The 72089-nt window shown below is 41.3% G+C and overlaps 1 protein-coding gene across 1 annotated transcript; it reads left to right on the top strand.

Moving 5' to 3' along the window:
* Nucleotides 1–14205: 14205 nt before the first annotated feature.
* LOC124154916 lies at nt 14206–59202 on the top strand. The gene is made up of 23 exons (XM_046528689.1): nt 14206–14312; nt 28877–28974; nt 33433–33548; nt 35289–35395; nt 36258–36371; nt 39150–39308; nt 40333–40433; nt 41640–41871; nt 42965–43205; nt 44448–44688; nt 45543–45707; nt 45829–45982; nt 47377–47557; nt 48066–48326; nt 50021–50268; nt 51902–52087; nt 52517–52726; nt 54038–54230; nt 55600–55771; nt 55882–56035; nt 56146–56258; nt 56868–57075; nt 57668–59202. Exons 1-23 carry the CDS (start codon nt 14206–14208, stop codon nt 58257–58259), a joined length of 4353 nt encoding a protein of 1450 aa, XP_046384645.1. The 3' UTR covers nt 58260–59202.
* Nucleotides 59203–72089: the final 12887 nt, after the last annotated feature.

A 72089-nucleotide genomic window follows, 5' to 3' on the forward strand; every position in this document is an offset into this window, starting at 1 on the left:
ATATCTTTCGAAGACTCCTGCAAATATTTGAATCATACATTTTAATTACATCAGGAGTTACAAAAAAACGAGGTCAGCCTATCAGGTGAGGTGAAAATTTGCTAATTTTAAGTGATTCGCAGAACGACAATGAGTCCGATGGTGTGACATCGGGAGACGATTATTTTTAAATTTGTTCTTTGTGATGCATGAAAGCCATTTTATTGCAATTCGAACATTATTTTCCTCAATGTTCTTAATATCAGTCATTTCATTTCATCTTATGTGACTTATCAAATATATGGAAGCTAAAAATGAGTGTGTGTGAGCACTTTTTTCCGATTTTGGTATCTCACCAACTATGCTGATGGTCACGGGTTCGAATCTCACCAATTTCATGTCGTAAATTCTATAATGGGTTTTAACAACAATTTATACATCTTTTACCTTAAAATTATACTAATTTAAACTCTCCATGAACACCAAGTTATCACCAATCGCAATGACATCTATATTGAGATTTTCTAAAAATTGTTTAAATAATAACAGCTCAAATAATGATAAAATGAAGAGACATCGTAAAATAATGCCAAAATCAGATTCAGACGATCAAAATCAGTGAGAGATATCCACTTTTGTTGCTGTTTTAGCTAAAATTACGACGTTATTAATTTTGGCCAGCTTTTTTCGATTTGGGACCACTGTGCGCCGCCGCGATAGGAGCCCGACGACGCCTCCTGGGAGTGGATGGGGAAGGAAGGAAAGGGGCGAGGAATCCCGCGCCGTCACAAAGGCGGGCGGGTCCTACCATCAGCGAAACCTGGAAAACCATTGCTGTGCCAGCGATTTTAGAGGATTATTCTATGAGGAAGAATAATCCAACGATCAAATCGCTAGATACCACTATGGTGACCAGTGTAAACGAGACTCCAGGGCGGGCTCGCGGGGGGCAGGGACTCCTGGGGCAGGGACTGTAAGCGCGAGCTTTTCTCCTCTGCACCCAGAAGGGGAAGGACGGGAAGGAACAAGGAAGGAGGCGCCGCCGCGATAGGAGTCCGACGTAGACTCCTGGGAGTGGATAGGTAAGGAAGGGAAGGGACGAGGAATCCCGCACCGTCACAGAGGCGGGCGGGTCCTACTATTAGCGAAACCAGGCAAAGCCATTAATATTCTAACGACCTTGGAGGATTATTATAAGAGAAAGAATAATTCAACGATAAGATCGTTAGATACTATGGTGACCAGTGAAAATAGGAGCACGCAAGCTAGGGCTTTTCCGCCTTGTACTGTTTAAGGAACGTGTTATGAATCCCTGTGGTCTTAATTTGGCCAAAGAATAACTTGCCATGAGAAATAGAAAACCGAATTTCTCGCAGCACACCGATAGTGACGGAACAAAATCTGTTGATTGAAACTATATCCTCATACGTTTATCACTTTTTTACATAAATTACTTTTTTCACGACGATAATGAATAAGTTTTCGTGTACTTAATACAAAGTTTGAATATGATTTTAGCCACGGAATTTTCCAAGAGTAACACTTAAGAGGTCAAGAACAAAGGAAATAATATACAGAGTAATAGATACTAAGAGGATTATTTCGCTATCATGTCGAAACGTATTCGAAGCAATTACATATGCCTCTATAAAGGAAATACAGCAACCTAACCTGCGTATCTACCGCACTTATAAGATTGCCTACCGTCGTGTATAACGCTCGCATTTTTTCGGGCAATGAATTAAGAAATTATATAAAGTTCGAAACAAAATCATAGGCACAAGATAATGATGCTTGTATAATAGGATAACGACAGCACTAACATTATCATAATGACACAGTATTCTACTTTTTTCCAATCAACTAAGAACTTGCCTTTACAATCGGAGGCCACCACCTTCAGCAAATTGCTTTCGCCCCATCCACACGAGATAAACAGCGACGACTGTGGCAGGTGGGCTAACTACTCTGTGCGCCGCAACCGGCAGGGAAACAATTGAAGAAGCGAAAGAATGGAACCGCCGACTCTCGTTAACTGCATCGTCCATATATGGTTGCCATGAAAATGGAAATACACGAGTGACCTGCGCGTCATTTTGCATGACACGCAAGTGATATCTTTTATTAAGCCGGCCGCGGCGCGTCGCCACCAGTCCATGTGAGGCTACTAGCGGACGGATTCTTTGTGAACTATCGGAGTTTCGAAATATTTTTACCTCCAACAATTGGTTAAAATCAATGACCATCACATTATTACAGCTAATTGCAATACAATTATGCCTCAATAGCCTCGGATTGTTCCTCACTGCCATCTGACGTCCAGCTACAAGACAGCGAAACTAAAAACAATAAAATCGCAAGTTGGCGGGACTGGAAAATACTTTAATCTCTAAGGAATATAAAATATTTCGAGAAGCTTTTTTTCGAATGTATAGCGTGGCCAGTGTTCCGCCATAAAACTTTGACAATAGGGTAGTTTTCTTCATCAAAGAAAACGAAAGGCATTGATTGTGATTCGTTACACAACATTAGTGTATTCATAATATACAAATTATTTGGTTTTAGAAATCCCAGTTTAGACGAATGGCAATGGTCAATTTTAACCGCATTTGAAAACGGCCAGATTGGCGCCCAAGCGATGCCACTCCACGTGACGTCACAGGGACCCAGTTTCTATACGAATAGTTAGGAGTTTTACATCGTCTGAGATTACCAATGCATGCATGAGGCACAGAGCTCAGGGAAACATCTCTTAATAATCACTTATTAAAACTATCTAAGGTCGGAAAGTTTCCTTCGTTTGATAGGGCAATAATAATCCTTATTTAAGCCAAGCGCTACCAGCTAGCAGGGTACTATGCTACCTGCTAGCAGCCTGCATCGTATCAGCGCTCGAAGCCTCGCCCCTCACTTGCGGCAGCGGGAACCAGAATGGCGTCACACGGTATTTTCCCATCATTCATACGTAGCCGTCGCGTTTTCGCGCGCTTGGAAATTTTCACTTTTCATTTCATCGCTAAAACTAGATATATTTATTTAAAAATCTAAAAGCGTGAAATACATACTCCAGGAGTAATAATATTTCGATTTAGACAATAAAAAAATAATAGGAAACCACCCTATTGTTGGACTAATTGACAACTGTTGGAGTACCTGACTGATATTTTGAGTTTTGTTCTGAAAATGCGATTCTTGGCTAAGTAAATGGACAACGGATGCCATAATCATCTTTAATTAGACAGTAAATACTAATATTAATGCATAAACTTAGTGTTCTATTAGCCACATTACTGGTAGGGATATCATCGAAAACATACTTTTTTACAACCATTGTGACCGGTCCGTGAAGGTTAGATTTCCATTGACTGTAATCATATCACTTAAATACAAGTAAAAGTGCGGGGAAATGCCTATTTTACACTTGTAAAATTTTAATTTCAGCCGATATAGGTAGTTGTACAACGCAACTGTGGCGATTGATGATCATTTTCCCCCTGGAAAAGAAATTTTGTGGCATTACTTCGCAAAGCCTACCAAAAAAGTAAGAATTTTACTGCACGGGTTCGATATTAACGAATTCTGAACCAAATAAATATTTCACCAAATATGACCAAATAGATTGCTTAAGTTTTGGTCAGAGTAGGTGTTGCCCCAATATTTGCCGCACTTCGCTCCACGCTCGGAACCAGTGTCGCCCCCGCCTTGCCAGTACACCCCAACCTCCTCGGTAATTCATTCTCCCGCCAAACACTCGATCGTCGTCAGCACTCCCTCACCTCACATCAGAGGGAGAGAGAAATGGCGCCAAATGCACATTCCAGGCCACTAGGGCCCACGAGCACATCCCTGGCCCACCCTCAAGCGAGGGCCCATCACAGTCTCGAGCGAAGCAAGTCTCCCCCAACTCATTTTTTGCTCCTCTGCCCCCCTCACCCCTCCCAGGCCGAGGATGTCAGAGTGCGCAGTCGGCCATGTTGGAGTGCCGGGCCTTTTCAATTGCCGCCCCAGAGGGCCGCGTCGGGAATCACTCACCATTCACCCGCTCCTTTTTTTCCACTCGATTCCTGACGCCTATTTCGATGACGTAACAATCACGCTCAGCCAATAATTAATTTCCAATCGGATTCAAAATATTAAGCATTTATTAAAACCCTTTATTGTTCGAGCTAAAAAAAAAAGTATTCTCATACCCTTCCGTTCGGCAAAATCATACATTTAATTTATCGTTTCTGTCGGACCTGGATATAAAATGGGGTTTTCTTGTATGATGTTCCCCATGTCGCTCTGAAAGACATCTATTCTCACTTGCTCAAGCAATCTATTGTAAATCTAGGGCGCAGCCTCCGAGTCTCCAGCGGTTCCCAGCTTCATTCGTTTAAACATCTGCGTAACACCTTCTATATTCCCGTTGGAGTTTTTGACAAATCTCGCATCTATCCTAATGTAATTTATTAAGTTCGCGGATTATGTCTTTCAACGCTGGATCCCCTATGCTCCCTGCGTATTCATGGTGTGGGCGGATGCATTCGAAATAGCACCTCTCTTTTTCTTTATCAAGCGAAAATCTTCCCGAAACACACTTGACGGATCCCAGATTCTTCGGCGCTATTCCGTAAATATTTCTTGCATGTGTTTCCCACGATAGGATCGAAGTTATCGTAATTTCCAGATACTTTACTTCATCCATCGCCTTTATGCTAACACCATGCACAGCATGGGGATAGTTGGACGACCTACGCAAAAAATTCTTTTGGTGTTAATCGACTCGAATCCAAGGGCGTACCCAGGATCGGTACTAGGGGGGGGGCAAGCCATGGTTGTTCAAGTTGTAGGTAAGATTTAAGCATGGAAAAGGTGAATGAAATCAACATTTTAAGGAAACCGTAACAGCTCTTTATTAGTTTTTAAAATTATTTGCTTGAAAAAATATTATTTTCCTTAAAACATTTGCGATTTTTGTTTCTAGAGGGGGGCGGACAGCTGCGCCCTCCTGGCCCTCGCTGGGTACGTCCATGCTCGTATCCTCAACGAAAACACAGAGGAAACTCCTCAGGTCGTCTCACTGAACACGCTCACACAGGCAGTTGCACATAGCATATATCGTGTATATTTGGCAGCTGCACTTTGCACCCGTAACCGCATTTTGAACAAATTTCCCAAAGGTCATCGCAAAGCATACAAGTGAGATGGATGCTTGAGGCTGCTCATTTCTATTAAACTTATTGCTTCGATGATATGGAGCACAACTGATTTATCAGTGTTCCAGAAATACTCGTTTTATGACTTGCTAGACTGATTGGAATGGCAGCAGTCGCGAGGCACCGCCGACCGTTGGAATGGAAGGGGAGAATGTCTTGTCCCTTGCACCTCCCCCACCCATTCACTCAAACTCCCCTTCAGCCCAAACCCAAGTAGCAGATATCAGATCGAAGTTGGTTTCCGAAAAATTGGTGGGAAATTTCACTGCTTTTTAGGGCATTCCAGCACACAAAAGTCAACTTATAGTGACTACATGATTTATTTATTAATTTAATCCAAAAACAGCACGAGGCCAATTACAGAGGACTACAATAACAAGAGAAACAATTTTATAAAATCAATCAACGTAACCAATTATTAACAAAAAATATCCAACATTATTTACAAATAAATAACAAAGAATAGTAAATTTCATCGGGTGGTGTGAAGAATAGGGGGAAAATTACGATAGTGATGGTGCAAGATGGATGAGGGATGAAAAAAGGATCAACATTTGGAACACATTTTGCATAGGAGTTTTGGCATGGAAGAAAGAAGTCTGAATAGAAATGAACGTTTAGAAAAAGAAAGGCGGGGGGTGAAACAATGAAATAGGTCACTCGACCTCTTTATTATTACTATTATCATCACTGGTCAAAAATCCTAAGATAGTTTTGACGCAGCTCTCCACTCATTTCTCTCATCAGCTTATCTTTTCACACCTACATATTTCTTCTCTTTCCCATCCTTATTTGCCTGTTCCATATATTTAATTAGGAGTTTTCTGTTCCCGTTCTTGCCTTCCACCTGTCCCTCGACGATAATTCTCATCAGACCATCATGTCTCAAGATATGGACTACGATTTCCGTCTTCTTGTCGAGGTTTTCGTGAGTCTTCTTTTCTCTCCTACTCTTCTTAGGACTTCCTCGTTACTAACTCGGTCGATCAGTAACTACATATTAGATCTATATGTAAGATCATACATATTTTTCCCAGGGGGAGGGCAACAAAAACACTTAATTATATAGAAAAAAATAAAAGATGGAGCTTACGTGGGAGAGTTAGCTCTAATGTTGGATGGGACGCAGCCAATCTTTTTCCAGGGGGCACAGGAATCTCCGCCACCTTTCCTCTGCGTCTCCTCTATCTGCGTCCTAAATTCTGTTATAACCCGTTTAAATTTGGTCCAATCTTTCGTACACGATCCGTTAAGGTACCCCCATAATTGTCCATGCATTTAAAAAGTAACTCGTAAGGGTTAATGTATTGAGTGACCAAACCCTAAAGTTCTGGTTACACGGTACATTAACAAGTACGAGTTACTTTGTAAATACATGAACGATTTTTGTGGACCGGAACGGAACATGCACAAATGCACGAACCAAATTAGAACAGGTTCTACTTTCTGTTCATGCGTTTGCACAAGTTGGGTAGTTGCACGGTGCATTTTCCTGTTCATCCTCGCGTTCATACATTTAGAAATTAACTCTTACGTGTTAAAGAATCGTTTCCCCAGACCTTAAAGAGTCGGTAGACCAATGATGGTGATTGCGACCATTAGAGCGGTATTATTTTATTCTCACCGTCGTCGCGTCATCGTTCGCCGATGGATTTTGTTTCAGCGAGCGAGGTTGCAACAGTGACAAATGAACGATCTCGACTCTGATGAGATTTATAATACGGATTTGAGTTGCTAGGCGAAGGGTGAAAAGAGAGATTCATGTACACACGCAAGGTCAGCGACGGATATCAAAGTTTTCGTCGCGGTGGAGCGCGACCGCCCACAAATCAACCGCTGGCGCTACTTGTTAGTCTTCTGTTTCGCTCACTCTCGGAGCCATTTCAATGATTTACAATCTTTTTTCCGTTTCTCAGTCGAAAGGGCAATAACTCGCTTCATGAAGTCATCACAGCGCGCTACATAGGACAGCCCCTGGCATTTAACGCTCGGTCAAAACAATCATTGAACCATTCTTCTGGACCTACAATATTAATCTCTATAATACTATAATACTATTTGTATTATCGAGATTTTTATAGAAAAACGACGGCTATTTCAACGACTAAGCTTCACCATATGGCTCAAAGCGCTAATGGCAAAAAAGTGCCGGAAAATTCGGTTAAAAATACAACATTACCAATAAAATAAAATTTAACAAAAAAAAATAATACCCATGTTTTCATATTCTCATTTTTAAATACTTGGCGATCATAAGTTCTTGAACCATTACTACGGTGGTTAAGTTAGTTGAAATCGCTGGAATTTCCCTCGTGAATGACACGCGAGTGTTGAAACCGTTCGAGGATAGCCAAAATAATTTTTTTTATGGAATTTACATTTTTCTCCTTTTCGATCTCCTCATTTATACGCTAATTGAAATATCGAGTGTAGGTCGTAAGTTTGACTGATTATAAAATCATCCATTGCCAAAGTTTAGGAATTTAAAACATATAATAATTTGTATTTTTATAGCCACATTTGTAAATACTTGATGGCCATAAGTTTGTGAACCATTACAATGGCGCTCAGTCCTTGAAACCGCGAAAGTATCCCTCGATAATGACACTCAAGCGTTTAAATTGAGTGAGTATTCGGGGTTGCATAGAAATAATCATGAGAGGGTAAAACACCTACATATCATCACCTAATCATTGCATTTATTCATTAAATTCCGAAACTGTGGCAAAGACTGATTTTTTTAATCACCAAAACGGACGAAATACACTCGATATATTTTATGGATATTTGCACTAGCAAAGGAGGCGTTCATGAACAGGAAGGGGCTTCTGAGAGGATCGTTATGTAAGAGTTTAAAGAAAAGGTTAGGGAAGAGTTTGATCTGGAGTGTAGCTCTCTACGGTACGGAAACGTGGACACTGAGGAAAGAAGACGAGAGAAGCTTGGAGGCATTCGAGATGTGGGTATGGAGAAGAATGGAGAGGGTGAAATGGACGGAGAGGAAAAGGAACGACGATGTGCTGGATATGGCTGGCGAGGAGAGGCAGCTTTTAGATGAGGTACGAAGGAGAGAAAAGGTATGGATGGAGTTAGTGCTTAGCGGTGAGGGGATGTTGAAAATGGTGTTATAGGGTAGAATGTTAGGGAAACGAGGGAGGGGAAAAGAAAAGAATAGGAATTTTAGATAAATTGAAAGGTATTAGGCCTAACCGTGAATTAAAGAAGGCAGTGCTAGAAGGAAAGGGAGGCTTCCAGATCACTTCTTGAACACTCCATGGAAACCTACCTTAATCGGTAGAATACTATAATAATAATATCTATTATTTAGCGATGAATATGAGGTTCAACAAAGATAGCTCGCAAACCATGGAAGATATGTGGCGAATGAGGACTACGTAATTATGATGCCGTGATAATATTTTCAGCCTGGGCCGGCGGTGCTTGGGGCGCCATGATGGTTCGCCCTTGACGTGACCCCCAAGCACAATCAGCGTCACCCTTGGTGACCCCTCGCGGCGACAACATGATCCGATGCAACCCTCCCCTCTTCTCTCAGACGGATGCATGCTCCTCGTATAAGATGCATGGATGCTCTCCACGAGAACCAAACCTATGAACAACTAAACTCATGTTTGTCATGTGTGTACTACTTTGGGGAAAATATTTCCCCCCTCCCCCCAAATTTGTCTCTCCACTATAGTCCAGCGAAAAAATCTGTTCCCTTTCTTTTGTTATCTAACTCATTGGCCTAGTTAGATGAGTTAGTATCGTGGATTGCTTTCTGTGGGTATCTCGTTCTATTCCACGCCGGGACTACATTTTTTGCCGGCCGGGGTGAGGATTCCTCGTTTGCCAAACTAGGTCGCGGCTTCTAATCCTGCCTGGGTAATTTATGCTACGCAGCAGGGGCGCAGCTAGGAATTAAGGCTGGGGGGGGGGGTTTTGGCACAACTAATATTGGGGTGTCTGGGGGTGTGGAATACCAGCCAGGGTAAGCGGGAGGTGCGGGGACACTCCTTTAGAAAATTTTCAAGATAAAGGGTTCAAAATTGTGAGTTTTACGGCTTTCGGAGGGATATAATATTTATGCTATTCTCTAAGTAATATTAATCCAATTAAGTAAATTGGATTAAAATTTTTAAAAATTCTGAACTCTGGGGGGGTTGTATTCCCCAAACCCCACCCCCTCGCTGCGCCACTGCTACGCAGGGCATGGATGCGTGTGATTGTTCAACTTTGTCGGAATACTTTACTCCCCCATGGAGCAAACACTCAAGGGGTACACAGCTTTTATACGAATTTGGCTGAGATCCGCTAGAGACTCAGAGGCTATGTGCTAGGCTTGGATACCTTTCAAAGCGACACGGAGAACATCATCTTAGAACCCCACTCTATTTCTAGGTCCAAGAGAAACGATTAATTATTTTTTAATAAATTTTGCCAACGGACAGGTATAGGAATTTGTCTCCCAGAAGCGTAATGTTCGGCGAAACATTCAAGAATTGTACAGCCACAGTTACGATGGAATGGCACTTTAAAAGGTCATCATCGTCATAAGTCAGCAATTCAAAGATTGGTTTGACGCAGCTCTCCATTCCTCTCTCCTATCCGCTACCCTTTTCATAGAGATGTATTTCTTCTTTATTACATCCTTTATAACCTGTCATATGTAAATCACTCGGGCCGTCCCTTGCCCTTATTCCCTTCCACCTGTCCTTCTACGATTGTTTTCGACGGGTTATCATGCCTCAGAATGTGGCCAACCAAGTTGTCACGTTTTTTCCTTAAGGTTTTCAGAAGACATCTCTTTTCTCCCACTATTCTAAGTAACTCCTCCTTACTCGGACGATACATTTTATCTCCGTCATTCTACGGCAGCATCAAATATAAAGATAAGTAATTTTCAGTAATAATATAATAATGGACATTCCACTAATGTAGCCACTTCTCCTTAAAGGAGTCTTTCTTAATCGAAAAGCCATCAATTATTCATACAAATATAAATACAATAGAAAGTGCATTATCGGCAATCTATAGGGCTCTCTGCCTGCGCTCGTGGGCTTAGAGCGACCCCTGGCTCTCCCCTCACGTCGGGGGAGTCAGGCGTTGTTTTGATGTTTTCGGCGTCGGAATGCGGGAGGTGAGGGGGGTGGGAAGAGGGTGCGGCCGTGACCACCGGAGATACCTCGGAGGAAGGAACCCTAGGGTCTGTGGAGGAGGGGGAGGGTGGGCAACCGACGTCGGAGCGGTACCTCGCACTCGTTTGTTCTTCTGCCATTGAGGGGCGGCGGCGAGGGTCAAAGGGCCGGCAGCAGCAGCAGCAGGTAGAGGCGGCCCTTGCTGCATGCGAGGAGCAAAAACGCCACCGTCGAAAATATTTCAAAACAGCCCCTTCCCCTCTCTTCCTTCCTTCTGCTCCACCAATCGCCCTGGGATGACTGCAGGCTGTCTTCCGCTGCACCGAGTCAGCGCTTCGGACGTTCTTGGCAACGCGACGGAATGATGTTTCGCATTAAATCGATGAAGTCATCGGGGAGCCGGTTCAGATAACTGTGCCCTAAGGCATATGTACATGTGTATATAAATAAATACAAATGGGTGTCCCGCAAGGAAGCGTAATCGGCCCTCTTTTGTTCATTATATATGTAAATGACCCACGCTCCACAATTAGCGGTACATTCCTGACGACGCTGTCATCTATCGCGAAATCAGTGATCACTCTGACCACATTTACCCGTCAAATTCGGATCGCCCCACCGTCAGCGCCGCAAGTGGCGCCTTTAGTTAACTCATTTAAATGCGCCGCGGGTGACCACACATCCATTGTCCAACTGAAGAACCCTACATTGCAATATTCGTAATTTTCATGTATACTCACAGATATAAAATGGCCAGATATTAAGCCTGGCAACCAGTTGACAATTTGTTTTCAACTTCCACGTAAGCAGTACATAAGGGCCTTTCACAACGGGGCTTCCAACACTAACAATGCACAACACAAACATCCTGGATATGGACCACCAACACAGGCAGGACTCGAACCTGCGACCTTAAGTTTCATAGGCGAGGACTTTACCCAACCGAGGCCGGCAATTTTGTTTGTTTACATTTCGATCGCTGCGCCTTCTTCCGGACATTAATGGTTGCGAAAACATCCGCAGGGTGGAAGTGGTGGCGCTGGTGGCAGCGACCGGAAATGAAAAGAAGAGCAATTGTGGTGGGAATTCCTTAAATGAGTGGTCTACCCAATTCGGGTTCATTAGTCGTCTGCGGAACGAGAAGAGATATCACCTAGGTGACGATGTTATGAATCGCTCCATCGCGGGATCCAAATGGCACTCCGTTTCCAACAACTTTTGCAGCAATATGGATGTCGCGTACTCAATGAGAGCCCATCCTTGCCTCAGAGGTATACATATTCATGTTCTATTGCGAATGCAGCCAAGATAATTTAACTCACGTATCATGATAAATGCTGGTTATGAATGAGCTTGCCCCATGCCAAACAAACGGAAGGTGGAGACACATGCGCATGCATTCTCCCTTCCAATGGCGGGCTTGGGCAACATCCGGCTCGATTCCATCCACCACACGGGCGTAACCAGCGGGGGTTGAGGGGCACAACTGCCCCCCCTAGAAGCGAAAATAAATTTAGTTCAAAACAAAAGTTATGAACAAATTTTCCTTTTGAAGAAAAATTTTATTAGTATAAGACATGGAACTAAAATAAAAATCATTATTTTTTTCAAGCAAATAATTATAAACACTAATCATTTTGCTGCCATAATTCACTCAAAATGTTGGTTTCATTAACCTTTTCGGTGCATAAAAGTTACAACTTGAACGACCAAAGTTAGTTTTGCCCCCCCCCCCCCCCCCCCTAGTTTTGATTCAGGGTACGCCCATGATCCGCCAAGTATTCCTGAAAGATTCCCTCTGAGCCCAAGCTTATCCCTTGGAGAATCATAACCAAGGGGAATGAATATAGACCGCCCCCTATCCATCCACTAGAAGTTTGATTAATATTGACACTTGATTTGCATTACAATCGGATTTCTAAAATTGTTTGCAGCGCAGCGATGGGTGCATAGCAATTTATATTATTTAAATAAATTATCACATGCAGCCATGACTCCGATTGAAAGTGAAAATTTTTAATAATAAGACTAAACCAGTGGAGAGAGGAAATAAACCATTCGATTAGCGGACAAAATGGACTCGGAGAATTTTTTTCGTGATAAGTGAAAATGAACGAAGGAGGGAGGGAGTGAGTTTAGAAGAGAGGAGAGGCGATATAAAGGTGAGCGCTTGGTCAAGGAGAAATCCTGGGAAGAAGAGGCAGATGGAGTAGGGAATGCGAGTGAGTAGATTCTTAAGTTCAGCAGGAGTTACGGGCAGTCAGTAGTCGATATTAGGGTATTATGAAGTATTTTGAAATCCATTTTAAGTCAGAGGTTCTGCAGGTTAGATAAGGAGAGGGAGTACAGCACAGAATCAGAGGACATTTTGCGTAAAAGGGTACTTAATGCGTGACTATATTTGCAAAGAAATGAGGGATACAAACAATGGATTTTTGAAAAGTCGGGGCTGACATGGACCAAATTAGGAAGCAATATGAAACTATTTTTAAAAGTTCACTCTTCACATTTACAATATAAATAGGAATACCATTGAATACTTATGAATTCGATAGATCACATCATCACGAGTATAAAATTCGGTAAATATTTGCGTACATGCCTAATAAATTTAATTACATAACCATGGCTGGGCAAAATATAGGCCGAAGAGTACTTGTAATGCAAAAATACCTTTGACTAGGGTATTTGAAAAATAAACTAGAAAATAAGTATTTTAAATATATTTTTAAATAAAAAATGCATTAAAATGGAAACTGAGAGTTCATAAAAAATATAAACTGCATGGGCGTATTATGGATTGTAGCAAACATGAAGAAAACTACTCTAACGAAAACGAATTTATTTCTGAAGCATGATGACACAGAGGTGTTATCAGAGCTACTTCAACAGTAATTTTTTTATTTTAGAGTGGGAAAATGCCATAAATCTGCATTTGAAATACAAAATACAAGATACACTCAGGTCATGCATTTAAAATACCAAATACATATTAAAAATTTATTTCTAATGCGTATTTTAAAATACTTTTATTTGAAATAATGTCCAGCCCTGTATAAACTAATTTCGGCTGTCTGGAGAAATCTCCATTGTGGTATTCGTGCTCATAGGACTGTTTTGTGATGCGTTTGAAGGGCGTCGCACGTGTCGCACTGAGATTGTATCGGTATTTAGAGAAGACACATGAAAGACTGATTGTAAGTGGTCTATCCTCATGCGGGTCATGGCTACTTCCTCTATCGTATCCGCCCTGGCTGACGAGCTTCATGACAATGCGTTGGGCTTCAGCAAGCCCCATGTATTCAAAGAGCATATTTATTTATTATGGTAAAAAAATCACATGGAAAATATTAGGAAAATATACTTCATAACCGATAGATTTAAGATGTCTTCTTTTCCCGCATTCATTAAGGTACTATTATACTTGCCAAGTTTAGTTTGACCCGGATTCGGTAAAAATAGGCTTTCCATGTGCCTTTATTAACTTATTGTATTTGTGAATGCTAACTGCTGGAAACTGTTGGCATCTTATTACTCATGCATAAGTAAATCGCTAGCTACGCTAACTTTTGGTTTTTCTATGACTAACTAGTAATTTTATTCACATGGTAGCATGTTCCTATCCATAGCGTCTCTTGTTCTCAGTAGCTCAAGCAATCTAAGCCTAGAAACGTAGCCGCCGAGTTTGTGCAGCAAGTACTATCAGGCTATCTCCTCCGTGCCTCTTAACGCAAGAGGTCACAGAAGACGCAATTCCCTCTGTGACACCCTGGAAAACGCCGTCATCCAACACTCCCACGCAGCCAGGACCCTTACCCTCCCATCCCCATCCAATGGAAGCGAATGCTCGCAAGCGAATAATAACAATACCCTGATCCCTTGTGTGCAGAATGGATCGCGAGGAGCACGACCCCCGCCTCCGTTCCCACGACAACGCAGGGTGCTCGCAATTCCATTCTCTCCTCTCGCCCCAGTTACAGATTCCTCCGATGAGAGAGTGAGCGTGAGAAAGGTTGGGATAGGGAGGGCTTTATCCATGCGAAATTGTGCAGCTGACAATTTCTTCCTCTCAGGCGATACTTCGGTTTGAGGATAGAAAAAATAGACGGTAAATTGAATTACGAAGTGAATTTTCTGTGCAAATATCGTATTAATTAATATTATGAGGCATTACGTGTCTATACAGCGAAGTTTACTCAATTTAACATACGATCGCTGTGATTTCGTAATAAGTGAGGTTAAATAAAAATAAAGTGGGGTGTAGCAGCCAGGTAAAAGGAGGCGAATACATCAGTCCCTTGAGGGTGCAATATCTCGTCACACATTAGAATAGAATAATACTGCGTAAACAGTTTTGTTTACAAGAAATTCTCCCACGTATTGAACTACGAACTCGATTGATTGGAATACTGAATTTATTAAAGTATATCCATTATAATATTATCTCAAATGGTCATTGCACCTCTCACTTGGTATTCTGCACTGAGGGCAGCACTCGGTTACGATGGTAACCCGGGAGCGTGTGAACGGGACGTAGGTTGATACGATCGTCGGTACGAACGTAATTTAAACGGGAAACTTCGGTTAATTTATAGCCATTTTTTCTACGGACCGGCCATAAGTGTTTAAACAAGGAAAGCGAAACAAAAAAAGCGGATGATGCGTCTACCCTTGAATATGAATGGCAGTTCAGAGCGAGTAGGATTTTTTTTCTCGCGTGGTTGCGTGGGTGGACTAGAGCAGCATAGAGAGAGAGAAGGAGATGGAGTGTGTGTGTGAAGGAAGGATAAAGAGAGAGTGCGGAGAATAAAGAGAGGATTGGAAAGAGGGAGAGAATGGGTCGACCGACTTTCTCGAAAGAGAAAAGAGGATGAGATTTATGGGTTTGGAGCGGCCGTGGGAATGCAGCCGGGCCACATTCGCAAAAGGGAAGGCCCAATTGCGAATCCTCTCCCACCTCCTCCTTCCTTCATCCTTCTCGGCCGTCGTGACCTGGGACGATGAAAGAATTTTTGCACGTAGGCCCCCAAATTGTGGCGTTGGAGCGACTGCCGCTGACGCCATCTCATATTCCATCCGTCCACACATAAGTATATTGAATGATATGTGGCGCGACAAGGCGGAAGTTATTAATATTAGCTATATAAGACAATGCAATATTTCCCATGAATTTATTTTCGCTCGATGCGTTTAGTTGTTACTGGAATATTCCTTAGAAATCCACTATTCAGAATTGAACATTTTTGAGAACCAAATTCTCATAAGTGTGAAGCTGACCTCATCTACATCTACATAAAACCCCGCAAGCCGCCTAAAAGGCGTGTGGCAGGAGGTGTTGGGACACCAGCCGTTTACAGCTAAAAAAAATGAAGTGCTCTAACGAGGTTGGGACTAGCGTTTATTAAAGTCCTTTATGATAATTATTATTTTTTTTCTCTTCTATTCTTGACCTTGTTTAATACATTTTATAATATTTCTTGGAGTTTAGACATGAATAACATAACATCAATAAATATGTACAAAGTTAAGAGCCCTGAGGATGATTTAAAATAAATCGAAACGTTGGCTATAACTTGTTTTACATTGATCTAAACTCCAAGAAATATTATAAAAAAAGTCCTTTATGGTTCGGGGGAAAAACGAATTCCCATATCAATCCGTTCGGCAAAACATCTCTCTTAATTTATCGCTTCCATCGGACCTGGAAATATAGTTTGGCTCTAATATTATGTTCCCTGTGTCGCTCTTAAAGATATCCATTCTCAATTGTTCAAGCAGTATAAGCGAAAGCGCGCAGCCTCCGAGTCTCCAGCGGCTCCCAGCCTAATTCGCTTAACATCTGGGTAACACTGTCTGTACGCCCGTAGCAGTTTTTGACGAAACGTGCAGCCTTCCTTTGTATTTTATTCAGTTCGCGGATTAAGTCTTTCTGCACAGGATCCCATACGCTCGCTGCATATTCAAGGTGCGGTCGGACGAGAGCGAAATAGTACCTTATGTTGTTTATCACGAGAAAAACTGTGTTTGAACTTCCGCTAAATTTTCCTTTTGCTCATCTGTCGTCAGTCATCAATACGACGAATGGTTTACCGCAGCTCAACGCCCAAATCTCTTATCAGCTAATGTAATCGAACTACTATAATTATTATGGCTCACGTCCTTCATCGCTTGATCCACGTATCTAATCCTATCTCTCCCTCTGCTGCTCTTCCGCGAACTTGTACTACGACGATTACAACCGTCAGACCATCAAATCTCATGATGTGGCCACGTTTCCTTTTCTTCCACTCAGGGTTTCGGAAGAATAGGGTGGTTTCCCATTATTTTTTATTGCCTGAATCGAACGATTATTACTCCTGGAGTACCCATTTCACGCTCTTAGATTTTCGAATGACGATATCTATTTTTCGCGATTAAACGAAAAGTGAAAATTTTCAAGCGCGCGAAAACGCGACGGCCAAGTAGGAATGACGGGAAAACTCCGTGTGACGTCGTTCTGGTTCCCGCTGCCGCAAGTGAGGTGACCTTGAGGCGAGACTTGAGCGCTGATACGACGCAGGCTGCTAGCAGGTAGCGCTTGGCTTAAATATGGATTATTACTACCTTACCAAACGAAGGAAACTTTCCGACCTTAGACTATTTTAATAAGTGATTATTAAGAGATGTTTCCCTGAGCTCTGTGCATCATGCATGCATTGGTAATCTCAGACGATGTAAAACTCCTATCCTCTCGTGTATAAACTAGGTCCCTGTGACGTCACGTGGAGTGGAATCGCATGGGCGCCAATCTGGCCTTTTTCAAATGAGGTTAAAATTTACCATTGCCATTCGTCTAAACTGGGATTTCTAAAACTAAATAATTTGTATATTATGAAAACCCTAATGGTGGGTAACGAATGGCAATCAATGCATTTCGTTTTCTTTGATGAAGGAAACTACCCTATTTTCCCTCTTACCCTTCTCAGAATTCACACGCTCTTACTTTGTGCTAAACTATCTTTATAACAGCTTCGGGAAGGAACAAATATACAAAATTTTCGCACATATGGATAGTGAACTTGCATGTCCACCAACAAGAGACCTAATTTGGGGTAAACTCCCAATCAGCTTAAGGTTGGAAGGCGATATTTGGTGGAACTTGTTGACAGGAAACATAATGAAGATACACTTTTGTATGTTCCACAAGAGTCTTGTGGAACATACAAAAGTGTATCTTCATTACGTTTCCTGTAAACTCCCAATATTTTTAGTGGGGTATTTTGTACCCTTAGCGGCATTTCTGCACATGTTACTGAAATTCAACTTCAAAAAATTGTCAAGCTTGTGTTTCCTCATGAAAATGGACGTTTTGATGGTTGACGAAACATAAGCCGCTATCCTAGTCCGAGCGCAGTCATCAAAATCTGAGCTCATCATAGAATACCCCAAGTACTTAATGATGACCAAGGGAACTGGGAAATGAAGTGAAAGTGTTTCGTGGACTTTTAACTCCTGTTTTTATATTCAAATCATGAATCATGGAAGAAGACTTGCAGAGGTCGTCCAACTATCCCCACGTAAAAATTAAATCATCGGCTTTAAACAAATTTCAAATGAGAGCCATGAGTAGGGACAGAACTTAATCTGAGAAAAAGCATTGCGGTAAATTTCTCGCGTGGGTCGTCCAACAATCTCCATGCACATGTTGCGGATGGTGGTGTCAACGTAAAGGAGTCAGATGAAGTGAAGTATCTGAGTGTTACGATAACTTCGAACTCACCGTGGGTAACAAATATAAGAAATATTTGCGGCACAGCCCTGAATGAACTAGGTTACTTCAAGCGTGTTCTAGGGAGAAATTCGCACGAAAAAGTAAAAGAGAGGTGCTATTTCGCACTCGTCCGACCAAATCTCGAATATGCAGCGAGAGAATGGGATCCGACGCAGAAAGACATAATCTGTTGTCATCATTAGTCAACAATCCTAGGATAGGTTTGACGCAGCTCTCCATTCCTCTGACCTTTTCATACTGGCACATTCCTTCTAATTTACATCCTTCATAACCTGACGGCCCCACGGACGGAGTTACGTACGACAGGTGATAAAGGTTGAAAAAGAGAAAAAATACATCACTTTGAAAAGAGTAGCGGATAGGAGAGCGGAATGGAGAGCTGCTCCAAAACAATCTAATTGCCTTACGATAATTATGTTGATGAATAATCCATTAGTTTTTATTTGTAAAGCTGAACACCTTCAAACGTTTTGACGAATAGTTCAATTATCTGTTTCAATAAAAATGAATTCCGCGATAACTAAGCGAATAATTAAAAAGATATCCATGAGTAAATCTATTGCTTGAATGTAAATGGAAGATGGGTCACTTATCGTATGACACCTGAGCTGTGCAGCTCACAATGCAAATGCCTTATTTCCTAGGATAAAAAATGCGGAGTAACGACGCGGAACACCGGTTGCTTGAAGAAAGATCTGGTGGTCTCCCGCCGAATACTCTGAATAAGATTTTCTCGGGTTAACAACTGGGTGAGGTTCTCTCCAACTTTTCGAGGTTCGACGCGTTCCTCATCACCATCAAATGGTTCTGGTGCCATACCGCTGGCCTGTTTTAATCGTAGTTGTGGCTTCGTCCCATTGGTTGGCTCCGAATTTCGACCTCAAATAGTTTCCAGCACTTGCACCCAAGTATTGCTAAGCGCGCCCCCGGTGTCTTCTTATTCACGGAGAAAACCAAATTCACCAGTTGCTTGGTTTGCGACCTCCACCGGTCAATAATTAAAGTGAGTGGGGCCAGTTTTAAAGATTTTAACAACTTCAGCACATTTTTTGCCACCCAGCCAGTCGCATGCTTCCGTGTTGCCTTCACCGACTAACTGAATTCAAGTTTCGGAGGAGGTCACGTTGACTAAGCTGACTTCCGCCTATCGCGACATCGGGCGAGGACCCCAGAACTTGCCGTCGACAAGCATTCGCTAATTCAGTCAGAAGAGAGAGGCCTACAAGCGGTCGCGAAAACGAACTCTCTGTGATGGCCTAAGTGTGAGTGTGCGAGATAGGTACATATAGAGAGAGCGATAGCATATCCCGAACATTCCCTATTGTGTTCCACGAATTTTCCGAAATCATCCGACTGATATTCAAGATAGTCATAGAACACCTAATTATTGTTGCAGAAACGATCACATGAATAAGATTAGGGGATCAGACTGCACAGACGGCAGATTTACGATGTCGTTTTATCCGCGTGTAACAAGGGACCATACTAAATTGCTATAGGTTAGCTCTAGGATAGCTTGACTCGGACTATATAGAATAGGCTCTCCGTGTGTAGTTAATCACTTATTATATTCGTAAATTTTAACTCTCTGCATGTATTTTTGGCATGTTATAACTCATACATGAATCACATACTACGCTAAATTTTCCCTCTTCTATTCCTAACGAGCACGTTTTTCAATAAACTCGATTGTTTCAGGGTTAACTTTGTGAAAATCCATTGTAAACAATAAAAACGTATGGTAATTTTTATTGTTTATTGTTGGGCACGTTTTTAATTGAGGCGAGAATGAGTGCTGCATGACTAGTGTGGAGTCAACCCATGCCACATATCCTGGCAGCGGTGGCTCGCATGATACCTCATAGATGTAGACTACCTAAGGGACTGAACTGAGGCGGGCAGCCGAATGACCGTCGATCTTTCAGAGCGATGCGGAGAGCATCATTTAAGAACCCTAACGTATTTCCTAGTCCAACTGGAACGATGGATTGAGGGAGATATTTTCCGAACGGATAGGTATGGGAATTCGCTTTACCTCCGAGCAATAAAGGACTTCAATATATATATGCTAGGCGGGTCTTCGTTGGAGAATTTCCTTTTTTATATGTAAATTGTTTGTGTCCGCTGTATGTGGATGGAATTTATTGAATGCATACTTATTAGCATTTTCTGCGGAATTCATACACACATGAGTGAAAAAAAGAAAACAAAACTAGACACGAATGGGTGGTATTGCAACAGTTGTGCCGCGGGTTAAGCAGTGGGTCTAGGTTCGTCGGAATTATTGGGCGCCAGTACGGGATGCTGAGCAAAAGAGAAAAATTATTGCTCCCGTACTCGGAATTATACCAACTACCCTGTAGGGGAAAGTAATTCCCTCAGTAAGTTGGGAGGATCGCGCTAGCGACCAAACCACTCCCTTTTCATCACCGGGAATATGGGGAAGGGAGTTGGGAGCGGTGCTCGGCCGCTATAGCAGCTACGTCATCATCTGATGCCGTATCTAGCAGTAGTGAGGTTTCTGGATATGACCCTCGGTGACGGAGTAGTGTTCAGGGCCGAGAGGACTCTCAGCAATCTTCCTTTTACGGGGAAATTAAATACAATTGAAAAAAATGTAAAGTTGCATCCAAAATGAATCTAATGAATTGAATCTATTTGTAATCATAATTTTTCATTACTATTCCACGGGATAGAAAGCAATGAGAATAAAAGAATTTTTCTGTGTTCATCGCTGCGCTGGGGATATTTTGGAGACCCGATAAAGAAGCGAGCAAATTGGCAGCATAAATCATGCTTCACAGCACTGGCACCTCCGATGTCCTTTTGTCCCCCTTGTGTCTGAACTGAGAGCGACCTGCCCACTCGAAGGATCGCATCTACCAAGAATGGGACGAGAGTGGGTCCGACCGCGAAGACCTCGATTCATCGCTAACGTAATGATAGACATCATTTGCCAATACGTGAGTGGTTGATGGCCTGATATTAACTGTATAAACAGGAAATTTAAGGATACGCTTTACTCGTGCTCTCGACTGGTCGCATGTCGCCTTTTTTCGAAGAATACTATTTGCAGGAAACTTTATTTTCCAAATTCTGTCACAATCGAAAAACAGGGTTTCCCACTCAACCGTGAAAACCTTAAAACAGTGAATAAGCCGTGAATTTCGTCTACCGTGAAAAAAACTGGAAATAGCCGTGAATTTCGTCATAAAACCGTAGAAATCTCTCAAACATGATTGTAGAACTACGATAGACGGATTAATAGAAAAAAATGGATATTTCAATCACGTTTCAAGGCCGAGTCACGTGCAGATGCTGTCCACGCATTTACCTGCACACGTGGATTCGAAAGTGCAACTATCTATTAATTGGTCCGTGTGTGCCATGACAGCACATTGACCTTAAGCCTGCGATTGGAAGACGTTAATCCTGGCAAAAAATCAGGCACTTCTTCACTTCCCTGCCACTCTGCTCTCTTCATTTTCCCACTCTCACCCTTTTAGCCGGACATGAATTTTGCTAACGATAGGTGACGTCATGAGAGATAGCACTGTCATTGCTCCGTTTGCATTCAAGGCATCTCTCGCGTTCGTTACATTTTTAGTTAACGTGCAGCCGATGAATCGTACGTGATCAATATTTCTGTCTAAAATGCCCTGCATTTTCTAATCGACAAACAATAAATCTACAAACCGTGAATTTGATGACATTTTGACCGTGAAAACCTGGAAAAAACAGTGAATTTTATACAGTATACAGTAGTTAGAGTGGGAACCCTGAAAAAAGAATGACATTGGCGAACGAGCCAATGGCTACACGGTATCATTAATGGTATTCTTGTCAAGTTTATTTTGTGGTTTCCATCACTTGATGTGTACTTGGTTAACTCGTGTGTATTTACGACCGAATCCACATTCGCCGCAGAAAAGATGCGCGAGTTTTTCGCAATATTCCTAAACCTCTGCCTTCGATGCTGTAATATTTTTAAAAATATTTCCCCATAAAAATGGTGGCTGAACCATGTGTTTTTGATGACTAACTTGTTCTTCCTGAAAAATTCCTCTGCTTTCTCCCCCAGCTCGTTTCTCTTTCCTAATCCAAATTTCGTCGTCATCCCTCCCCTCCCCGACGTCAGCATACCGATCCCCACGAATACTTCATTTTTCCACCCACTCTATCTCAAACTAATAAATCGAGTTCTTCCAACACCCCATATATTTCCTCCACTTCACGGCCGATATTCCGCAAGAACACCAAAAACTGTCACGAGTTCGGTCGGACCTGAAATATCACAACTATCCAAGGCCCTTACTTCTTCGATGTCTTAAACTCATTCAAACGTATGGTGGTCCCGTAAATTTGTTGTATACTTAGATGCGGAGACTACGGAAGGCGGCAAATACTTTGGGAAAGAAGTTCGTGATAGCCTCAGAATCAAGTCATTGCAAGAGCTTCTCCTCAAAGCTCGGAGGACCTCGGAGTAAATAAGGACACAGAAAAAAATTAAATATAACGAAGAGGAGTATCAGGAAGTATTTATTTCGCTATCTTTTCCATTTCCCTGAGCATTACTGGATTTGAGAGTTTCATTTTGGTCTCAACCCGCCTTCAAATGCCATGCTAGAGTAGCAATGCTTTCGCAGTTAGAGGGGGTAGTAAGTAGAGGAAACTAGAGGACTACGACACCTACAGAATCATCTGTCCCGACCGAGTATCTAGCCTAAGCACGTATTATAACAACTGTTGGAGCTTGGAGATTGAAGATGGCTTAGGTAGGGGAGATCTCCGGTTTATATACCAAAAAACGACGTATACACATGTGAATACAGGTTATATAATTAATGGTTGTAATTTCATTAATTTCAGACCTAACGCAAGCACTTGATTCACCAAAAGTGACTAATAAATAAAACAAAAACATAATTTTTAGATGTTTTAATGCGAGTATTGTGAATGAATTCAATGATTCGGTACAAATATCTGTAGGATACAAGTTGTTCAAAAAGATCCTCCAATAATTCCCAAAAAATCTCAAATATGAATATGTAATCAAATGTAAATACTTACAACCGGCGTAAATTGTTGGTAAGTAATAACGAATGCAAGAAACACTTACTACACTAACTTTTCGTTTTTCTATTACTAGCAAGTACTTTTGTTTTCATTGTAGCATGTTTTTGTCCTTAGCATTCTGGTCTGACCGCGGGTCGTAATTCGCGGGCCGAGTGTTTAGCCTGTCTCTGACGAATAAGCGCGCTCCTCATTAACGCAAGGGTGAGTGTTGCGTAACTGGTGAGGAATCACTCCGTTCCACACACCCTCGTGATGGCTTACGCGGTACGTCGTAGATTTAGTTGTATGGCTGGCGTGGCTTTGGAATAGGAGGGCAATACAAAATAAAATGAAGTGACTCTGTGGAGAAACAACCCGGCGACGGCGGTTATATATATACAAGGGCCGTAAATCGCTTCACACACACAACAGGAGGAAAACACCGCCGTCGAGTAACGGCTATTGCTAGGGGCTAAGAGAAAGAGAATGGCAGCGCTCTCTGAGACCACCATTTCCGACTTGACAATTGCGAGAATGTTCCCGAAAACCACTTTCGGAATGCTTTCATCCGGAGATGGCTTCTTGGACTGTGAGGGAGACTTCAACGCCCGAATGGGAAATTGCTCTTCTGGAGAGTGTTGTTTTGTTTCCGTGGTCGTAAGGCCAAGTGCACTTTTTGGGGGGGGAAGGGAGGGCTATTGTCCCCTCGTGTAATCCCACCCCCTCCTTCCCAGCAACCCTTTCGCAGTCAACATGTTTCCCGGCCGCATTCCAGCGAGCGTTAAAGAGACTCACAAAACTGTATAACCTGCCTCTCTCTCTCTCTCTCGACTCCCAACGAGGAAAAACAAGGAGCCGCGAGCATTCCTTTAGCCACTGCGTCTCTCCTGGAGAAGCAGGTTCAATGCCGTCGTGTTTGGTCACTCACGACAGCCATGTCTCTTCGGCTTGGATCCACCAGGAATCTCCCTAATGCGGCAGATACGGATATTTACACCGCTATAACTGATCTCCAGTCTCAAACTTTAACGTAACCGAAGCCTGCGTCCACAGTATGCTCTGAGAGCCCCCTCTAGGATGTTTGGCAGGGGGTCAATCAATCGCCAGCACGCAAAAGAATGCCAACATATACACCACACGGCCACAAAAAAATATGCATAATACGCATACAAGAATAGTCATGCAAAAGGAAAACTTGCCAACAGTTGGTATTTTCTAAAGTAAATCCATTCAAGGTTACAATAATGGGAAAATATAAAAAAGGAATGAATGACATTTCAAATCTCTCTATTTTCTAGATGAGATACGCAGGAGACAGAACGTATGGATGGAGCGAGTAGTGAGCGGGGAGGGGATGTTGAAAACAGAGTTGGAGGGTAGAATTTTGGGTAAACTAAGGAGGGAAAGAAAGAGAATAGGATTTTTAGACGGAATAAAAGGAGTAGGACTTATTGTGAATCGAAGAGGGGAATTTATTTATTCAAAAAAAGCCGATTTGGCCTTTGCATTGAATATAAAACTTAAAATCTGCAGCTTTAACAAATATAAAATTTTTAAAAAACTATAACAAGAAAAAAATTTGGGACTCAGGAGAAGACGGCTTTACGGATCTATCGGAGAGAGAAAGACGGAATTTCGGTGGGTTTAGTAAGTAGTTAGGAAATGTGTGGGTGGGAATGTGAAGTGAAAAGTATTTCGAAGGATCAGTGTTCACAATTTAAGGGAATGCAAATGAAAGAAGGATCATAAATATCCCTACGGGTGGATAGTGGGACCAATGAAAGGGCAGACATTATTTCAGAACGAGAAGAATTATGCGGGGATTGGAGAAAGCAGCCAGTGAATTTAGGCAATAGGATCACTAGAAGGATCAGGGACACTATATAAGATTCTGGTTGGGATGAGAGACAGACCAAAGCAATCTGCAAATTGCTCCATGTAAACCTTTCTTAAAGGGTAGAATAATTTAATGATTCGCGAAAAGTGTTATATTTATTTATATTCATCACCCCGGAAACAGCACTTAAAGGCTCTTACACCAGGGGGGCACAATAACTAAACATTGTATCATCATCACAAACATCCATGACCTATACAAGGAGAAGCCACCACGAAGAGACTCGAACCCGCAACCTTCGGTTTGGCAAGCAAGGATTGCACCCCGCCACCACCGAGGCCATCAAATGAATTTGTTTCGAGTGACGCTGTGACGAGGCTTCCACAAAGAGGAAGTCATGTCCGTTGCGCCTTGGCGACGCCCACCCCCTCCCACAAACGCATATTTCGAATTTATGGAATGTTTCGAAGGCTTCTTAAAGGGAGGGTGGGATGGGGTCCCCTCCATTGAGTCCCCTCCATTCACGACAGACACAAGACCCCCCTCCCTCCCTCCCTTTCACCCCACCCCCTCCCGCCCCTCAAATTCCTAGAAAGAAGGTTTTCGGACGGATAACTTCCCCCCCCTCTCTCTCTCTCTCTCTCTATCTCTCTCTCTCTCTCTCTCTCTCGGACAGTTGACAGCCACGGGGCGGAAGAGAAGAAGAGGCTCTTTTCATTTTTACTGCGGTGTCGGATGCACTCTGAGGGTGGATGGGCCATTCAATCGCATCGGGAGGCCATATTCTCTCACCTGGGGCGGGGGCGGAGGACGACATCGAAAGAGAAAAGGACCGAGCGAGTCCCGAGAAAAACGAGGAACTCTCGGGAAGGGAAGAAGATTCGGGGAAAAAATCCCAGAAAATGCGAAGGCACCCTCGTTTTTCAGAACGCACCCTCGTCACGCACCCCTCTCCAGCCCTCCTCTGATTGGCAGACGAATTCCCGCGAAGAAATGTGGCGATGGGAGCGCCTCCAACGCGGGATGCGAATATTTTACAGGAGCGTAGAGCAAAACATACTCGGAGAAATCACAAAAATAATTCAGAGATAAGTTTTTTTTGCAGAAGATGCGTATAATAACCTTCGTTTACTGTCTATTTAAGGGGAATATCTCATTACGTAGTGCATACTGAACATGATCGAAGGTACCTACACAATTTCTACACTTACAAAATTCCGTCTATGCCTACAGGGGTTGAAATTTACGGTGGAGGCGATCACGCGAGGGGGATGAAGGAAAAAGAATTCAGTAGAGAGACATTTAAAATGGCACTATTTCCTCGTTCTATCAGGGATAACAAAAGTTTCTCAATTCACAGTTCGGCGGTTACTTAAGCATGTTGACTCATGGCATGTTTTCCTTTTTCATTTTTTTTTGTTATAAATCCATTCTCACTTTTTTCCTTCACCCTATCCTCGCTGAGCACTGTTTGAAATGGGGTGGTTTCCTATCATTTTATTATTGCCTAAATCGAAAGATTATCACTCCTGGAGTATGTATTTCACGCTTTTTGATTTTTAAATGACGATATCTATTTTTCGCAATTAAACGAAAAGTGAAAAATTTCTAGCGCGCCAAACGCGACGGCTAAGTAGGAATGATGGGAAAAAGTCGGTGTGACGTATTTCTGGTTCCCCCTGCCGCCTTGTGAGGTGACCTTGGGGCAAGGCTTGAGCGCTTATACGACGCAAGCTGCTAGCAGGTAGCTGAGTACCCTGCTAGCTGGTAACGCTTGGCTTAAATAAGGATTATTATTCCCCTATCAGACGAAGAAAACATTCCGACCGTAGCCAGTTAAGAAATGTTTCCCTGAGCTCTGTGCCTCATGCATGCATTGGTAATCTCAGACGATGTAAAACTCCTATCTACTCGTATAGAAACTAGGTCCCTGTGACGTCACGTTGAGCGGAATCGCATTGGCGCCAATCTGGCCTTTTTCAAATTCGGTTAAAATTGACCATTAACATTCGTCTAAAGTGGGATTTCTAAAACCGAATACTTTGTATATTATGAATACACTAATGGTGGGTAACGAATCGCAATCAATGCCTTTCGCTTTCTTTGATGAAGGAAACTACCCTATTCCTTTAGTCGCGGTAAACGCTTTCATGGGAATAAAATGGGACGATCTAATCGGCCACACCATGAGATATAATGGTCTGATTAAAATTATCGTTGAATGACAGGTGGAAGGAAAGTATGTCTGAGGTATGCCACAGACGATATGTATAGAGCAGGTGATAGAGGATGTAAAGCAGGATAATTAGGTAGGTGTTGAACGATTCAAATCTCGGGTGAAGACATCGGACACCCCAAAGCAATAATCCTCGAGTCCGAGGTGGTCCATAGTGGGAAAGAAACTGGTCCTTCCCTCTTCGCACGTAATTCACACGCTTGTGGCTTAGACAATGGAGGGAAAAATCAAACTAAAATATGCTACATAAATCATAGCCTATATATTTTGAATGTTGAAAAAGTTAAATCCTTATTTCTTTGTTATCCTGTTATTATTGTTGCATCATACTGCTATATATATTTCTTTAGTGATGTAATTATTTTTGTATTGTATCATCAGCTATTTCTGAAAATCCTACGATCACGAGCCTACGATACGATTCTACGAACTATTTCCGTTTTTATTCTTCATGCACCTAATGAGCTTAATATGGTGAGCCAATTATTGTGAATTGTCTTTTACTCCAAGAGTGGTGCCCAGAACATAATATACATATATTCTATTCCATTTTAATGAGCCCATTCATGACATGGTTTTCGGATAGCTGTCACGGGTCGCACAAGCGCAGCGTGAGTCATTGGGCGTGTGACGAGGGGTCTAAAATATGTCACACATGTGTCCTCATGAAAGGAGTAACCGCAAAGATTAACCCATTTCCGCCCAGAAAACTTTCTCCTTGCGATTGTGAATATATTTAGGTACGTTTCCCCTACGGCCGTCTTTCATAATCCAGGGAAATATTTTGGTGACTCATCAACGTGTTACTTCTGCGTGATCCGTGGTCATGCCAGTACGCTGGGCGGTAGCCAGGCAAGATTCTAATGTTATATAATTTCCACTACTGACCTTGATAGAAAGGGTGAATGTTCATGGAAAGCATAATTTTTCGATGAACGAAAGTTAAAATAACCTATGCAACGCAATTTCTTGTATACTTTTATGATACTTGCATGTAATTTACAGATGGCGTCTATGTTAAGTTTCCGTTTCCTATCCGTCTGCTTGCGTCGGTGGGCTTATTTCGGCCGCCTTCAAAAATAAACTAATACCTGGATTAAGTTATTGCAAGCTTCATTAAGTAATTGAGACCATCCAACAACAAAAATGAGTGCGGGTTTTCTTCAATTCCCTCTAACGCTAAGAATGGTAGGATGTATTTTTAAGATCTTCCCTGCAAATGCGAAATTTTTTAGGAAGAAGTGTTCATCACTAATTGACTAATGACATAATGGTTTAAAAGGGAGAGTGTGAAGTTGGGTCAATGTTCATTTTTAGTTGCATTATATTCGAATTAATGTATTTAATGGATTGTTTGAAATTGGTTTATTGAGACTATGTTAAATTCTTAGTTGTATGAGATTAGAATTAGTGTATTATTTTTACCATGGATATCTATTCTGTTTCTAAACTTTGTATTAGATAGATAGAAACTTGGTATATACACATTCGTTATTCATGTACATCTAATGCTGCCACCAGGCAATAGCCCACTTGCAGCAATGTATAATAATAATGTATGACTGCGGTGGGCGAAAGTTGGTTGAGAGATGGATTTAATTGTATTTAGGACGTGTGTGGCGATTCATCATGATTGACCGTTAATTGATCCTTGTGTTGCAGGTGCCCTTGGAGAGCAGAGATGTTGGTGTTTGTGATCCCGTTAGTGGTGCTGTTGGTGGCGTCGCCCGCCGCACCACGGTGCCTCGAAGACTACCCGGGTGAGTGACACCATTGAAAACACCATATTGATAAGTAGTGGTAGAATTTATGTACAATTCTATCTGATGCTAAGGCCGCGGCCAAAAGCGCCATTAATCAAGTTCACTCGATATCGAGTAAGTTTGATGGCGAAGGACAACGATCTATCTTCTGAGAAAATTACATATTTGCACAAATTTACATTGCATATTCGCATATTTTTTTACGTAACGTCAAAAATATACTTCAGGCATAATGAACTCCACACTAAAATATTTAATCCTACATATTTCGCACACACCCAGCAATAACAGTTGCAAATCCGAATTTCAGATCTTGCACCTACACGCAGTCGCCATTTTCCTCATAAAGTGACTTTCAAGTAAACCTATCGGACATTCACGGCTAGCCACTGCTTTCTTTTGCTTTGTGTCTTACTTCCCGTATTAATGCCTAGAGCATAATAATTCTCCGTAATGACAATGATCTCCCAAGACAACTTAAGCACCACCTCAAACATACGAGACAACTAGCGGTCATCGCCGTTTTAATGACTTCGGTATTATGAGTATTACTGGAAAATCGGTCCTCATTTTCAAAACTCGAATCGACAATTTAACTTTATTATTGGCGCTTTACAATACACCCTTTGTGGCATTCAAAAGTTCCTTTATCCAAAACACTGCGTGCAACAAGTAACTTCGTCCACAGTCACGAGTACGGGGCAAAGTTATGTACTTACACCAAAGATGAAATTCCACATGAAAAAAATCATTTAGCTAAGCCGAGATTTGAACCTGAGTCTCCTGATTTATGGTCAGGTATGCTTCCAGTTATACCATCAAACCATCCTCTTCCAAAGCGAATTTCAGACTGAGAATAACGAACTTCTGAAGTCCACATTGTGGCACAGATGACGCAGTTCGTGCTTGCTAAATAAGCCACTGCCGTAGAAAATAACTCCTACTTAGTGGCTATTCCGCAACGGATGTATTTCAAAATATAATCCAAAGCATATTTCATCTATGGTGTGTATTTCTTTTCCATTCCTGATAGCTGTCGATGATGGAAGAACCAAGATTAATCTGTCATTGCTTTCCAATTGAATTCGAAATAGAAAGAAATTCCAGACCACTCCTGTTTACTTGCCATTCCGATATTCTACTCAGGCGCAGAAATAATGAGTTTGGATGTCAAAATCTAAATGACGAAAAGTGTCTAAAACATATGTACAATCAGGAGCCAAATTATTAGATATCGTTGAATACAAAGAATACGGGGGCCCAAGTATCAAACAATTATTATTGTTCGATTCTTTGGCTCCTTTATTCTAAGGTTCTGCGTCATTCTTAACTAAACTCTAGTCTTAATAAATGCATTTCAATAGTCAAAATAGAAATATTAAACTTCGCAAGTTTCACTTTTTATGTTTTAGATCAGGGTGCGGTAACATGGCTGCATTTTCATGGATTTACCTCAAGATAAAACTGGGTCATTCCAGCCAAATTTGACCTGTAAATTGGAAAATATTGACTCTTGAAGTACTGAATTTCGACCAAATTCGGCAAAACACCATAATTTGTTTAGAAAATATAAAAGCAAGTAATGGCTCATTTAAAAGGTTTTGAATCAAAAAAAGGTGACTAGTGGATTATTTATGTTGGCGCCAAGATGTATATATTGCGCTGCTTTTTTATTGCCAAGGTAGTAATGATTGTTGCAGATGCTCATATGTCCTTTTCGAGTCAACTTGTACATTTAATTTGTATTTATAATACAGTCCACTAATTTTCTTTATAAAGCGGATTTTTCTTAGTTTTTCCCTACTCCTTTTGCGCAAAAACATTTGGTCCTTCGGTCCTTTTTTGCTGTTTTTCTTGAAACAGCAAAAATTGCTTCTAAATTACGGAAGGCAATTACAGTCCAAGGATTGTCACGGCCACTAATGGTCCAATGGTCGCTCTCGCTATTAAGCATTTTGTAGCCAATCCTGGATTCTAGAACTCAAAAGGGTCTTCATTGATACTGCATTCTACTCATACTTCAGACTTTGGTGGTTGCACCAATATAAAAACTAGCCGATATGTGTATTTACAGCTTTATATTCACTATATTGTATTTCCATCATAACTAAAATGAGAATAATTTTTCGATGATTTCTACCTCTCACAAACAGACTCATCAAATCGGATTCCATGAAAAGCCTCGTGGTTATGCTCGCAATGACTCCATGGAATTGCCGCTGCTAATAACCAAAACACACATCGCTTTCAGCATTCCGTTTATAGCGCTTGATTTTCACAGCGGCGTCAAATACTGTGTTCGCATCTTATGAATCCGAGCTGCTGCTTCTTTTTTTTACTTGATACGCCGGCGCCGATATGGTTCAGCTGATAACCTTCAACATCGTCCTCTTTGCAGCCAATGATCCCTCTTGCTTCAGAAATATATTATATATTTTGAAAAAAAGAAAGAAAATGCATTGGCCGCGAAGTGGCTTGGGGTTATCTCGTGCGCACAGGAATAATTCTTTCGAAGGCTTTTCAGGGAGGGGGAGTTATGGATTTCGACAGACATCTATTGAGTCGTCAATAATCAACACTCAAACGTCCCTTTTACGGGCAAAATAAATGCAGGACGCTTTAAAAAAAAAATACCAAATAATAAGACGAGGGAAACAGGCATTACGGACAAAATCAGCTCCTTCTTCTCCACGACTGTAACTGAATTAATTAGAAATTAAGGAAGCAAAAGTCTAACCTATTAAAAGTAAAATTTAGATTGAATATTTTGAAGATTTAATCTAAATCCAAGAGCATAAATATCGCATGTGTTATGATCCCTTGTTGCGTGCCGAAAAAACGACATCTGAAATCAATCAGTCCTGCTGTTTTTGTATTTCGATAATAATGATAATATATAATGAATAATATATGATGTTGTATTTCTAGAGTATAATAATTTTTGCCAGATGATCAAGATATTTTGAGAGAACCTTATTATTATGGTAAAAACGATCATATGAATAAGATTAGAGAAATAAACTGCAGGATCGATGGATTTCTGATATCGTTTTTTTTCGAATACAGTTAGGGATCATAACTAATACGATATTTAAGCTCTATGATAGCATAAAATAGGCTCTTCATGTATAGTTAATAACTTATTGTATTTGAAAATACTAATTATCTGCATGAAGAAGGGCACGGTCATCTGATCAAATAAACATTCCTCAATATTTGTTTTCTCATTGCTTTTATCTCAAAATTTCTCAGCAAACACGGAGTAAATTACTCTTTAGGAAAGTAAGTACTAATTAATAGTTCCAGTACTCTACCCAAAAACAGAAAAACTTCTCGGATTTCAATACTTGCAAATATTGAAAGAATAACGAATGCCATGTGTGTACACGATCCAAATATCATGAATAACGCTCAACATTTTTCTACATGATGCAAATACAGTCACACTATTTATTTTAGAGAGGCAGTATGTTGTAGCCCCCACTTGAAGCGGTCATTTGACACCGTTCGACCGACGAAATGGATATTCATTTTAAAAAATTAAATATTATTTTTACTACTAGAGTGGCAAAGCTTTTACACGTATTTGTTTGGGGACCAGTAAGAGACTCGGTGGCTACATCCTAAGCTTAGATTGATTGAATAATTTAGGACATATTTCTTCGGAAGCAACACAGGGAACAGCGTCAGAGAAACACGAAGGTTGTCCTGATCCGACACAAGCGATAAAATAAGAGGGAAATTTTCCCGAACAAGTAGGTATAGGAATTTGTTTTGCCCCCGGTTGATAAAGTACTAAAATAAATGGTAGGTGGAACTAAGTATAAAAATATATATCACACATATCTACATTTCTTTTTTCTGTTATCGGGTTTCTAACACCCTCTGCCGCACGCCTATTATGGCGACTTGGGGGGTAGTATGTAGATGTAGATTCTTTAGGGTTCTGCCATAAATTTTTCAATGATTATGTATTCCTTACGCCGCATCCTTTTTTGCTATTATGTTCTCCAATCCGAGGTAATTGCCTCTACTCCAGCTCTAAGTATAAACCTATATACTACCCCTCAAGCCGCCTAAATAGGTGTATGGCGGGGGGTGCTAGGACACTATCCGTTAGCAAATAAAAAGTAGATAAAAGTAAACGAAATTACGACTAGTGTATATGAAAGTCCTCATTGCTCGGGGAAAAACGAATTCCCATACCCATCCGTTCGGCAAAATACCTCCATTTTCATTTCTGTCGGACCTACAAATGAAATGAGCTTCATACATGAAGCTTTTCGTGTGTTCTGAAAAATATTCATCCTCAATTGCTCCAGCAATTTAAGCCCAGCGCTCATCCTCCGAGTGTCAAGTGGCTCTCAGCCTAATTTGTTTCATATATATGCATTGAGCATATCGTGTGCGCTGCGCAAAGGTCATGAATTAATCTGTCTGAATTTCTTTCCCCAGTGGTGTCACCGGCGAGGTTCTTCAACTACGAGGGCGAACTGAGGAACATCACGCTGGAAGTGTCGAATTTGGGCGCCCAGCGACTCACCACCGAGATCTTCAAGATATTCCTCGAAGTGAGTTCTGAATTCCCTCCCAAAACAGCCATCCGCCTCCTCCCACGCAATCTTAAATCGAACAAAATCATTTCCCTCTTAACCATAGATCATTCTCTTCGAGAATTACCCGACGTTCAAATTAATCCTCCCGAAATGTCCTGCCAGAAAATTTTTCTTTTCCCTTAACAAATAATGATGGATCAATTAAGGATTAGAATTACATCCATGAAGCTTTGTGAATTGCAGTGAAATTATCAGAGCATTAATATGCAGGGTGCGGGAGCACAACTTCCATATTTAATGACATTGTTCCGATAGATTCCTCCATCAATGACCTGGGTGTTACTTTCGACCCAAACTAACTTTTCTTCCGCACCTCAACAAAATTAAATCCAAGGCCATGTCAGTCGTGGGAGTTCTTTATCGACTGTTACCGATCCAATTGCCATGACAGCTATTTTCACCGGTTGCGTTCTCCTAATCCTCGAGTACTGCTCCGTTATTTACTCCACTGCCAGTCCCTCCGACCTTAAAATTCTTGAACGCCCAGTTAATATCTTTATTTCAGTATTCCGACACCGTGTTCCTCACCTCCGTAATTCTTCTCGTTCTGAAGTAATGTCTGCCCTATCATTGGTCCCACTATCCTCTCGTAGGAATTTCCATGATATTTCCTTCATTTACAGTGCCTTAAATGGCAAGTTCCTATCCTCAGATATGCTGCCTTTCTTTTCACTCCACATTCTCTCCCGCTCCTTCCGTAATAACCACCTACTACATCAACCTAAATTCCGTCTTTCTCTCTCTCAGAGATCGCGTTTTTTTTACAGACTCCCTACCTCTTTCAATACCATTTCGACTACTTACCCTTCCCTGGATCTTTCAATGCCCATCAGATCATTCAAGAGGCAGCTGCGAAAAGCCATCAACTAAATCCTTTTTTTTTCTTTTTTATATCCTTTTTATAGTTTATATTTGTTAAAGCTACAGATTTTATGTTTTGTATTCAATGTAAATGCCTTTTGGCTGTTTTTGAATCATTTAATAAATAAATATTTTAAAGCTTCATGAAAGTCATTTAATGAATCAGATATTCGAACATGCCTCTCAAATAAGACCACTTGCGCTGCGCTACAATATCAACCGACTAAAAAATGGCGCATATTTTAAAAAAGAAGGTTATGCTGCCGCACCCCTAGGACCAGCTACGCTGGCAAGAGCCATGGCAAACGCCAGAAATCGGTTTATTCAGCGTGCAGAGAATGGGAGGCCGGAGGCGTCACTTAACCTGATTTCAAATTCAAAATTGCATGAATCAGAATTTTAGATAAGTACCTAAATTATACAAAAAAAACATTTAAAGAATTCTGATTCATACAGTTGGTTTTATTAAGTTTTGGAAAATCGAAATTATGTAGCCTCAACCTTTACATTGAAGATACTTTCCAACTACGACGGAAATAAACTAAAATTTGCTCATCAACATATTGAAGATACCTACGAGCAACAACGGAAATCAACTCTCGCAATCAGTTAGCGATGTGATTCTTACGCCCTCTTTGGTCAGAAATATAAAAAAAAGAATCAAAGAAGCAAATTCAGGATCATATTCAGATCCATTTGAATTAATCATTCTAGTGAAATTTACAAAGGATATTTCGTTCACAATGGCACAGCGCCACTACAAACATCTAGTTTTTACTGGAGCCCCAAAGTACGCTCTGCTTATCGAGTCTTTGTGTTTTTTTTCTCCCGCAGGAAGTGTTGGGCTATCCGTACGTTTCGACGGTGGAGCAGGAGGAGCACTTCAACGCAGAGGGTGCATTCCAGCGCCTCGCTGGTCCCGTCGACGAGGACAGGGCGCTGTGAGTATTGCATCCATGTAATTGGCGTCCATTTCCCTCACACAAGCTCATTCCTCTATGTCCCTTACACATTTCGACCACTGCCAGGAGCACGAATATTACACCTTCACCCTAATCTCAACTTCAACAACAACTTCACCTTAAACTCTAGAAAAATTATTATTAGAAGTTCTAGTATGATATGGTATATAAACTACACATTACAACCTCCAGCATTATGCAAACAGTATCCCTATTCCATTCTCCAGTTACGTGCATAATCCAGGAATTAAGTTGAAAGCTAACTCATCGTGGGCTAGTCATCTAAATAATACTTCGAAGAAAGTAATTCTCTACTTAATTCGTTAAAAGTTCACAAAAACTTACTTCCCTTCAATACGAAAAAAATTCATTTACATCAACGCTTACCTTTTCTTCACTCAATATCAGTTACTTTGTTTCCCATGACCAATTGAATTAGATCACCTCAAACTTTGTCGAGCCTTGGGGTCATTTTGGACTTTCGTAGGGGCGAACTTACTAATACGTATTGCACACAGCTACATTGACCCAACGTCAAATCCCGTAGAGTGCCTCCAGAGACCCATTTGCTTATTTTAAAAAATAACCTGGTAAATATTTATCAAATGGGTTCCCTACGAGTCCCTGAGATTATACAATGTCCACTGGTAATTATCCAAATATTTAAGGACATTTTAGACCGATAATTTGAATTTAAGTTTTTTTCTTCCTAGTCACTCAAGTCATCGATGTGCCTGTGAACCGTCTTCATTTTGATTTTTTGTTCCCATGAAGTTTCCCCAAATAATAAATATTTTTTAATATCTGTTATCTGATGTTGTCATTTCCTGATTGGATGCAGGGTGCCGAGCACCATGGTGAATCTGGAGGTGTGGGTGCCGCCCAATGTGGACGCCAGCTCCTGGTCGGCGTCCGGCAGCGTGGAAGAGGCCGGACTTATTGGACCGCCCGGACGGTGAGTGTCAATTGTTTTTGAAGTTAAAAATATCATGTGTAAGTAAATTGTACTCATAATTAGTAGCTACAGAGTAGTTACTTGCAATTTTACGCCAAATTTTTAATAGTAGTACAAAATGATTCACCGCTAAGCGGCATATTCATATTAACCTTTTTAAATAGATAATAAACATTCTGTAAACTAAATTTACCTCATGATGGCGCAAGGAGGAGAATAATATTGTACTCGTCATCAACAGCTTGAAGAAAGATCTGAGGTTTTTCAGGCGTATGATGATGTTTAAGTTGTTTCGGGTTTCCCACCAGGTGAGGTTCTCCATCTCTGCCGACGTTTCGATGGCCGTGTCGTCCATCGTCATCTAGCCACTCATCAACAGTTTCGTTTGACGCCAGCCCTCCACTCAATATTCTTATCGGGCAGTCTTTTGACACCTACATTATTCTTCTGCTTTACACCATTCATGATATGCTCCATGCATATCATCCGTGGTCAACCTCTTACGTTCTTCCCTTCCGCTTGTCCTTAAACGATAATTTTCATTTTTCCATCGTCTCTCGTGATGTGGGAGATTAAATTGTCCCCTCTTCTACCCAAGGTTTTCAAAAGACTCAGCTCATACGCTTCTTAGAACTAATGAAGTCGATGGTGGGTGAATTAACTTTCTGGAAGCTATGCAGGATATAATATAGAATGGCGTCATAGATAGAGGCGTGATAACGTCAGAGAAGAGTCATATGATCAACATTAGAACCCTGATAACTCGAATTTCGATATCTGGACACTCCGGGGAAAATCAACAAGCCTGACACATTTTTTCCTCACACCTATAACGAATTTTTGAGGGGGCTCAGGCCCCCTCAGGCCCCATGGAGTCGGCGCCACTGCGGACCAATGAGAAGACGCCTGACTTCCAACGGATTTGCACGAAAAACGGTCGATAGCACCGCTCTGCACTTCATCGACTTGAAGAAGCTAGCTGCATTTCCGAAACTCTTGTTTAAGATGGACGCACGCAATGCAAATCCCGTGAGCTTTTACGCTGAATATAATTGTGAATTCAACTGTTTTTATTAACATTATCATTAACACGGTCGTACACACAAGCCTCACCACTTCCGATATTACTCCTTTGTCGGTCCTGGAAACCCATTTAAGAGGCATTTATCAATCATAAATAAACTGCGAAAGAGAGAAATTTCCTCGTGCAAAGACACTCCCGGTCACGTGCCAACTGAATTCGCAAGTCTGTATCGTCACTGTCAGCCGCCTCCGTCCTACAGTGCCCTCAGCGGAGGAAGAAGAAGAGGTCGGCGGTCAAATCTTGACGAGGTCATCACGATTAATGTCTCTTCAACTTTCATAATGAATTGGAAGTATATCTACGACACCAAAACTCGATTTTAATGCAAAATAACAAACTGACCTCCGTGAAATCCCAGCTTAGAAAAAATAAATAAGCCATCACTTATCTGTCTTTGTGGCGAAACTCTCCACGCTCGCTAATAACGAGCGAATTCAAATTTTCCTCCACCCTTTTGCGTTGGTGATCCATGATGGTAAGCAATCAACAATCCATAGTGAACCGAAATGAAAAAGAGAATGGGGGCGTTCGCTAATCCCAGAGCTTGCAATTCACTTAAATAATTCGGTAAACAAAAGGAAAAGATAACTTATTAACCAAAAATAACAGTTCAGGCATTCTCTTATAGATTAAGAATAAAAAAATGAAAGTTACCATCCACTTTTCAAAAGTCGATAACGTCATTATAGTTTTGGTTCATTCACTGGTTCAGTAAATACCATTCCTTGAATGAGAATGTAAAAAAAACAACGAATCACTTGAGACTAGTGAGGGTCGAGGAGTTGCTGAAAAAATGGTAACACGCTCGTCATGAGTTCGTGACGTCATCAATATACCTGCGAAAAGGTTAGGGCCTTAGATTTTTCATCACGAATAGCTTGAAAAGCAAGCTTCTGATTGAACGCTGGTAAAATACGAGTCACTTTCTACCTCGAACTCCTATCTTGTATGGCACGATGTGGTGTAAGGTAAATTAGACATCGCAGTATTTCCACTGAGTTTATTTTTGAACGACTCGTTTCGTCGTTAGAAAATTTTCAAGTGCATCATATCCAGAGAAGTTCTTCCTCAATATGTCCTGCTGCTGACAGTGGCGGATACATAAGGGAGGCGCAAGGGGCGCGCGCCCCCCCCCCCTCGCGAAGCTGCACTCATTGCCGAACATTGCAGAACCACAATTGTAACTTTTTATATCATAAGAGAGCATTGTCTTGCATATGCGTAAAATCAGTTGATATAAAACTATCTTAAATTTTGCATGTAAGCAATCAACAATCCATAGTGAACCGAAGGGCTATTACTTTTTATTGCGATATAAGTACAGGTAGCTCGAAATATCTTATGCGCCCCCTTGAGTTTTTTCTGCATCCGTTCCTGACTGCTAAAGAGGAAGGGGTAACGGGAAGGATGGGATTTGAGCACAACCACCGAGAATATTCTTGGTTTGAGTGTCGGGAAATGGTGAATAATATAAGGTAGATTGTTGGAGAAAGGGTCGTTTTTTTAGGGTCTCGGGATAGGTATATGGGTGGATAAGAAGGGTTCCAGGAATATTGCAGCAAAATAAAGTCAGGCGGAATACTGCAACGTCTTTTTTGTATTAAAGCTAATAAGTACATCAGTCACCTCGAGTCGTGCACAAGACTTGAATCTTCATATATTTATGCATCTCTTATTATTTCGCTTGTTTGCAGGTTCGGCTGGTTCGTGCCAAAGGTGTTGACGAGTCACCTGAATGGCTCGCTGCACTGGACCATGTTCAAGAACCCACGGATCGCCTCCACCTTCAACATCCCCCAAGTGCACTTCCTGGAGCACGTGACACCATTCCTCAAGAACCCTAACACCAACAGGTGAGCCAAAAACCCCAAAACAGCAGCCCAAAAAGAATGAGCCGATGAATGCATGAAAAGCCAGAATCATTTTGCCAATTTTGGAGGTTTTAATTATTTAGGTGTCTACAAGTACGAGAGCTGAGAATTGGAATGACCCGGAGAATCGAAAGCTATGCATGTAAAAAGTGACTAACGCAGTCACGCGCCGTACGCATCACGAGCACGGACGCAAAGATGCTCACGCCAAGGGTGAAATTAAACGAGAAAAAAATTATTTGGCCCAGCCAGGAGTCGAACCCATTCTTATCCCCGATTATGTCATGGCGAAGTCACCCTTGAGGCAAATAACTTTGTGCCCGTGCGCGTGACTGCGTACAAAGTCACTTGCCACATGCATCGCTTTGGAAAATTTCCGCCGGGGATCCGGTTGGTGTAGTAGCTAGAGTTTTGGCTTCGCAACTCGTGGGCTCGGGTTCAAATCCCGGCGGAGGCAGACTATTAAGAATTGAGTACTTGAGTACTGCTACTTGAGTATTGTGCGGAGGACACTTCAAGTGCAACACTCCGACCGTCGGATGGAACGTTAAACAGTGGTTCCCGTGGAGTTATTCCCGAGCCTCTCTTCTCTCGAGAAAGATTGGCTGCGTCCCATCGAAAAATAGAGCACCCTCCCCATTGAGCTCCATATTTTTATACTTTCTTACTCTCTAATATGGAACCTTGGTAACTTTTCCCTGGAAAATTATTTATTGGCACGACGCGTATGAGGCGTCATTCTCAAGTACGCCTCAGCGTCGAAACGCGTCGTACCAATAAATAATTGTCCAGTGAAAAGTTACCAGGGTTGTGTATTTTCATTTCAACATGGATTTTCACAAAGTTAAAGCCGAATGGTTTGATTTCCTCTAATAAGGAGTTTTTGTGTATCCACCCTAGTGCGAGAAGAATATTTATTTGATACGCTCGTGTGAGTCACCTTCAAACGTGCATATGTGTGTTTCTCTTACGTTTAATAAGTCTCTCTCTTTGTTCTCTATTGCAGGGACTACTGCGTGAAGGATTTCTGCTCGGCGGGCGTGTTCGTGCCCGAGAATTGCAAGACGAGCGCCTCCGCGTGTGCCGTGCTCCTCGCGGACAACCCAGGTGAATATAAACGACGACTCTCTCGGGTAAACTACCGCGTCAGTCGCTTCCTCATCTACTTCAGACAACCGAATCTCGAGCTCACATCCCCAAGGAGGATCTGAATATTGCGCGTTTAAAGGTTTAAGGGAATACTGAATAAGTGTTTCTTGGTTTGTTACATCGTTGAAACTTTTTACTTATAAAAAATAAAATGGCGCTAATTTTACGATAAAAAGTGACACCCATAGCTCTGATGTGTGATTTCAGAGATCAATGCTCGTTAATCATCAAAAAGTAAACAAAAGCATCCAAATATAGGACCATCAAAGGATATTTTGGGGCAATAAGCTGCCATATTGTGTTAAAAATGTTCCGACTGTCATCACATACAAAAGGAGAGATAAAAGGCTACTTTTATGCTATAGTTATTCCAATTTCAGAGATATTTTAAGTTAACTGAAAAAACTTGGATCGTAAATTACGGATTTTTGGCATATTGTTTTTATTTACATATTTTATTGACAACATGATACCGTGAATCATTATTCATTGAAGTAACTATGCATTACATTTTACATGACTATAGTTAATACACAGTAATTTCCTTATGTTATATTCCTCTGGCCTGAGAATCGAACCACGGAGCTTTGGTTTTTCGCGCCACTGCGCAGTCCACTACGCCTCAGGTTCAACTCGACAAATTGCCTTTACTCTTAACGTACTCGGATGGCGCAAAGGTCTGCACGGTGGTCATAGGTACGCGGTTCGATTTCAGGACCAAGGGAATTTGTCCTCGGGGGAATTAATGACATTTTCACCGCCGTTGCTGAGGCAGAGTAGAAATATGCCATACCTAAATTTGATAAATTACTATCACTCCATCTTTGGGAAAGCATATCATGATTTCCCTGCTGATGTTAGGCTTCGAGTTTAAAAAATCCACGCGAGAAAAGCGCCGAAACATTTTTTTTTCAAAATCGATCAAACCTTTCGATAATGTTTCCGATAATTCACCCATATTTTTTCCATTGGCCTTAGGGCACTGTAATCTCAAGTTAAGGGCACCCTATGTTTAATGTATCGCTTGTTTTATTCTATAAACCGGTGTGAAGAGTGCAGTTACAAATACGTGCGAGCGTCGAAGTCACCCCCGTGCACCTGTAATCACGGACGTTGAAGTCACCACAGTTGCAATTTCACTGAAGGAGGTGTTTTTCTCCACAGATGACACGTGGTTCGTGGTTTCGCAGATAGAGGAGCTGGGTCTGCTAGTTCGCGTGGCGTGGGTTGGCCCCAAGCTCAAGGAGCTCGTCGAAAGACTCACGGACCTGTACAGCAAGGGCCTCGAGGGGCCGCGCTCCCTCGTCGTGCTCACATGGAGGCCAGGGAATGTCGTACAGGACCTGCCCATGGCCCAAGACCTCGAGGGCCCCGGCAGGCCAAATCTTCTCTCCTGGTAAGACCCTTCAACTCACCCCGGCAGAATTGTGACAACACTTGATGGTGGCGGGCGTGTGCCTCCATTTTCAGAGATGGAATGAAAATAATCACATTCCTGACTATTCGTATATAAATATTAATGACAGACCAAGGCTTCAACTGTCCTAATATCTTGATAGTGGCTGAATAAGATCTGAAACCTGGGCCAGTAATTACAATCTGTATCAAGTCACTAAGCATTTGACGTAAATTTTAATTTTAAATAAATTAATTACATTTTACACAAGATCCTTTTCACGTCATCTTGTAGAGCGTCTTCTAATAAAGGCAGTTCCTCCAAACCCAAGATACTTCCCTTCAAATCCTAGTTTCTCCGCTTCCCATGTCGTAGTCCATCCAAATCCCCGTCTTCACAGTTAAACTCCATTCCTCTCTCGCCATGCCCATATATTGTCCGCATTTCTAACCGTTGAAAAAAATTACTTTCTATGTCAGTGTGCCTTTGATCTATTTGTGTTGCAAAGAGATGTCTGCTCGATGGGAGCTCATACACCCTGGATGCAAAAATAATAAAAATGGTTTTATTCCCCATAATACAAATAATACTTGAAGTGTGCATAGACAAAGATTAGGAATTAGACACACTTTGAGACTTTCGCCTTGCTTTAATGCTGCCGACTCATTCATTCACAAATAAATTTTAAATTGATCTCTTCTGCATTCATTTTGTCAACTAGCACTTAACTGAAGGAGAGCAAAATCAAAATAATCGATGAGGACACATAAAAAATACATACATATAATATTGAGTGCAAAGATAGAAATTTTACTAAGAAATGAAAAAGAACAACACTTCATATTATTCCCGCATCACTCTTCGTGTGTTAGCAATAGTTCCTATCTTACGTAAATGAGCAAATACTCCACCTCACACATGCACACATGACGTTGAGTTATTGACAACCATGATGCACGTATGCATATATTTTTGCATTTTTTCGCTTTCCCTCGACACCCGTGAAATACGGGGCACTGCATCCCGCCCGTCTGTCATCCCCTGCCAAACTGCAATGAGGTGGTTCTCATCTTGATATTTTTTCTGGGTGCAGGACGCCGATGAGGTCGACGCCTCGGCCGGAGGAGAAGGATGAGGTGGGGGGCAATTGGATCGACGTCGGAGGCTCCGCCGCCCCCACGCTGCCCCCGCGGTGGCGCGAGTACGACGCGGTCACCTTCCCCCCGTGCGAGGCCTACCGCTCGCTCGTCACCAGCAACTGCAAGTACGAAATGCACCGCCTCGTCAAAGTGGTGTGGAGCAGCCTCAAGGAAGGAGCCAGGACAGCCTACGAGGTATCCTCACCTGCATTACATGTATAGCGGTGATGAAATTCAATGGGTCGAGTGAAAACAAAGTCATGGCGCCGACGTCATAATTTTTGGAAAATAAAAGTATTGTGCTTCGCAAGGTTCACTGTTTATGAGTACGTTCGCCACTTAAAGACCCCGTAAGCCTAATGAACCCTGGCGCCTACCAGATTTCCGACGAATGTGGCCAAATCTACGTGGAATAGACTGGAAGAACAATAGCCACCTCGCTTGAGGAGTGTCGGAGGCATTTAGGACTTGAAAAGCCCGATAAGTCTGCTGTGGCTGAACATATCATCGCAGTGGACCATGAGATTAAATGGGATAGCACCAAATTATTCCCCCGTTCCAACACCTTCTGGGACAAGCTTGCTAAGGAGTAATTAGGATCAGGCGTAGTAATAATACTTTTCATCGAGACACGAGGTATAAATATAGCAACGCATGGAAACCCATTTTTTTATTAAATAAAAATTGATAGAACCCCTCCTTTTTATCCGAATTAGATGTTTCCGGCAGACCAGGAGTAACCTGATGGTTAAAAATGTTTATACATCTCTACGCTTTTTGCTCACACAAACTTATTCGTTCACCCTGATGGCGGTGGACGAATCATGCGTTGAAATGTTGGTGATATGTCACCGGTGTAAATCCCAAGAAGAATTCACGCAAATAGTTTGCAGGAAAATAATTACAATATATTTCAGTGCTTATAACTGATGAGCACGAACCAGGTTCCATAGAATAATTACAACTTCAGGTGGCTTAATCATGATTGTATCGTCATTTTTACGAAAATCGAGTGCAGAGATGAAGGATTAGGGGTGGGTGGGTGTTGAGTTATTAGGAAGAAAGGGAGACTGGAAGGGTTAATCGAGTCCAGAAGGGATAGGAAGGATTAGCGGTTTTAAGATTTTTTCAGGAAAAAAAGCAAACAATAAAATTACTGAATTAAAACGACCTATGCGTATACGTCAAATAGGCGATTTAAAAAAAAAATTCATAACTCTATCACCTGTAGTTTGCTTTTCTTACGAGACGTAACATCAACTTTAATGGTTTTGCATGAACTAAAACTAACTTTTGGTCACTCTGCTGAATTCTGAGAGAATGGAATTATAATAATATGGATACATTTCAATAAAAATGGTAATAGAAACTTCTGCAGGCGTATACATTTCGTATTTCTCGTTAAAACCTGTGCTAAAAAAAAACTCAATACTGCAGGCGATCCATCGCGTACGCTTCACGAGCAGCCAGTATCGGGGTCTGTTGGAGAGCCTCAACAATCATCGCGGTGGCGGAGAGGACGGAGAGGTGCGGCAGCTGGCGTGCGGCTGGCTGCGGCAGAACACTCGGGTGTGGAAGGCGTGGGTGCCGCACTCCGACAAGCAGAAGACTGCGCTCTACATCGGAGGCATATTCCCCATCTCAGGGACCACATACACGGCGCGAAGCGTCGTCACAGGTGAGACAATTGCAACATACTGCACACTGCATATCTGTGTCATGTTCACATCTATCATTGTATCTCATCCAGAAGGTTTTACTCCTCACCCACCATGACTAGCACTTCGTCGTTCCTCCTCCTTTCCGTCTACTTCACCTTCTCCATTATGATCCATTTAAAGTGTTGTTCCACTTTTAGTCTGATAGGATAAAGATAATTAAGCTCAAATATTTGTAATGATGTTCTGAGTATCTTAATACATATTAATCAAAATATTTGGCATCAAACACTGTTCTACTTATTTTATTTTTTTAAATGTATTAAACCGATTAAGGTTGGTTTGCATGGAGTATTTACGAAGCATTCTGGCAGTATTCCCTCTCTAAATGGACTTCCCTCTCAAATTCACAATTAACACCTACTGCCTTTCTTTCCTTCTGAAAATCCTATTCTCTTCCTTCCTCTCCCTTGTGTACCCAACATTCTACCCTCTAACGATGTTTTCAACATACCCTCCCCGCTCAGTAATCGCTCCATCCACACCCTCTTGTCTCCACCGTATCTCATCTCGAAGTTTTCACTCCTCGCCCATCATGTCCAGCCCTTGGTCGTTCCTCCTCCTCCTCTCAGTCCACTTCACCTTTTCCATTCTCCTCCAATCCTAAATCTCGAACTCTTCAAGACCGAGAGGTACGTGAGCGCCCTCTTATTACATTCACTTCCCTGGCGCACCGGTTTTTCTTCCATATTACGCGAACTGTTCTTCCAGTTCTGAAAAAAACGGTCGGGTGCATTGAAAAACCGCCACTGGCCCTGCTCCGCACTCTTGTGTTGCATTATCTCAGGTGCTGATTGTGTTTTAAATGTTTCAGCTGCAAACATGGCGAGAGAGGCGATCAACAACAACGACACCGTGTTGCGTGACTACCACCTGAACCTGTACGCGTACGACGGCCAGTGCAAAGCGGACGTTGTCATGAAGTCCTTCATCGAGTACATGCGCCTCGACGACTACAAGCACTTTGTCGGCATTCTCGGTGAGTAAACGATGAGCAAAACACGCATAAACCCACTTAACGGTAGTAATAATAATGTTACAATAATTTATTCTTCCAACAAACAAACGGATTGGTACAATATTTTTTATTTTTGTTGCAGGGCCGGCGTGCTCGGACACTGTGGAGCCCCTGGCGGGCGTCTCTCGACACTTCAAGACCATCGTAATCAGCTACAGCGCCGAAGGGTCCAGTTTCTCCGATCGAAAGAAGTATCCGTACTTCTTCCGAACCATCGGCGAGAACAAACAGTACAGGTGAGAGAGAGAAACTCGTCATTCATCATCGTGAGCCAACAATCCTAAGATTTATTTTGACGCAACTCTCCATTTTTCTCTTCTATCCGCTAGCCTTTTCATAGGGACGAATTCTTCTCTTTTACATTTTTTACAACCTTACCAATGTTACTCATTCGGGGCCGCCCTTTGCCCTTCTTTGCTTCCACCTGTACTTCCACTATTGCTTTCATCAGGTCGCATCATGCCTCATTATGTGGTCAACTAAGTTTTCCCGGCTTCGGTTTTACAAGACCTCTCCTTTCTCCCACTTTTCTTCGCACTTCCTCATTTACCGCACTTACCTATCGGTCTTTCTACGCAATCATTCTACGATAGCACCACATTCCCAATGCTTCCACTTTTGTCTTCTCTGCACCTGACAACGTCCAAGCTTCGCTCCCATACACATGACCTACGTAGCATCTGATGAATTTTTTTCTCACTTCTATGCTAGAATTTTCAGCTGTAAGTAGATTCTTCTTTTAAACAGAAACCCCTCCACGCCTGTGCTATTCAGGTAACAAGTCTTTTTCTTCCTTCTTACATCGTTGGAAACCCGTCCATCGCTGCAATAAGTGACCCACCACGATAAAAATCCCTTGATTGCATCCCTCAATTCTTTGCCAAAAGAGTCAGACAAAGAGTCAAATTTTTACGCAATATTTCCTCTAATCCTGTGCTGTCTTCTCTCTCCCTATCTAACCTACAGAACCTTAGGCTTAAAATTGGTTTAAAATTACTTCATAATATCCTAAAACTGACTAATGACTGCCCTGAACTCCTTCCTTTGCTCAATTGTAGAATACCAACTGGATCCAATCGCTCGTCTTCCCTACTCCATCTGCCTCTTCTTCCCAGGATATCCCTGACTAAGCGCTCAACTTTACATCGCCTCTTCTCCCTTCTAAACTTACTCTATCCCTCCATCGTCCCTTATTACTTATCATGCAACAATTTCATCGTAAAAGCTTTGTCCCATGTGTAAGCTAATTGAATATTTTCCTCTCTCCTCTGGTTTATTATTTGTTAATTTTTATATTGTTATTGTATTTGGCCTCATTTCATGTTTTTGTTAAAATTTTCACTTTAAATCGTCGCTGCTGCTATAAGTAAAATAAAACGATTTAAATCAAAAAAATCAATTGCTCCATTGTCACCTTCTGGGCTAAAACTGAAACTACTAACCTTAAGCGACGAAAGAAACTGAATAAACGCTTCGCGGGTTAATTATGTAAATACCACGGGCGCCATATGCGTCAACCGTCAACTGTGGGCCCTACAATATTTCTATATTGTCAATCTTCAATTTATTTAATGCCCACTTAACATTAGATTGGATATTGACATGGTTCGATTGACCTTCCAACATTCAGGCACGTGTACCTGAAGCTGTTCAACGCCCTGGGCTGGTCTCGAGTGGCGGCCCTCACGGAGGACGGACAGAAGTACACCGAGTACATCTCGCACCTGCAGGACCTTCTGCAGAACAACAGCATCCACTTCGTCTCGAACCGGAAGTTCCCACGCGAGAGGTCCAACGCAGCCATGTCACAGGTAAAACACAATCAAAAATTGCAAATAAAAAATAGTAAATAATTCGTCTTTATTGGGCGATATTGGGACGACAAAGTCCAATCTTCTATCTAGCACATCAGAGGAATACTTTGTCAAGTTACTCTTAAAATTGAACGCAGTCAAATGAAAGCAAAATGCACATAGAAGTACGCTTAAAAAACAACAACAAAAATTCAAAGTGAACAAAGTTACAATTACCAAGTGTAAAAAGATGTGAACAAAAGCGGGAAAGCCCTTACGATATTGAATTACGTCCTTATTGAAGAAAAAAACCACTACAGGAAAACGCCCACGCAAGAAGGGGACGTGAAAAAGGTGGAGTTATGATTTACTGCTTGATTGTTCCATGAATAGACCTTTATTATTGATATACAAACACTCTCTCTCCCGCACTGAAGTCCGGACGGCTTTACCATAGCTCCAGGCTTCCTCCCTACGTATTGCGAACTACCTACTATATGCATATATGTATTTTACTCCCTTGCAGTACCTGCTCGACCTGAAGAACAAGAACGCGCGCATTATAATCGCGGACGTGAACGACAAGGCGGCGCGCAGCGTGATGTGCGAGGCGTACCACCAGAACATGACGGCCCGCGACGGATACGTGTGGTTCCTGCCGCTGTGGCTCTCACCGTCGTGGTACGACACCGACTTTCACAACAGCAAAAGCAATCAACAGCAGCATCACGACCACGGCGACGCGGGGCCCGAAATAACACTCTGCACCAAGGAGCAGATGATACGGGTGAGTTAAGAATGCTGGAGAACCAGCACACTTACGTAAACGGATACACTACATCAGGGGCGCAGCCAGGAATTAAGGCTAGGGGGAGATTTAGGCGCAACTAATACTGGGGGGGCTTGGAGGTATTGCATACCCGCCAGGGTAAGCGGGAGGTGCGGAGGCCTTCCGCCGGAAAAAAAAAGATAAATGGTTCAAAATGGTGAGCTTTACGGCCTTATGAGGGATATTTTATTAATCCTCACACTATTCTATAAGCAATATTAATCCAATTAAGTAAAATGGATTAAACTTAAAAATTTCTCTGAGCTCTGGGGGGGGGGGGGTTTATCCCCCAAACCCCCCCCCTCGCTGCGCCACTGCACTACATTATGGTATACATCACCGCTGTAGCATTTGATCAGCCCAAACCATTGACGTCACTCATACGGTTGCTAGTTACGCGAAACATTCGCCAACTCGTTAAAAATAACAATTTCACGAATATTACAATGAAATACTCTCCAGTCGGCCTGTAAATTTTACGTCATCCACCACGCACTTTAAGGAATTTACCGAAGTTGCGTCGTTGAGGGCAGACCGATCCATATTTCACCAGGGATGAAACTATAATTATGGCTGTTAACCGAGATTGTTTCTCTGATTGGTCTACCATCCTCACCGCGCTGCAGACGTTTTTCATATCCATTTTAAAATACACTCTAATTGTAAGTGGTTTCATGAATCGAGCTTCCATTTTACCACTTACTTTACTATTCAATGAAACAGTGGCGTAACTATGGGGGGTGATAAGGGGATTGATCCCCCAAAGCCTGAGAGAAAGAAAAAGAAATTATTTAAAACTATTGCCTAGTTTTGGCATTTAATAACTGCATCTGCTTAAAGTTAAATTTTAAGAGCCAAAATGATGTAAAACGTACTTCCAGGCATGCCATTTTTCAAAAATTTCCGAATCTCTCTTTATCTGGGGTGGGGGGTCGCCACCCCAAGCCGTCTCATCCCCCCCCCCCCCCCCCCCCCACACCGCCCCAAAGCATGTTCCTAGTTACGCCACTGCAATGAAAGGTTCTCCCTGAACGAGTGAATGAACCAGGTCTCTAATTACGTCATTAGCTCATGAAAAAAAGGGCGGAGACTTTGGCGTTTTCTTAATCTGAACTTACCCACGAGAGAATAGCTTAATTGGGGAAGATTTTTCGCACGTGATGACGTATATTTGCCTTCCATTTCCAAAAATCCTTATCATGAATTGCAATTTCAACTCATCAAAAGAAAACAACTCCATTATATAATAATAATAATAAAATGCCTTTATTCGGGCGAGGTTGAGACTAAAAAATCCCCTCTTCCATCTAACCCCTCGATAACGTCAATGCAAGCATATTAAAAAATGGTAGACAAACGTTTTCAATATAAAGAATATACAATATACACTGTTTGTGAAATGTCAACAATATATAAAACTATATCTGAAAATTTTGTGTAAAAAAGATTTCTGTTTGTGGGAAAAAACATTAGGATAAGGGTGTAATATTCTTCAGCGAAAAAACCCACTGCAGGAAAACGACCACACAAGAAGGGGGGCGTGAAAAAACTGCGAAAAGAAGCTAAAAGCTTATATCGCTAAAAACCTAATCAGGTGCGCATGTTTTATTTAATTATATATATATATGAAATATTGTTACGTTGCATTTCAGGCGATCGACGGCCACCTGTCGATGACGCACTCGTACTTCGCGAGCGAGAGTGACGTCATGCAGGAGAACATCACGGTGGGCGAGTGGCGGCGCCGCTATCGCGCCAAATGCGCCAAGAGGAACATGACCGAGTCGAACTACGCGGGATACGCGTACGACGCCGTGTGGACGTACGCACTCGCGCTGAGCGCACTCATCTCGGAGAACCAGGCGTACGGAGCCGACCTGCACTCGGACGAAACGGCCAAGTGAGTACCTACCGCCGCTACACAGAGTATATCTATGCCCTGCACTATAGGGTGGTTTCTCATTATTTTTTATTGCCTAAATCGAAAGATTATTTCTCCTGGAGTACGTATTTCACGCTTTTAGATTTTTAAATGACGATATCTATTTTTCGCGATTAAATGAAAAGTGAAAATTTTCAAGCGCGCGAAAACGCGACGGGTTACATAAGTATGAATGCTGGGAAAACTCCGTGTGACGCCGTTCTGGTTCCCGCTGCCGCAAGTGAGATGACCTTGGGGCGAGGCTTTGAGCGCTGATACGATGCAGGATGCTAGCAGGTAGCAGAGTACCCTGCAAGCTAGTAGCGCTTGGCTTAAAAAAGGATTATTAATACCTTATCAAACGAAGAAAACTTTCCGGCCTAAGCCAGTTTTAATACGTGATTATTAAGAAATGTTTCCCTGAGCTCTGTGCCTCATGCATGCAATGGTAACCTCAGAGGATATAAAACTCCTATCTACTCGTGTAGAAACTAGGTCCCTGTGACTTCAGGTGGAGTGGCATCGCATGGGCGCCAATTTGGCCTTTTTCAAATGAGGTTAAAATTGACCATTGCCATTCGTCTGAACTGGGATTTGTAAAACCAAATAATTTGTATATTATGAATACACTAATTGTGGGCAACGAATCGCAATCAATGCCTTTCGTTTTCTTTGACGAAGGACACTACCCTACTTGGAGACTAGAGATCAGGAACTTTCGTCAATCTCCTCCCACCTTCCTAAATGCAATCGCCGGATTAAATTGACTTTCATCAATACAAATAGTTGTTGTTAATTATTAATTTTTTTTAAGTTATTAATTATACAGTTGTTCACAGGGGCGTGCCAGGACGATGTGTTGGGGGAGTACCCAGACGGGTGGAACTCTCCTATGGCGAAAATATGAACATCAGTATCCCTAGGAATAACATTTCATGCTAGTATGGCACTTAGAATTACACTAGATAGGTCGTCGGGAAGCTGTTTTGCTAAAAAAAGATGGTGGAATATGATAAATTTGTTTTATAGGTTAATATTTTTTTTATCTGGCCCGATATTTTTTATGGGATGACACAGATCATGATATTTTATCACGATATTTGTCATCATCGGCTAGTAATATTTTATCGAGAGGCTACTTCAATCAGCGCCGACAAAACTACTGGGCCTGATACATATCGGACAACCATTTATCGCCAAACATCAAAACTTTTTTTCGTATTTTTCCCAAAACAATTAATTGTCTTGTTATTTCATAGTTCATTAACTTCATTTCCATCGTGATTTTTTTATAGAAAGCAGATTTCTGTCGGACCCGATATTTCTATGGGACAATACATCGTGATATTTTATCGTGAGGGCATTTTAACATGTGCCGAAAAATTATCGGGCCCGGTACATAACGGACAATCATTTATCGCCAATAATCAAAAGTCTTTCTCGGATTCCCTACACATTTAAATATACAGTTATATTTCACGGTATATCGTCCACACCTGCACTACCGATTCTCTTACGTGATGATTATTTACCTCTATTCGAAGTTATCCGTTTGGGGCCACGAACGCGCAATATATTTTCATTGACTGAACTGTTGGGTTGTCCATTGCAGGCGCTTCGTGGAGTACATCAACCAGGTGGATTTCAACGGCGTGTCCGGACGCATCAACTTCGCCTCGGGGCCCTCTCGAATCTCCGTCATCAACGTCATGCAGTGGCTCAACGGGTCCACGCGAATCATCGGATCCTTCTACCCTAACGCCACGCGCATGCGCTCCGGAGAATTCGTCGACGGAAGGTGAGAGCCAATTATTTCTCAGCTCACATAATTTAGATGAGATTGGGACTTTGAAGGTAAATTAACAGCGAAAGTTTTTGCACCTCAAATAGAACATGACTATTTAATTCATTTATTTCATAGCATGCAATGGCATCAGCTATAACAATGAAAGTTGGTACCCCAGAAGGACATTCTTTTGGGGGGTTGCCATCCGATACATATGGTAGCAATGACAATCAAAAAATTTAATCATCAAGACAAGTTTATGCACAGAACATCCTCGCATTAGAATTTCGCTCATTTCCTCAGTTCAAACACATGGGGGTCGGCCATGTCTGGAGGGCCAGAACGCGCTTCAGCTTGGCTTCAACTGCTCCCGTGCATAGCGACCAGCATTCCATTGTTACGAGTTTGGTGATTAACTGTGAGCTGTTTTACGCTTTATAGGCTGGAGTTGAACATGTCGGCGATCGTGTGGTTAACTCCGAACGGAGAGAAACCGGAAGACGGACGGAGGCCGCCCAAGGTGTGCGTACTCGAGGGGTTGGCCAACCTGCTGGACGTGTCGTGCGAAGTGGCCATCGTGGTGGCCAACGTCATCGGCTTCGGATTCCTCGCCATCCTCATCGGAGCCGCCTTCATCCTCATGAAACAGAGGTCAGTCCAATCAATCGCCAAATTTCTCTTTTTTTCCAGGCTTTGAACCCGTACTTTCCGAATGCGCGCCAGGTGGTCTACTGTTTGAACTACCAGAGAATCTTTCCCCCTTTGCAGCATGGATGGCTTCAGAGGACAAGATGGGATTATGGTGCCACGTATACAAAAGGCAGAACGCTTTTTTACGTAGCTCCACTGTCCCAAGGCTAAAGCCAAAACTTTCACAGATCAGGTTCAAATCCCTCCCAAGGGAAATAATTTTTCTTCGGTAGAATTAACGCACTGTTACTGCACTTGCGGGTGACGCCGTAAAGGTGCGGCTAGTTCGCATTTCTAGTCTGCGGCTTGTCATTTCCTTAAAGTATGTCCATATTGCGATCAAAGTTCATGCTTCAGCCGCACTGCCGTTTCGCTTTGCGCACAAATACGTCTCCCAGTGGCATTGTATGCATAACAGCATAAACCAAGTTATATCCTCTCCCCGTTGGATTTCGAATGGTAGAACACCCGGCACCAATTAGAGAGATCTTAGTTCGAATCTCTGATATGTCCTCTGAGGAATAAAGTACGGGCGAATCTGTAAAGGTACGCAGCTGACTTTTTCGCAGTTATTCTTGGATTAACACTGTATACCTTATCAGTGGCGGATTTAGGGAGGGGGGTTATTGGGGTCCTGACCAATCCCCCCCCCCCCCCCAAGTTATCAAAAATTTAAATTTTTATTAGTTTAATAGTTTTTGCATTCTTAAATTTCTAAAACTGTTCCATTTAACCAGTAGTTAAAAATACAAATGAAATTTTAGGCTCCAAACGAAAAAAATTGGTGTCAGTAATGCATAAACAAATTGGTACTTTAAAAAAATCCTACAAGGGAGATCGTTCATCTCTATGCATTCCACACTCTCCGGACCCAGGTCATGCCCCCCATCCCACCAAATTTGATGCTGAACCCGTTCGTGTGCCTTATGTATAAAATAACACACAAAGTAGGTGACACGAATGTCATCTAGTGCCAAGATTTTGTGGCCCAGTGACAGTACTTGGTGCCATCTGAAAAGGGCAAAACTCTTGTTCTAAATGTTTTTACCTGAATTCAGGAAGCATTACACCCAGGTTATACGGATGACGTGCATATAATACTAAACCTAAAACACTGAGTAGACAGAGAAAAAATATGAAAAAGCAGTTTGTATTGCCCAGTGAAAATTCTTTTAAAAAATATGCTCAGGTATTATGTATAGGGACATATGTATTGTACATATTCATTAGTGCTAATGATTGTTGTGGTATCTATCTATGATGGTGATGCAGGTATGAGAGGAAGGTGCAGATGCAGCAGAAGTACATGAAGTCGCTGGGTCTGGACATTCTGTCTAATTCGAGCATGCACTCGCTGGACAAGTGGGAGATCCCCAGAGACCGAGTGGTCATCAACCGGAAGCTGGGTGAGGGAGCCTTTGGAACCGTCTATGGAGGAGAGGCTGACTTTGACGAGAGGGGATGGGTGAGTGATTGATTATCTCATCTTCCAAGCACCCCTCCCACCAATAGCCAAAATGAATGAAATTTCGTCATTGATTTTAATTTATTCATATATTCGAGAATAGCCAAAATTGGCCTTTAAATTGATTAATAACAGAAAATGAGGAGACCATAAAAATGATTTTATGACATTATGCCAACTGTAACACAGTTAAAAGAAGGTTTAAGGAAACCAAGGAGGAAGCATTGAATAGATAGATAGATAGAAAGATTATTTATTATTCTAGGACTGATGTCCTCTAAGAACAAAACAATTTACAAAGCATATATACATACTTCAATATATTTGCTCAATTACTCATTGTGAGCAGTAATAGAGAAAAAGAAAAAAAATATTATACAATATCCAATCAATGATACAAGTTTTATACAATGTATACAACGGTAAGACATACAATTTACAATCAAAATTACAGCGTGGCGGTAAGCAATAAGCTATAGACCTTTGACTTAAATAATTTCAGAGACCGAATTTCTTTCACATTTTTAGGCAACTCGTTCCAGAAATTTGACCCAACAACCTGGAAAGATTTCTGGAAAGAAGTTGTGCGATGGTGCAAAGGTGTGAATAGGTGGAGGTGGAGAAAACTTTGGTGTTTGGGATCTGCTAGTGGGTAGAAAACCAGTTGACGGTGTTGATGAGCTAAAAGTGACTCCCCCCTAAGCCCAACAAACATGTCCTCTTCAAAAAGTGTTTCCATTTGCTAGCTAATAAAAATTAATTTGTGGCTTCTTCCAGGGGCGCAGCCAGGAATTAAGGCTGGGGGGGGGGGGGGTTTAGGTGCAACTAATACCGGGGTGTGTGGAGGTATGGAATACCCACCAGGATAAGTGGTAGATGCGAGATGAATAACTTGCGGAATTTTAAGATAAACGGTTCAAAATGTTCAGTTTTACAAGTTTCTGAGGGATATTTTATTAATCCTTACACTATTCTATTAGTAATATCAATCCAATTACGTAAAATGGATTTAACTTAAATATTTCTCTGAGCTCTGGGGGGGGGGGGGTTTTAACCCCCAAAACCCCCCTCGCTGCGCCACTGGCTTCTTCCCCCACCCACCTGCTTAGCTGTCTTACATAGATTTTCCAATGATCATCCCCTCAATTAGGGATGCTGCTGCACCCATGCTTAAATGTGCGGATTTTATACTCCTCTGGCTTAGACTGGGGTGAACTTTACCATCACCTATCCCCACAAAACTTTTGTGGTGAAAAATGCCTGAAATAAATAAATAAGAGAAAAATATGATACAAACATCAGTTTGTACACAATTCTTCCCATAATACTTCTGTGAATAAGAGTATTGAATCATGCTGTCATTTTTCAGATGGCTGTTGCAGTTAAAACACTCAAAGTGGGATCCAACACTGAAGAAAAGCTTGATTTCTTGAGTGAAGCAGAAGTGATGAAGAGATTTGACCACAAGAACATTGTCAAGCTCCTTGGTGTCTGCACCAAAAGCGAACCTGTGTACACAGTGATGGAATTCATGCTATACGGTAAATGCCTACTTGCTTATCAAAACTGAATACAGATCTCAACAATGAATGAGATAGGAGTGTGTGATGGATCTACAACTGTTTTAACAGTGCCTTTTTTTCTTACGCAGGCGACCTGAAAACCTTCCTTCTGGCACGACGTCACCTGGTGAATGAGAAAAATGCCGAAGAATCAGATGAAATATCAAGTAAGAAGCTCACAAATATGGCACTGGACGTAGCAAGAGGGCTTAGCTATTTGGCCGAGTTAAAATATGTGCACAGGTACCAATCACCTACTATATATTTTATTTCCCTATGCAGTTCAATTTTAAATGCAAAAGAAGAATAAAATCATGAATATCTCCTTCATATTCCACTTTCTGGTATTTCAGGGATATTGCTTCCAGGAACTGCCTCATTAACACATCCAGGGTGGTGAAAATTGGCGACTTTGGCATGACGAGGCCAATGTATGAAAATGATTACTACAAATTCAACAGAAAAGGTGTGTAGTTGCGAATGTTTGGAGTTTACTTATACAGTCACAGGGTTTCCCTTTGAATTGCATCCAATTCATATAAGGCATCCAATTACTTGATTTACAAAATCATTCATAATTTCTTTTGATGACTGTCGAAAATACATTGTAACTAACTCAGAAAGAAACTAGTATAACTAAGCTTGGACCAAAAATGCCATATTTATCTATAAATGTATAGACACAGTCACACTCTGCTGAATTCTTTCCATTCTACAAGGTGAAACATCAACATCACAACTGTATTTTATATTAGATAAAGACAAATCATGTAAAGTTTACTCAAATACTGTTAGTGAAACTATGTGCAGTATTAATGTGAAATTTAATTAATTGTTTTGTGAATCAGTAAAGTTTTCATTATTAACCTGAAAAACATGTCATTGCCCTTGCATTAGAACTGATTGCTGAGTATTGAATTCTGCAATTGCAAAATTGAATTGCAAAAAATGAATTCTGTACTCAAATGATATAGCCCAACATCCCAAACAGTCCCATAACTACCTCATATTCCTGAATGAGTCTCAAAGCCAAAACAGTCTGAGAAATTGATATATTCAGGACATGTGCTTTCAGGAATGCTCCCCGTTAGATGGATGGCACCAGAGAGCCTTGGACTGGGCATATTCACGCCAATGTCTGACGTATGGTCGTACGGCGTGTTCCTCTACGAGCTGATCACCTTTGGCAGCTTCCCATTCCAAGGCCTCAGCAACAACCAGGTGTTAGAGCACGTCAAAGCAGGAAACACGCTCACCATACCAAATGGAGTGAAGCCTCAGCTGTAAGTCACAAATTCCTTTAACCCATTTTAATGACAGCAATGTGTGGACCTCACCTGATCAGAGGGGAATCAATGTGATGTGATGATGGCTAGAGTGTAGGCTCGGATCCAAATATTCACAGTTTATACTTGGAAATAATTTTTTTGCCCTACTAAAAATATTTTGGGTCAGGAAATCCCTAGGAATTAAAAAAAAACGTAGCCTTCCTAATCTGGGTCTTGGGTATGAAAAGGTCCACCCTGCAGCTCCAAATTTTGTTGACATTCCATAATTCATGTAAGATTTATGTAAAAAATCATCATTTCTAGCATTTTTGATAAATTATTTTATCTAAAAAAGCCTAACAGCTTAATATTACCTGGGTATGCACTCCCTTAGGCACCTCCTCTAATTTAGTACAGCTATGCATATTCTTCACACAGATAAAAAATAAATGGGGAAATAAAAAAGTATTATGCATAAAAATATATTGTCATTCTTTTCTCAAATTCTTCTCAAAATTTTCTCAAATAGCCAAGGGTATGTCAATCAAGCGTTCAAACAAATCAAGTTCAAAAATAAAATAAATTCACGACCTCTCTTTGCACGCAGGGAAGCCTTGCTCCGATCTTGCTGGAACCTGGAGGTGAAGAAGAGGCCGCAAGCCTCCGAGATAGTCGACTTCCTGGCCAACAACCCACGCCTCATCTCGCCGTGCCTGGACGTGCCCCTCGCCTCTGTGCAGATGGAGGACTCGGACCAGCTCGAGATCCACCTGCCACAGCGAATCAGGAAGTGCTCCATGTCGATGACGACAACGACGGGCGTGCCGTCCACGCCGAACGACATGATGCGCCATCGTTCCCTCTCCGGGGGAAACTCCTCCCAGCCCTTCTTCACGCACGACTCGCACCTCCTTGAGATGGACGACTGCGGAGGCATCTCCCTCGACTTGGAACCGCAGCAGCCCACGCTCGCTCAGCTGCTCGACAATGGCTGCGTGCACGAGCCGCTCCTGGGTGGAGGAAACGGCGGTGGGATCAGGGCGATGCCTTCGTCCTCCTCGTCCAACAGTGTGCCCGTGAGCCTCTCAAAGTACGTGACTCTGCAACGGACAGGGGGAGGGGGGGGAGCAGTGGGGGCCAGCGGCGGGAAGCTGGTCGACCCCAGGAACGAGTCGATGTCAAATACGAGCATTTTATGAGGACCCCCCCTCACCCTTCGTTCTCCCCAGAGTGAGGGTTTCAACCTCCAATAGAGACTATCGCAGCCAATAAAGACTATCGCACAAACAATACGGGAGCAGTGATAGCCCTCTCAAGAATTTCTTTTGCAATGAAAGACATGTACATACAAAGTAGGTGTATAGTGTGCAAGCATGAGAGTTGACGTCGATTCCTTTCTCAAATTTTATTGAGGAAATTAAGAGTGATTTGTGTCCATTGTGCAAGTGTGCTTCGATGCGAGGGTGAATGGGAGAATGGTTGCGTTGGACAGGTAATGAATAGCTTGTGTGCAAAATTTTACTAAGGTGCTACGTATGCCACGGATGGAATTACCGATACCATGGCAGCTAATGAAGAATTTTATGTGTATCCTACGTATGAAATGTAAGCTGTTATCAAAACTCTGGCTGATTTTTCAATTTTTGTTATTAATTTATTGGTTGGACTAAAAATGAAAAATAGTGTATAGTCTTTGTTTTCATTCAACACTTCAAGAAAATGAAAACTATGGATTCGATGGATGTGTCTAAAAAAATTCCTGAGTCAATTCCATTCAGTTCCCATGAAATTTCATGTTAAAATGTTGTAGATCAAATAGCATAGACTTTCTTTCCAGAGATGTAATTGCAACTAAACTAAGTTAATTCAATTATGGCTGTGAAAGTGACCAAGTCATCATAAATGATGAATTTTTACCTCGTCTTCATGAACAGAATCAAAATGAGTGAGGTCGTCTAAACACACCTGCATTCAGCATTCAAATGTTCCTATTTTCTTTCCCTTAAGAGCCCAGTGTTGTGTTTTGTGCAGAAAATCAGAATGGAAAGGAAAAAGTGATAAGATTTGCTTTCTCTTTTGATTCTGAATGGAGAGCATCTATTTCCTTAGCTTGATTGTCACGTCACTATCAAGCAACTTGAATGGGAAGGAAAAATAAACATAGCATAAATGTCATAAATATTATGGCTTATGGCTTGAGAGAATTTTACTGATGCAAACATGCCTCCAATAGTAAAATTTTCACCTTGGTGTTGAATGAATAATGTTGTTCAGTGGGTTATCATTTTATACATAACATTCTATTTAAATATTTATGCCTTTTATAAAGTTGAAAGATCTTGAAGCACCATTTTTATATTTGCCATGACTATTGCAAACTATTTGTCAGTGTTGTTAATGTGACTTGTGTTCTCAACCTAAGGGCATTTTTAAAAATGTGTTGCCAACCGATAAGCGGTGTGGCGTACCATCATCATATGATGCGCCCATCATTATTATTATTATTATTATTGTGAAATATTACAAACAAATCATGCATTCCAAATACAGGGTCAGTAGGAATAGAATAATACATAAAATGAGTAATTCCGATAGATGTTCTATCCCATACGGCATAATTAAACTAGGTACATATTTGCATATATATATATATATATAGACCTCCAAAAGAGATCTTAAAAACATTAGCCTTCACTCAGTACGTACATCTAATTACTCTGTTAGCTTCGTCCAGAGTGAATCTTGTGTGTGCAAGAACCTTCAGAAAATTTTCCTTAACTAATAGCAAGTATGGAACTCTGTACAAGTCATTAAACTCAACTTCAATTGAAAAGGAAGATAAATAGAAAAATGCGATGCGATGGTGGTTGGCGTAACATGGTGAAACTCCTTCATGATGCACAAAGGTTAAGAAAAGACTTAGCTGTTTCACAAAATAAAATGTATATTGCGACCGGTTTCGATACAGCGTATCATCATCTGGCCAGATGATGATACGCTGTATCGAAACCGGTCGCAATATACATTTTATTTTGTGAAACAGCTAAGAAGATAAATAGGATTAATTCTTTTAGTTTCACAGTTGAAATTAGTATATCTAAATGCATTTTAAACTAGCACTTATCGTAATTTTGGAATAACTTGACATAATGACGCGAGAGTTCTCATAAGTTCAAATATTAAACATCCTGGCCAATTATTTATGATAGGCACATTTCAAGTACATATGTAGGGTGATTATCAAGGGAGATTTCTGATGTAGGTATTTTGCTATGCTGACCAAGTTCAGCTATGTGTATGATAAATCAATAATTTCCTTTATGGATTCAGTTACAAATTGATTAAGAATGAACTTCATTAGTTGTTCTTTAAATTTGATGATCTCCAAATTAAGTTTTGTAATTAGCAGCAAAATGTAAGCAGGGACATGCTCTATCATTCAATGTCAGGACACATAAAAAAAAATACCTCAAGGCTGGGCTGCGATGATATTCAATTTAACTTCTGTGATTGATCATAAGACTAATTTAGAGTTTGGTAAGTAAGATGAAGTCCAATGTTAAGGCAATTTTTTTAAACCTCTCCACTCAAAGTAGAATTTGTACTTTGATGGAGAGGTAAAATTGGCTAAAAATTTGCTGCTGCATCTCTCTTATCAAGCTAATTTTCAATCACAACAATGAATCTTTCATTGCACTCATAACTAATAGCCCTAATTAATACCTAGATAAAATTGTGATCTTTTTTATCTCAAGTCTTCATGCCACAACCAAATGCTAGCCCGACTGTTCTGTGTCGTCATCACTGTAGAAAACTAAAGAGAGTATTGTGTTTAATCGAATTGTTAGCTTAGCAGCATGATGAAACTGTCCGAAGAACAAGACCCAGCATTGCCAAAAGGGGATTTCTGAGACTCTCATGAGAGTAAGCATTACTACGCAGCTTTAAAAAAATGGACTTTTTACTTTTCCTTGGTGATTTTACTATCCAACCAGTTTCAGCACTTCCGTGTCATTTTCATGGGACTAACAATTGCCTAAGCTGGGGAGAAACCTTATGCAGTGCACCGAAATAGGAGGAGGAGGAGGAGTTCAAGAGAGATTAAGGTTACTCCCATGATCCATTTCTAAGGCTATTTTTCAAGTGCTACAGACTTCCACAAAGTGATGGCCAAAGTTTCCTATATAATTACTACACAAGTCATTTTGGAAAATAGCATAATACCTGACAATGGGTACAAGTGTGATAGAGAGATGTCCTCTTGGTTGAAATATTTCAAAGCAAATGGTGCAGTGGTTACCTTTTATTGTTAAAATGTATGCATTGCCAGAGAAGGTTAGTGATTGTTCATTAGTTTTAGCTAAATTAATTTTAAGCATCGCAAGTAAGAGACTATATTACAGGAGGGAGCGATTTTGTTTCATCGTCCTTTGTTGTTTACTGTTGAGGCTGTATAATATGCAGCTGACTGATGTATTTTAATATTTTTTTGGAATGAATGTGATTTTTGGTATCTCCATGTAAGCCATGTAAATAGAGAGAATCAAAAGAGAAAATTGAGACTGCCATTTTGACACAAACGACATTTTAAAATGTTGTCTGCCAATAGATTTACGTTTGTCCATGTATTTTTGAAATGAATCTCAAAAGTGCATTTGTAATTTATCTGTATGCATGTACATTTTTATCTTCATTATCCACTGTATTTTAAAGGTGGAATACCTACTTGACAACACATTAATGCAATTTATTGAGATGATTAATCTGAAAAGTGTAAATGCCATACCCAAATGTCAGCTAGGAAATATAATGTGAATAATATTTTAAATCAACTAATCTAGTCTTCTCAGGTAAATAAGATGTACATATTTATTTACCATGGTGCCTCATCTCCATTAATTAATCAAAGACAAGAGCTCAATTTTCGGCTATCAAGCCAGTGTTTTGCAAAACAACTGCAATAAATATTGTAGAATAAGACGGACTTCTTTCATTTTTCCTTTTCCTTATCTAAATTTGCATACTACCCAGTAGGCCTGTTAGGACACCAGTCATTAGAAAAAAATAAAAGAGAAGATGTGCACTGAATGTATTTGATCACTGAGTTCCACCAGTATTTATGAAATATAGTCTTATATTTTTCGTAGGGGAAAACAAGCTCCAATACCGACCAGTTAGGCGAAATATCTTTTTTATTTTAACTTTCCTGTAGGACCTGGAAAAAAGTGAGGTTCCAGAATTTACGTAAGTTCTCCGTGTCACACTGGAAATAGCTCTTCTTAATATGTACTTCAAGCAATTTAGGCCTAACACATAGTCTCAGAGTCTGTAGCAGCTCCCAGTATAATTCATGTAAAAGCTGAGTCATGCTCTCTGTTGGTTTGAGGCAGTTTTGATGAATTGCACAGCTTCCCTTTATATTTTATTAAGTTCATGGATTAAGTCTCTCTGCATCAGATACCATATGCTCAATACGTATTCTAAGAAGTGGCGGATATATGGGGTAAGGGTGCTACAGCCTCCCTATTGGGTCAAAACACACTAGATAAAATCAAAATTTTTTAGGGTTGCCACTTTGTACAAAATTATTTTGTTATATTTCCTAATACGTTTACCTACTCTAACGAATTGAAATACAAATTAGTCCTAAACTTAGGGCATATTTTATGTGCTTTTGGTATTTTACAATCCAGTGGCAGATTCAGAGATAGGCTACAGCACCCCAACCCCTTATTTATTTATTATCCAATTCCTCGTAAACAGCACATGACGGCCTCTTACAATGAGGATTTCCAATATTAACAAAGTACAACACAAACATCCATGCCCTGGATAGGGATCACCTACCCAGGCGGGATTCGAACCCACGACCTACGGTTTGGAAGGCGAGGACTTTACCCCGCCGCCACCGAGGCCGGCGATTATATTTAGGTACCTATTTTATTTATTATAATTTTATATAGGTACCTATCCAATATTCAGTAGATAGAATGGCAATTTTGTTCATACCCTCACTGCTGCTGGGAGGTTACTCCCCGTTCACCTCCCCTTGACCCTATCATGGATCCAATCCTGATTCTTGGTGTGGCCTGAATGAGTGCAAAGTAGCACCTCTCGTTCACCGCTTAATTTAAAAACGTTCCCACACAACACGACTGACAAATCCTATTCTCTCCAAGGCTCTGCCACAAATATTATGTACTTATGTGTTCCCAATGATACGTTTGAAGTTATCGTTACTCCCAGATGTTTGACTTCATCTGATGCTTTTATTAGTCCTCATCTACAACATTTACATGAAGATGGTAGGACATGCAACTGCGATGCAACAAATGTACTTTCCTTTATTTGCTGGGATAGAGACATATTCCCCACTCTTGGCTCCATACATGGATGAAAATTAGGTCCCATGAGAGAATTTCTAACTCATAGTGTTCACTGATTTAGCAATAGACAAAAGCATTGCCAGTAAATAAAAATATATTTTAATGCCAACATAAGGATAAGAAGTCATTTATACACATTTAATAATCAAATATAGGCCAATTATGCTCCCTTGAGGGACACCAAATGTCACTCAAACTGCAACAAAAATTATTCTGCCAAGAAAAAATTGAATAATCCGTCAGGAACTATTCCTATCTCATGAGGAAGGCATTTATTAAAGTGTTCACCTTAAACAACTCATTCATGGGAAACGATTCCAAAGAAACCAATTAATGAGAGATAGAAAAAGAGAGACAAAGTGACCACAGTTACGCATCTACTCATGCATGGGAAAATCTCAAATTGAGGAAATAAGATATGTCAAACAAGTGAACAAATTGTGCAAGGTTCCCAATAAACAGAGACACCAAATTATTTAAGCAAAAAATAGACATACATAGATAAAAAACATTATTCGATTCCGGCCACATTCTAAGATATTTCTATAGGAGCGACTCCACCTGTATGATGCATTTACTAGGGGGAAGTCAATCTCTAAGCCTGAAGGATCTAAGGTTCAGTGGCGCCGACTCCATGGGGCCTGAGGGGGCCCGAGCCCCCTCAAAAATTCGTTTGGGGGGGCGGAGCCCCCTCAATAATTCAAGAAAATAATTAAGTTATATTATGCCTTGTGAAATCACAAAAATATATTGATTTTTATTTCCCATGCTTGACGAATGTTACCTTTTAAAATAAATTCAACAATGAGTGTTGAAACAAATAATTACAAGGTTAAGCAGGTTAACTCAATCAAGTGTTGTGAATCATGGTAGTGTTTCGGTGCTGCGACACACTTTCAATTAAACCTCTTTCTGGGGCAAGACCTCCGATATGGGCCCCCCCAATATTTTTTATAAGTCGGCGCCCCTGCTAAGGTTTTCCCGGCAAATAGACTGGAGGAAGAGTTCTCGGGTTTTCAGCCGGGTCCAAGGGTTTTTCAGCACCGATGTTTCGAAGGCTAAGTCTGCCATTATCTTGAGGATGAATGGGAACCCGAGAACTCTTCCTCCAACCTCTAAGCCTTTTTGAAATGTACCTCTTACTTTGTGGGGCCAACGCTCTCAACAAGCATACAGCTTCTCTCAATGCACAATACACAACTCTCACTCTACCTACTCCAACGAAGAGAAAGAGTATGGTTTCAAAATAGTACCCAATGACCTGCAATTCCAAACATATGTTAATAGAGGTTTAGAGTGATATCACAGAGTTCACAGAAAGTGCAGGCGTATAAAAACATTCTTTCAAAATTATCTACTGTTGACAGAATTGTAATTATCCATTTTTTCAAAGAACTTAATGAGTCGACTACTTTTGATGCACTGTACCATTTTTGAGCCTGGTGAGCTCAGTCGTGGAGGTCTTGGCCAATGGTGGTGATTGGGGTGAGATGGGAAAAACCGCAATGTGTGGATGGGTATTTTTGGAGGTGAGGGAGGAGGGAAGGGTGGAGGCATAACGTGGCATGGGGGACATAACAGCCTCTTTCGCAGCAGCTTCTCATTCCTCCCAAAGCCTGGAGGCATTGCCTCTAGTCCCACACGCAAGGTTTCCCTCCTGAGGTGGCTTATACTAATGGTTTTCTTTTCAGTAGGTAGGATTGGAAATTTTCATTGGGTATTCATACTAGTTGTAATGAGTGCTCGGGTTTGGTAGGGCAGGGGCGCAGCCAGGAATTAAGGCTGGGGGAGGTTTAGGTGCACCTAATACCAGGGTGTGTGGGGGTATGGAATACCCACCAGGATAAGCGGTAGGTGCTAGATTAGTAAATTGCAGAATTATAATGTAAATGGTTCAAAATGGTGAGTTTTACGGCTTTCTGAGGGATGCTTTATTAATCATTACGCTATTCTCTTAGTAATATCAATCTAATGAAGGAAAATGTATTAAACGTAAAAATTTCTCTGAGCTCTGGGGGGGTTTTTATCCCCCAAAACCCCCCCCTTGCTGTGCCACTGTGGTAGGGTGGTGTTTATATGTTATTCCCTGTTCCATTCTCGGAGACAACGTGCGATAAGAAGTTTCAGAGACTTCAACTGTTGCCATGGGACAGTCCTGGAACTAGGGCGGGGCAGAGGCCACGTTCTTCGGGTTGCAGATTTCAGGGGGCGGAAAATTTTTAAAGTTTATTTTTAAAAGTTATTTAATTTTTCAATTATATTATTATTTAACAATTATTATTAATATAAAATTATAAAAGGGTAATTATAAATTTTTAAACAATAATATTAATAAACCTTCTTAACAGCCTGCAAAGGGTGTGTTTTTTCAACCACCGCATCTCAAAAAAATAGCTCACGGATGTATAAATATTTGTGGTGGGGAGAGGGGGTCGGAGGGAGTGAGAAGGTATCAGGGAAGGGGGGTCGGCAAGCTGATCTTTGCCAGCCCCTTGACAAAACTCCTGTTTCCAGCCCCGCCAGTGGACACGTATAATTCCCAACTGCTGAGACTAAGTCTCAGAATAGGGTAGTTTCCTTCATCAAAGAAAACGAAATGCATTGATTGCGGTTCCTTACCCAACATTAGTGTATTCATAATATACAAATTATTTGGTTTTAGAAATACCGAAAATTTTATCCTCATTTGAAAAAGGCCAGATTGGCGCCCAAGCGATGCCACTCCACGTGACGTCACAGGGACCTAGTTTCTATAAGAGTAGATAGGAGTTTTACATCGTCTGAGGTTACCAATGCATGCATGAGGCACAGAGCTCAGGGAATCATCTCTTAATAATCACCTATTAAAACCGGCTAAGGTCGGAAAGTTTTCTTCCTTTGATAAGGTATTACTAATCCTCATTTAAGCCAAGCGCTACCTGCTAGCAGGGTACTCTGCTACCTGCTAGAATCCTGCGTCGTATCAGTGCTCAGAGCCTCGCCCCAAGGTCACCTCACTTGCGGCAGCGGGAACCAGAACGATGTCACACGGAGTTTTCCCAGCATTCATACTTACCCGCTTGAAAATTTTCACTTTTCATTTAATCGCGAAAAATAGATATCGTCATGTAAAAATCTAAAAGCGTGAAATACGTACTCTTCGAATAATAATCTTTCGATTTAGGCAATAAAAAAATAGGAAACCACCCTATTTCGTTCTTCTGAGAGTGTTCTCAGCTCTCCTAATACTGTTAGCGACATAATTTTCCTTCAATTGACATGTTGTTGTTGACGAGACTCGAGTCTCGAAGAACTCTCGGTCAGTGGCGCAGCAAGGGGGGGGGGTTTGGGCATTAAACCCAAACCCCCCCAGTGTTTAGAGATTTTTTAATAAAAATATTCAATATGACAAATTTTGTAACTAATATTAGGGGGACGATGACTCAAAACAAAACATCGAACTAATCACACAGCCGTAAAACTCACCATTTTGAACCATTTATCTTAAAAAATTTCTGGGGAAGGGTTCACGTACTTCCAGTGGCGGATACAGATGGGGGGGGGCAGGGGGCGCCCAACCCCCTTGTCGGGCCACCCATAGTGCCAAACATTGCAGAACCACAATTTTAATTTTTTTATATCATAAGATGGCATTGTCTTGTATTTTTACATAAACACTATAATTAAAACCTTCTTAAATTTTGCATTTGACTTGATTATTTTTATTACGATAAAAGTAAAGGTAAGTCAAGGTATCTTTTGCACCCCCACCCCTTGAGTTTTATCTGTATCCGCTACTGCGTACTTCCCGCTTACCCTGGCGGGCATTCCACACCCCCCAGACCCTTCAGTATTAGTTACGCCCGAAGCCCTCCCTAGCAGTGGCGCAGCGATTTATGGGGGATAAAACCCTCTCCAGAGCTCAGAGAAATTTTTAAGTTTCATCCATTTTACGTAATGGATTAGTATTACTTATAATATAGTGTTAGGATTAATCAAATATCTCTCATAAAGCGGTAAAACTAGTCATTTTTAACCATTAATCTTAAAATTTTCTGGAGGAGGGCCCCCGCAACTCCTGCCTACCCTGGTGGGTATGCAATACCCCCACACCCGTAAGTATTAGTTGGCCTAAACCCCCCCCAGCCTTGATTCCTAGCTGCGCCCCTGCTCCCTAGACTAAATTTCTGGCTGCGCACTTGCGCCCCTGTCCTCGCGGGCTGTGAATAGTCTCCAATGAACACAGTTCTAAAACAAATCACTAGATCAAGTCTCGAGATTTCTTTCGTGTGGACACGTAGCTTCACCTCGACGCGTACGTGTGGACAGCGACTGCGGAGAAGAGCGGATGGAGTGGGAATCGATTGATGGCGTCATCAATTCTGATTCGATCTATTGGGGAAGTTGAAACGGTTCGACATTGAACGCAGTAGTCATCGATGGACGTGGATACATAGCAAGCGGAAATATTAACTTGCATACGCAGGAAAATAATATAAATACAAATAATATAAATATTCAAATATATTTTGAATATAAATACAGTTAACTTTTTTCGCTTTATTGCACATTAGGGATCAGTCGTAAGCCAAAATGGCATATAATTTTCTCCCAAGTAAGAGGAGATGAAAATATTTCTCTTTCGCCTCCGTCACTTCTATTTTTTTAATCTTTGCCGGCCGCCTCCTAGAGACAAACGAAGCTTTCATAACAATATTTGAAATCGATGTTCTCATCAAAAATATCCTTCCAGTTCCCAATTAATATCAGATATAATATTTCTTCGTTAAAACTTTCGCGGGTGCTCGTCATTATGAATAAAACGTACGTTATGAATTAAACGTTGGGGCCACCCAAGAATTGACGCAAACAAGATATAGCCCAAAAGTTTTTATTCATAAAGATATAACATTGTTTGATTTTGACATGGAGCAGAAGTTCCTGATCTGGCACTTGACACATCATTTTTATACTGTTCGTAATACCATAGGGTATAAGTATATGCAGAGGGCTTACAAGCATCAATTATTTTACCGCAACATGCCTTGATTAGAAAATTTACGAAAACTCCTCTATGACACCATTTTATCAAATTTCCGTCGTTTGTTATGCATTGATGGCGAATAGAATGTTTGGGTCCAACTTTTCTCCGTAAACTTGAAAAACGGCCATAATCCACCCCTGTCCGGGAGGACCTCCGACCGACACTCCCATCGTTCCGTTTAAATAACAGCCGAGACAAATTTTATACTCTTCCTGGCGTTATAGACGATTGCCTTCACATCTAAATACCACCCGGCAAGCCACCTCGATAGGCAAGTGGGTGAAAGAGGGCGTTAGCACACCAGCCACACCTCAGAAAAGGATAAGACTCAGAGTACTTAGTCCCACTCAGAATTTACTAAAATCCTTTACTGCCTGGGAGATAAACAAACTCCTAAACCTAACCGCTCGGCTAAATACCTCTCTCTTATTATATTTTTCCTGTAGGACACGGAAACATCGCGAGATTCTAAGATTTAAGAAGGTTCTGCAGTGTAAAGCTCTCATTTCGACTGGGGCTACTTTTGACGAAACGTGCAGCTTTCTTTTGCATTTAATTTTGTTCTGCACCGGATCATATACGATCGCCGACAATTCAAGGTGCGGCCTGACGAGTGCGAAGTAGCACCTCTCTTTCATTTATTTCATCCGAAAATCTGCCCACAAAACCTTAGACGAATCCTGCATATTAGTAACGCTGCGGAAGTGCGTATTACCTTGCCCAACAAGAACAAAACTCTACACTACTCCAATTACTATTAGGCCACATTTGGTAAAATTGATGACAGCGTTTTTTTTCCAAAATATACGTGATTGAAACTTAACTGTATCCATAGCAAAGATGTGTACCTGACATTTGGTTGCAATAAAAAAACTTTTTCCGAGTTATGAATTACCTAAAACGATGCTTCACGCAAAACCCCTCAAAACGGGTACTTTTTACGTTAAAACCTTGACAGAAATTATTAAAATACGTTAGGCACAGTAAAAACTCGATCTAAAACTAAGCAGAATCAAACAAGAAAAATTATGGTGCAATTATCTACTCAGTGTCCCGCCCCGCTTTTTAGTCGCATTCAAAACCCTTGTGGCGACCACGGGTGAAGCCAGGAAATAAAGCTGGGGGGGTTTAGGTGCAACCAATACCGGGGTGTTTTGGGGTGTGGAATACTCACCAGGATATGCGGTAGGTGCGTGATTAATAAATTGCGGAATTTTAAGATAAATGGTTCAAAATTGTGAGTTTTACGGCTTTCTGTTAATACTTACGCTATTCTATTAGTAATATAAATCCAATTAAGTAAAATGGATCTATTAATGGATATATATGGTAAAATGGATATATTAAAATAAAGCATTTCTCTGAGCTCTGGGTAGGGTTTTAACCCCCAAAACCCTCCCCCCCCCCCCTCGCTGCGCTACTGGTGGCGACTGCTCATCTCCTAGGAGGCAACACCAGGGGCACTTATCCCCCCTGACTTTATCTCAACTATTAAAAGCTGAGGACTGAGATAAGGGACAAAATCTGGCCGGTGGGGTATATTCCTCGCCTACCAAATCGAAGGTCATGGGTTATAGTCCCGCCAAGGGAGATGGTCCCTATCTGGGGCGTTGAAATTTGTGTTGGAACCCCCTTTTTACAGGCGTTTATGCGCTGTTTAAGGGGCTGTGCGCTGTTGGTAATACATAAATGAATAATATAATTAAACTCGGGCGAATTTCGAAAAAAAACACCAACGGAGACCAAGCTATAACTACTGGCGTTTCGGTAAAAAAATCAATGATGACTATAAATTTCAGAACCATGCATACGAAATTCACCGCTCATTTAAGATAATCTCAAGGATTTGTGATTACTTGGAATCCAAAATGTAAATTACGAGTGTAGGCAATCCGCTCAACACCAAAGCATACCCGAAGATAATTTCTTTCTGGTTACGTGCGCGTGCCATGTTCTCACCTTTACCCCTCTTTCCCTCACCCCTCCCACACATTTCACCTCCCCTCCCCTTCTATAGGCAACAACAATAAGAGCCCGTGTTTTAGTTTATTCGAACGAAGCACCAACCTAGATAAACTTATGTTCTTAATAACTTTTGGCAAATATTCCAACAAGATATATACCCAGGAATGCTTAATGCATATAATACTTAATGCATATAAAGACTTACCGCAGAGAAGATTGAATGTTGATCAGCCATCATATCTTATTGGCTGCATTCGCTCACATGTTTTTCGGATAGTTTACGCTACTTGGAGTGCGTGTTGGTCGGCGTTTTGAATAACTTTTGGAGAGTAGTCCAAAAGTAATGAATGCTTTGCGAATAATAAATCCACTCCATTGCTGTCACCATCAGTTTTCAGTACGAGTTGGAATTTATGCCCAGCAAAATAGACAGAGATTTTCAATTTTTCAAGATCCTTTAGAAATCGGCTCGTTAATATTCAACGGCGCAACGTGTCTTCATAAAAATTCTAATCAAAAGCCGATGCTTCCGCGTTTGCGATGCAGGTTCTCCACGCCCCAGAAGCTCTCACAGCCCACAAGGTCGATAAACGTGAGAAACTAAGGAACGCATCTATTTTATTCCTGACTACTAACAAACGCCACACGAGTGTCTACTTAAAAATTTCCTTATTCTCGAAATACGAATTGAGTGATTAGTTCAATGAGCGCCAAGCTAATTAACGCGCGAATTACTGTGATTCCCGGAAGGATTTTTATCGTCCAAAAACTAAGTCAACGAAATCGAAGATGAAAGGTTTCGGCGGTCACTTAATACTGCCGCAATATTTTCGTGCCCCGAACATTTAGGCCATCAGATAAGAAATCTTGATCATCTAGATTGCGAGTTTTTGACGTAGGTCAGTAAGGCATCGCCGGGTCACTTCCTACTTGGACTGAAGTCTTTGACCTTCTTCCGGGAAGCGAAAAAAAGCTCGATAAAATAACTACACTTCCGAGGATTACGAGCGATGAATCACCTGAAAACAGATCTCACAATGATACTAACTTCTCCATCTAGCAGATATAAAGTGGGATTTTGTACTCATCATTAAATTAACGATGAAATATCACCAATTGGATAAACGTTATTCCACGGGGAAATAAGGTCGTACAAATATTCGATATCAGGATAATGTCTCCTTACGCATACATATATGTTCTGGTGAATACTTCACCTACATCAACATGATACCCTGAGAGCCACTTCAAGGGTGTAAGGCGGAGGGAAACGAATTTTCGCTGCTAAGTATTTTCAGCTACTTAGATAGATAGAATTAATAAGATGTAATGGTGGATTTAAGCGGGGGTCGGGGGACTGGTCACCCTCCCATAAATGCCGGAAAATTGAAAAGATAGTAGTATTTATGATGGCTCTCCAATGAAATTTTTTATTTCGCCGGCTTAACAAACAATGTTTTCAAAATTTTGTTAAACATCTAAATGCCACTTTTCAACATACATCAGACCTCAGGCGCATTATCGCTGAGAGATATTCCATAGCACCAAAGCGCCGCGAAAAGACCCCCCCAAACAACGACCTTAATACGACCCTGTTGACCTTCAGGTACTTAGTTGTTCCACATAAAAATAACGACGTACGATGCGATAAAGCT

Source organism: Ischnura elegans, chromosome 3, assembly GCF_921293095.1.
Source record: "Ischnura elegans chromosome 3, ioIscEleg1.1, whole genome shotgun sequence".
Taxonomy (NCBI): domain Eukaryota; kingdom Metazoa; phylum Arthropoda; class Insecta; order Odonata; family Coenagrionidae; genus Ischnura; species Ischnura elegans.

Excerpts from the sequence above, each read along its gene's own strand:
- LOC124154916 (XM_046528689.1), top strand. The coding sequence starts at position 14,206 with ATGGATCGCGAGGAGCACGACCCCCGCCTCCGTTCCCACGACAACGCA. Across the intron at positions 40,434-41,639 it reads GCTCCTCGCGGACAACCCAG|ATGACACGTGGTTCGTGGTT; the intron begins GTGAATATAAAC and ends TTTTCTCCACAG. Across the intron at positions 41,872-42,964 it reads AGGCCAAATCTTCTCTCCTG|GACGCCGATGAGGTCGACGC; the intron begins GTAAGACCCTTC and ends TTCTGGGTGCAG.